This window comes from Chrysemys picta, chromosome 11 (assembly GCF_011386835.1).
Source record: "Chrysemys picta bellii isolate R12L10 chromosome 11, ASM1138683v2, whole genome shotgun sequence".
Taxonomy (NCBI): domain Eukaryota; kingdom Metazoa; phylum Chordata; order Testudines; family Emydidae; genus Chrysemys; species Chrysemys picta.
The window spans coordinates 3,050,250-3,100,849 of NC_088801.1; the positions used below are offsets into that span (position 1 = coordinate 3,050,250).

General features: G+C 57.8%; 2 protein-coding genes across 4 annotated transcripts in view; one reads left to right on the forward strand and one right to left on the reverse strand.

Annotated features, from left to right (window-relative positions):
* LOC101945031 (protein lifeguard 3-like) overlaps positions 1-19,211 on the reverse strand; it is a 19,918-nt gene extending 707 nt beyond the window's left edge. Inside the window, exons 1-12 of one of the 2 annotated variants that reach the window (XM_065561375.1) lie at positions 18,848-19,211; positions 16,700-17,004; positions 14,407-14,519; positions 13,657-13,721; positions 12,988-13,041; positions 11,030-11,080; positions 10,582-10,621; positions 10,155-10,192; positions 5,732-5,819; positions 4,055-4,150; positions 2,922-2,975; positions 1-2,743 (exon numbers count right to left, since the gene is read on the reverse strand). The exon at positions 1-2,743 is cut by the window's left edge and continues 707 nt beyond it. In XM_065561375.1, the coding sequence (XP_065417447.1) occupies positions 2,600-2,743; positions 2,922-2,975; positions 4,055-4,150; positions 5,732-5,819; positions 10,155-10,192; positions 10,582-10,621; positions 11,030-11,080; positions 12,988-13,041; positions 13,657-13,721; positions 14,407-14,519; positions 16,700-16,967 (1,011 nt within the window). In that variant the 5' untranslated portion in view covers positions 16,968-17,004; positions 18,848-19,211 and the 3' untranslated portion in view covers positions 1-2,599. Of the gene's footprint in view, positions 2,744-2,921; positions 2,976-4,054; positions 4,151-5,731; positions 5,820-10,154; positions 10,193-10,581; positions 10,622-11,029; positions 11,081-12,987; positions 13,042-13,656; positions 13,722-14,406; positions 14,520-16,699; positions 17,005-18,002; positions 18,029-18,847 lie in introns of those variants that run through there. The other variant, XM_065561374.1, reaches the window with a different exon arrangement.
* A 3,734-nt stretch (positions 19,212-22,945) lies between these two features.
* Positions 22,946-50,397, forward strand: LOC101945314 (protein lifeguard 3). 2 transcript variants are annotated; one of them, XM_065561376.1, is made up of 12 exons: positions 22,946-23,121; positions 41,213-41,512; positions 42,596-42,690; positions 43,444-43,508; positions 44,103-44,156; positions 44,819-44,869; positions 45,279-45,318; positions 45,889-45,926; positions 46,399-46,486; positions 47,010-47,105; positions 48,015-48,068; positions 48,219-50,397. In XM_065561376.1, exons 2-12 carry the CDS (start codon positions 41,251-41,253, stop codon positions 48,360-48,362), a joined length of 987 nt encoding a protein of 328 aa, XP_065417448.1. In that variant the 5' UTR covers positions 22,946-23,121; positions 41,213-41,250; the 3' UTR covers positions 48,363-50,397. The 2 variants fall into 2 exon arrangements, 1 of the variants encoding a protein (XP_065417448.1); XR_010591499.1 differs by having other exon boundaries at positions 22,982-23,121; positions 47,010-47,400.
* Positions 50,398-50,600: the final 203 nt, after the last annotated feature.

Sequence of the window (50,600 nt, forward strand, 5' to 3'; positions counted from 1 at the left end):
CTCCAACGCAGCGTTTCCGCCCCATCCTGCCCCCACCTGTTCCAGCCTCTAGAATGAGGGGGGGGTGACTTACAATGCTGCCTGCGGCCCCAGTTCTGTTTCCTTCTGCAATAAGTGAATCTCTTACTAGACAGCACGAGCAATATACAGTAACTCCTCACTTAACGCTGTAGTTACGTTCCTGAAAAATGCGACTGTAAGCGAAATGATGTTAAGCGAATCCAATTTCCCCATAAGAATTAATGTAAATGAGGGGGTTAGGTTCCAGGGAAATTTTTTTTCACTAGACAAAAGACATTATCTATCTATACACACACACACACACACACACACACACACACACCATAAGTTTTAAACAAACATGTTAATACTGGTACACAGTGATGATGATTGTGAAGCTTGGTTGACGTGGAGGAGTCAGAGGGTGGGATATTTCTCTTACTGCTAAATGATGAACTAGCAATTGGCTGAGCCCTCAAGGGTTAACTCTCTCACTCTGCAAGGCAGCAGGAATGGGGGGTGGGAAAACTCAGTGGTTTGAGTGTTAGCCTGCTAAACCCCGGGTTGTGAGTTCAATCCTTGAGGGGGCCACTTAGGGATCTGGGCCAAAATCAGTACTTGGTCCTGCTAGTGAAGGCAGGGGGCTGGACTCGATGACCTTTCAGGGTCCCTTCCAGTTCGAGGAGATGGGATATCTCCATTTCATTTTTTTTTTTATTTAAATGGAGGGAGACATGCGCATTTCCCTTAAGTACACTGCCTTGTTAATTAGATCAGCTTGCTGAGACAGCAGCAGCTGCAAGCACCCTCCGTCCTGAGCCCTGCTCTAGGGAAGATGGGGTAAGCGGGGTGCAGGAGCGGGGGGAGGGGGACACCCTGACATTAGCCCCCCTCTTCCTCCCCTCCCCTCCCCGGCACAGCAAGCAGGAGTCTCGGGGGGCAGCTCCAAGGCAGAGGGCAGGAACAGCACATGGCAGTGGGGGGGAGGGACACAGCTGAACTGCTGCACAGGGAACTTAGGGGAGCGGGGAGCTGATGGGGGGCTGCCGGCCCTCCCTGGTTCCAAGCCCCCACCAGCCAGCTCCAATGGGCTGCTCTTCCTGCAAGCACTGGACAAAGCAGGTGTTACACAACTTTAAACGAGCATGTTCCCTAATTGATCGGCAATGTAACAACGAAACGACGTTAACCGGGATGACTTTAAATGAGGAGTTACTGTACACAGCACGTTTCTTTGCAATTCCCCGTGTGCTGTTCGCCTCCCCCCCGTCAATGTTATTTCAAGGCCCTTTGGCTTTCCGGACTGGTCAAATACACAACAAAGCAATGCCGTAAAAAGCCCTTTGCTTAACCAAGGATAAAATACATTGAATTAGAAAGGACAGAAACCTGTCAAGAGCCAGCCTGGGTCTCTCCTGTGTACACGCCACAGGCTGTAGCTAAGAAGATTAAAAAAACATTTAACATAAGCTAGTTTAAGGCACGTAACAAACGAGAGACCGAAGCAGTATTGTTAACCTGGCAGAGTTTTGTTGTACTGTAAAAAACCCACTCTCAGACACAGGGTAAAAACTGTGCTGGGCAAACAGTGATGTCTAAGACACGTATAAAAAATTTCCCCTCCCGCCTTTTAAAAATCAGATCCATGCAATAATCGCAGCCCCCCCTGCTCCTCCCCACTGGAGGACGCTCTGCAGGCCAGAAGGAACTTGCACACTGGGGTCTGGATCAGAGCAAGGCCCGAGCCCGTCTTTCTACTCTCCTTTGAGTGGGTTTGGATTTGATGAAGACGCTGCCCCTCTGCCTACCTTTCCCCTCCCCTGGGGCATCTCACCTGGGTCCGAACAGCAGCTGGGGCTGACAGGTCTCAAGCTTGACCTCAGGCAGCTCCAGGTAACTCAAACCATCCAGCAAGTTATTTCGGAGTAACGCTGCTCGCCAGGCCCGGGGCGGGATAGGTCAGGCTTAGGTTAAGGTGAGAGACAGAAGCCTCCACCTGCCTGCTCTCTACCACAAGAGAAGTGAATTCACTTCTCCTTAGGGTGGAGGATCTGTCTCACGGCTCAACATGTGAAGCGCGATGTCCAGAAATGCCCGCTCTCAGCTATTTCTGGGGAATATGAGGTGCCCCCTGGTCTTAGCAGCTAGCGCTGGCAGAGGGGCCGTGTTTGTGGGTCTGGGGGCAGGTGCCTCGCCCGGCACCGAGTACCGAGGGCTGCTACGGGGATGAACTCGGTGCATTGACACATCCCTGGGGGCCCAGCGGGGAGCGAAGAAAGACGGAGGCCGCGTGCAAGCCCAGAGGGCAGCGGAGCCGTTAACGGGGCAGGCAGAAATCTGCCAGCGCTGGCTTCATCGCTGGGCAAAGCCTCGTTATTGGGCTTCTCCAGGGCACAGTCTCGCCCGCGACCCCTCTAGGTGCAGACTGTGGGAATCCCACGCTGGGCTCTCCGGGGAAGGAGGGAAACCAGAGGTCATCGGCCGGGAGACGCACACCGGGGCAAGGAGGGAGAAAGGAACAGAAGCAGGAAGGAAGCAAGGTGTTCCCAGAGCGCTCCTCGGCCCCGGGCCATGCCAGCCAGGAGCCCGGCTGGAGGCTCTATTTCCAGCCCAGGAACCGCAGCAGGAACAAGAAGATGTAGACGATGTCCACGTAGATCTCCAGGGCGCCGAAGACGTATTCCTCGGGGCTGAGGGCGTACTGCTTGTTCCCTACCAGCAGCTGGGTGTCGTAGGCTAGGAACTGGGGAGACCAGAGACAGGGCGATGGGTCAGCCACGCCGCTAGTGATCCTCAGCCCATGTGCCCGAGCCAGGAGCTGCCTCCCCCCTGCCCCCACCCGCCCCAGGAATGGGTCCGATGCAGCAGCCCACATAGGAGGTTCCCAGCTCAGTCGGGACAGGGCGAGCGACGTTACTCACCAGGGTGAAGGCGATCGCAACCACGGCCGCAAACACCATGTGGACCAACTGAATCTGCAGAAAGAGGGGAGGACTGAATCACGTTGCTCCGAGCAGGTGTTCGGAGCCCAGAGGCGGCTGCAGGGTGCAGACGAGCAAGGCGACCCACCAGTACGGGGCTGGAGAAAAACTATTCAGAACCCAGAGCATATGCCCCAGAGATTCCTTTGCCCGCCCCCAAAATGCAGCCACCTCCGGGGAGGAGCATGACAGCTGTTGGCTAATGTCCTACCTATTGCAAAACATACCAGGGTTTTTTTTTTTTTTTAGAGACTACAGGATGTCAGGACTCTTGGGTTTGCATATCGTCTGAAAGAGCAACTCCAGCCACACAGCGCCCCCTTGCACAACTCGGGGGCTGTAGGGTCAACACCAACGCAGAGGGGAGAGCACCCTCTACTGAGTCACCCACACTTCCATCAGATGCAGCCGGGGGTTTCTGAGAAGTCTCCCATCCAAGCATCAACCAGGCGTAATCCTACTCAGCACATGAAAGATGGCAAGTTGCTAGGCACGTCTCACTTGTTTGAGCTCAAGGAGGTATAGCTGCAGGATCTGATTTTAGCCACCCACCCTTCCCAAATACCATGTCTGCACCACTGCTGCCTTTTAAGGTGGACCGAGTCTCCCAGGCAATACTTCCGCTGTCAACAAAACACCCGCCGAAATCCCTGGCTGAGCACGAGCTGTTGTTGAGTGCAGTTGGCTCAGGGACAGAGATTTGCTTTCCTGTAAGATGCTGAAGTGGGATCCACTTGAGAGACAAAGTTTTGGTAACTTCATTCACCCCCTGCCCAGAACCTGATGTGATCAGGGATGAAATCTCCCTGCTGATGACATTCCGATTTGCCATCATTAGGTTCCAGAATTAACATCTCCCCTGTGTAAATGAGACAGGTCACCCGTCTGTCAGGGCTATTGCTTCAGGCTCTCTGCATACTCAGGCAGGTCACATATGCCATGCTGGAAACATTGTGCTTAAGTTCTGCAGATATGGATGGGGCCTGCAGAAGGCAGCATTGGTATCATGTCCTAGTCTGTCCCTGAATAGGTCTCTCCAGGTCCCCATGTTACAAGGAGCAGCCATTACTCACATATTTGTAGTAGAGGACGATGGCAGTGACTATCGATGTCAGAAGGACAACGATCCCCAGCACACAGAACAGCCCGGTACACGATGTGAAATCCACCTGCCGACGGGAGGGAGATAAGTTACTGTGAGACCCACAGAGAACAGTGGAACACAGCCATCCGACTGCACCAGGATGGACTGACTTAAATCAAAGCCATGTCCATCACCGATTTTAACCATGATTTATATCAGCAAGTGGGAAACCTTGATTTAAATCATCGATTGTAATTGTGATTCGCATTTGTACGTTGTCGTTACTGTCCTAAAGACAATTGCTCATTGGTTGGCAACCATTAAAACAGGTAGACTTGCAACTAAATAGAACCTTTACACTAAATTTGGTGCTTCTCTTTGCTAACCGGAGGAGACACATCTATTTAAGCAGTTAGGTAGCTTAACTTTTATCAGATGATGATTAAATTGTGATTTGCGTCAAGCTCTGTTTGGATGGAAATTCAAACAATACAAATATAGAAAAACAGCGATTTTTTGGTCATTAAATAAAACTACCTTAAAAGTGCTGGATACATAAAAAAAAAGTTGATCAAAACATGTTTTGCATTCAAAACTAACTGATTTATTAAACAAAGGAAGTACGGCCTGTAGTTAGTGAACTGAACTGATTGTTTCTAGTCACGGTGTCCTTCAAGATTTTAGAACTAGTAGATCTCATCCTCTCGTACCTGGTTTTTATTCAGAGATTAGAAGAGGAAAATGAACTTTCCTGCTTTTTCACTGACCCCAATTGGTTTCTTAACTTTGAATGAACCGAACTAGTTGAATAAACTGAAATGGAGAAAATGATCTGTCCACCCCTGCAGAGGAGGCTACTGGTGTCAAAAGCTGGGTTAGCCCTTCAACAAACTCTAGTCCCAGGTGCTTAGCCAGTGACGTCCACCAGCTCAGTGGTGTGACGTTCTTTAAAACTTGGCAGGAAACGGGCTGCTTAATATTACTTTTTTGCATTTAATTTAAATGGTTTTAATAGATTAGAATAAGTTTAGGTCTTAAATTGCCAATTTAAAATTTAATTTTAAATACAGGTTTATATTAAAAAAACCCAAACCTGTATTTAAATTAAATTTTAAAAAATGGTGGGTTTTTTTAATTAAAAAACCGCCCACACCATAGATTTTTTATCTTCCCTGCACTGGGCTTCTCCTGCAGGAGGCGCCATCTGCTCCCCATGTCAGCGCGGATCGGCTGCATCGGCTCCTCTCCGAGGGTGGGTGGCACGGGACGGATGTTGTGCGGCAGCCTGGGTAGCGAGGATCAGCAGCACGCAGGGCAATGCGTTGCCCAGCTGGGATGCAGCCAGTGGGAGCCGCGCTGGGAATGGCCACCCGGCCGGAGGGGACACCCCAAAGCGCTGGGCCCGGAGGGTCACTGACCCAGATCTCTCTGGGCTGCCACACGAGATCCAGGTTCAATTCCTGCTCTGTCAGTCCCAGAGCTGGGCACAGGCAGCGTGGACCCCTGAGGGGAAGGGTCTCTCCGCTCCAGCACCCCACTCTGGATGAGGCAGCATCTGCCTTGTACCCTGTCCCAGCCTATGCCGCGGGGGCTCTCAGGAGGGGAAATCCCCTGACTCCCCCCATCCCTGCTGCCCCGGACGGGCAGGGAGCCCATCGAGCCTTACCTTGGTCTGGAAGCAGAAGATGGTGACAATTATGGCCACTTTGGCAGTGATCACCATGGCGATCAGGACAGCCGTGGTGTCATACATGCTGCACACAAAGGGTTAAAGGGGTGGGGGGTAGGTTTAAAAGCCATTCAATTATTTCCCACTTCACCCTCCACATGCAAATGGGAGCTAAGAACCGGGGCTCGCTCCCCGGCAGTGCGATCCCGTGGGCTCGGGGGCAGCGCTCGGCGGGCGCTCCGACACGGCACCCATGGGCCCTATAGAAAAGCCATCACAGGCAGCCTGCGGTTCTGCGACTCGCCCCCAGGAGGTGCCTGGTTGAGTCCAGGCTCCAGGGCGACTCCGTCAACCTGAGCTAAGCCAGGGGATTCCCTAAATTAGAACCAGGGTGGGGCTGGTTTTCCTCTCTGTCCGAGCCCACCTCCCCCGCAGGGCTAGCGACCCCGACACGGCAGGGCCTGCAACCGACACCGGATGTCTCTATTCTCCCTGTCTACGCTGAAAAAGACATTGTCTCTCTAATTACCAGATAGAGTCAGCAGAAGGGGGAGAGGCCCAGGAGACATGTTCCGTTTGCCCCAGTTTCAGCGGCCCTAGGCGTTGGCAATGACACGGCCAAGCAGATTGGTGGTGATGGCTCAGCCCGGCCATGCCCCGCTACGGGGACAGACCCTCCCGCTATTCTAGGGACCCAAGATCTGAAATGACCAGAGCGAGTTGCTGATTGTCAAAGGGGAATTAAAAAGCTTTCCCCTGCCCCTCCTTTAAAACGATTCCAAATCCAAACGTGGCTCTATGTGCAAAGACATGATAGATCGCTTCACACCAAATCTTTCCCCGTGATCTGCCAAGCCCTGTGCGAGAGGATCTGCTGCCGAGAGTCAGCGATGGAGCTACTACAGGACGGGACATTTAGTGGTGGGGAAGACAGGAAGCACAGCTGCTTCCATTAGTCTGAGACACATCAGCCTGGAAGGGACCTTGAGAGGTCATCTAGTCCATCCCTGGGCTGAGACAGGACCAAGTAAACCCAGACCATCCCTGACAGGTGTTTGTCTTGACCTGTTCCGAAAACCTCCAATGACAGGGATCTCACCCCTCCTTAGGCCACCTCTCCCAGGGCTTAACTAGCCTTCCTTAGAGGTGTTTAAGGTCAGGCTTGACAAAGCCCTGGCTGGGATGATTAAATTGGGGATTGGTCCTGCTTTGAGCAGGGGGTTGGACTAGATACCTCCTGAGGTCCCTTCCAACCCTGATAGTCTATGAATCTATGATTCAAGTTGGAAAGCTTTTCCTAATATCTCATCTAAATCTCCCTTGCTGCAGATTAAGTAGATTCCTTCTTGTCCTACTCTCAGTGGAGGTGAAGAATTGATCACTGTTCTCTTTAGAACAGCCCTTAACATAGGTGCAGACTTATTATGCCCTGCCGCAGCCTTCTCTTCTCCAGACTGAACGTGCCCAATTCCTTCAACTTCTCCTCAGAGGTCAGGCTTTCTAAACCTCTTATTTCTGTTGCTCTCCTCTGGACTGTCTCCTGTTTGTTCACACCTTTCTTAAAGTGTGGTGCCCAGAACTGGAGGCAGTACTCCAGCTGAGGCCTACCAAGTGCCGAGCAGAGTGGTCCACTGACCTCCCATGTCTTACATACGACACTCCCGTTAATACACCCAGAACGAGTTTTGCCTTTTCCACGTCATAATGACTCTTTGAATTTATGGTCCACCAGAACCCCCAGATCCTTTTCAGCTGCACGACCGTCTAGCCCGTTATACCCGTTTGTATTTGCACATTTGATTATCCCACACAATATGTCCTCCGAGTTTGACAGCAAACCCTTGATTATAGAATCATAATGTTAGAAGAGAAGCAAGGGTCATGTTCTAGTCTAACCCCCTGCGAAAATGCAGGATTTGTTGTTTCTAACTCATCCCAAGACAGATGACTCCACCCTCCTTTTGAAAACCTCCAGTGAAAACCCTCCCTCGGCGTCTGTTCCTTGTCCGACTGTTCTTACACTGCTCTTTGAGGACAGTCTTTCAATCAATTGTGAACCCACCTTATAGTAATTTCACCTAGACCAGATTTCCCTTGTCTGCTTATGAGACTGTACCTGGGACAGCATCAACAGTTTTACTAGAGTCCAGACATATCGCACGTCTGCTGCTTCCCCCATCCACTAACCTAGTTACCCTATCAAAGAACGAAATTAGGTTTGTTCTGTAATGATTTGTTCTTGACTAATCCATGCTCCTTATTACCCTATTAACCTCTAGGTGCTCACAGACAGATTATTCAATACCTCAAAGAAACTGAAACAAATTATTAGTCTGACTAGTTGATAACTCCCTGGGTCCTTCCCCTTTGTGAAGATGGGCACAATGTTTGCCTTCCTCCGGTCCTCTGGGACCTCACCCATCTTCCTGGAGTTCTCGAATATAGTCATTAACAATGGTTCAGAGACTGCTTCAGCTCGCTCCTTCGGTACTCTAGGGCGAAAGCCATCAGGCCCTGCCAACTGAGCACACCAAGTATTGTTTTGACCGTTCCTTCTCTATCCTGCCGCCGTGTTAATATTAATTGTACTAAGCATCTGTTCACAGTTAATTGTTTTAGTGAAGACTGAAGCAAAAAGACATTAAACCCCTCAGCCTTCTCTGGGTCATCTGTTCAGAGCTCTCCTTCCCCGCTAAGTAATGGACCTACACGTTCCTTCGTTTTCCTCTTCCTAGGTGTAACTCATTTTGTGCCGCAGCCTTTCTGATTTTTGTCCCTACCTCCCTGTGCTGTTTTTTTGTACGTCTCCTTGGCAATTTGGCTTTGTTTCTACTTCTGGTGTGATTCCTTTTTGATTTTCAGGTCACTAAAGGGCTCCTGATGGAGCCAGACTGGTCTTTTACACATCTTCCTACCTTTCCTTCGCAGTGGGAGAGTTTGCTGTTTTAGAAACTGCCCCTCCCCCCCCCAATTCCCTTTTCCCTGAAATTTCCTTCCCATGGGACGCCACCTACCAGTTCTCCGAGTCTGCTGACGGCTGCTTTTTTGAAGTCCATTGTCCTTATTCTGCTTCTCTGGCTCCTCCCTTCCCTTAGGCTATGTCCACACTACCCGCCGGATCGGCGGGTAGCGATCTATCTATCGGGGATTGATTTATCGCGTGTAGTGTAGATGTGATAAATCAATTCCTGATCGCTCTCCCGTCGACTCCTGTACTCCAGTTCGGCGAGAGGCGGAAGCGAAGTCGACGGGGGAGCAGCGGCCGTTGATCCCACGCCGTGAGGACGCGAGGTGAGTCGAACTAAGATACGTCGACTTCAGCTACGCTATTCTCGTAGCTGAAGTTGCGTATCTTAGGTTGACCCCCCACCTCCCCCAGTGTAGACCAGGCCTCAGTTTGCCTCCCGCCTTCCGATTCTCAATCTATTCCTCCCTGTTAGGGAGGCCCACATCAAAAATAAATAGCCGCCCCCAGCGATCTCCTCCGCCATCTGCAAGAAAAAGTTGCTCCCAGCCTATTCTAAGAACCGGCTGGACAGTCAAGGTCCTGCCGTATTGTTGTTCCAACAGATGTCTGGATAGGTAAAGTCCCCTCTTATCACCACGGCCTGGGCTTGGGATATGTCTGTTGTGAAAACGTATCATCCACCTCCTACTTCTGATTTGGGGGCCTGCAGTAGACCCCTCCTCTGACGTCACCCTTGTTTTTTCCCCTGGCATCTTCCCCCAGAGACTTTCAAGGGGAATGCCTCTCACCTCCTCTTTCTGGCCCTCAGAACTACTGTATACATTCTTAATATACAACGCAGCACCTCCTCCCTTTTTTCCCTGCTGGCCTTCCTGAACAAGAGACCCCCTCTGCCAATATTCCCACCGTTGGATTTATCCCACCAAGACTCTGGGATGCCAATTCAGTCATGATTCTGTTTGTGTGCCCGGACTTTCAGGTCTGCCTCTTGATTTGCCATCCCCTTTGCATTAGTGTACAGACAGCTGAGATGTGGGGCAGATTATCCCACTGTTTTCCCTCTTGCTCCTCCAATGGCCTCTTGCAACTTCCAATAGCCACCTCCCAGCTTCCAGCCTTTTATCCAGGTCACCCGGTAGTGAGGCAAGTCAGGGGTTTGTGAGGGGAGACACTGAGCTGGGGTCTTGGCAGGTAACAGAGGAAAAACCTGATTTGATCTAGATCTTTGTGATCAATTTCAAGTCTGCAGATGGGGCCGTTCTGGGATTGGAATCCAAGGGCCTTTCTGAGACTGATTTACTACCAAAAACTTCTCTGTTCATTTTTAAGCGGGGGGTTGTCGCTATTCACAGTGATGTTAGGAGCCTGCTGGGCGTGTGCTTCACACCTCCCCCCCCGCGGGCGACAGGCGAAGGAGGGGAGGGGCTCAGAGGGGGTTTCCCCAGCCAGTACCTGGCGATGGTTCCCGTCATGAAGGCCATGGCCAGCGTCTGCCGCAAACGAAAGGAAAGGGGGCGATTAGCTGTGGGGCCAGCCCCAGCGAGGGATCAAAGCTTTGTGTCGGCTTCGCGGGTCCTGAGATGTGGGGATTCACATAGCCTGAGGGGTGTGTTTTAGGCACAGGTGTGACCCTGAGGTAGGGGGCGGGCCATGAAACACACATACCCCTCCCCCATTTCTACCCCCCTCCCATGTGACCCCCAGCCCCAATCCTAACCAGTGTTCAGCCATCAAAGCCGTCCCTCAGTTCCATCCCACTCCTCCCCACAGGCCCCACTCCCACCTTTGGGGCGCCCCCCGGTACAACCCGGCCCCACAGGCCCCACTCCCACCTTTGGGGCGCCCCCCCGGTACAACCCGGCCCTACAGCCCCACTTACAAAGATACTCAGCAGGATGACGTTACACGGGAAGTGTCTCCTGGGGGAAGTCAGGGAACACACAGGTCAGGGGGCAGGTAGTCAGAGCCCGGGGCGCTGCGCCGCAGGCTGGGGGGGAACCGGGGGGGTCGGGGGTGAGCTCAGCGTGATGTCGCCTGGGGCGAGGGCACCACTTTGGCCCGATGAGACTGCAGGGCACAGGGGGGTCCCCGTAAAAACCAACCCCCGGTCAGGGTAGGCCATGGCCCCAGATGGACAGGAATCGACCCTGGGGGCAGCCTTGTCTCATCGCCCCTTGGGGATGGAGCCAGAGCCCATTCTGGCCACGGCCCCCGGCCTCAGTCACTCCCCCGCAACCCGCTTCCCAGTGCCCGGGGGACTCTGAGCCGGGGCGGGGTGCGGGAGGGAGGGGCCGCCCTCTCTGATCCCCAGTGAAGGAGACACTCACCTGGGGCCCTGGCAGCACGCCAGCAACAGGTAGGTGACCAGAAACACACCACTGGGGAGAGAGAGAGAGAGAGAGGTTGGGACCCCTCCCAGCCCTGCTGCCCACCCAGAGCCGGGGCCGGTCGGAGCCTTGTGCCGGCAGCAGAAGGGCCGAGGTTTCACACCCACAGAGCCAGAGTCCAATGCCCGGTGTCTCCAGCCACTAGCTCTGCCCTGCTGGCCTTTGCCTCCACCTGGGGATCTCAAAGCACCCAAACAACATTCCTCACGTTTCCCATCGTGCCTCAGGAGTAGGGACGCGTTATCCCCCTGGCACAGAGGGGAAACTGAGGCACAGAGCAGCAGCTGAGCTCACACGGTGCGTCAGTGGCAGAACTGGTATTAGCAGACAACTCCTCACCCGCAGCCTCATGCTTCAGCCACTAGATCTCGCTCCCTCTGCATGTCTTAACCCAAGATCAGACGCCTAGAAGGGACCTCCGGGGCCATTCAGTCCCGTGTCTGCTCTCGCAGGCAGCCCTGTCAAATCTTCCCCGCCCTGATGCCTTCCCCCCCCACAATGAATTTATAGACAGCAATCAGCTCCCCTCTCCGCCCTCGTTTGCTGGGCTAAACGAGCCAAGCTCTTTAACGCTCATCCCCGACCCTCCATTCCCCTGATCATCCTAGCAGCTCTTCTCTGCACCTGCTCCAGTTTGAATTCATCTTCCTGAACATGGGCGTCCACAGCAGTACGCAGTACCCAGATGAGGCCTTAACAGTGCCTTCCATCAGAACGTTAATACTTCTCTCTCCCCTGGGAACGCCTCGCCTGATACATCCTGGGAATCACACTTGCTTGTTGTCATGGCTGTGTCCCATCGGTAGCCCACAGTCATTCCACAGTCAATGAATACCCCAGGTCTTCCTCCTCCTCCGCCATTCCCAACTGATGAGCCCCCAGTTTATAGCAGAAATTCTTATTATTCTCTAAACGCCTGACCCATTTCTAGGTCTCCAATCTGATGGCCAGCCAATTCTTCCTGGATGATATTCCGATCCTCCTCTGCACTGACGATGCCTCCCAACATATATCACCAGCAAATTTCATTAGCACGCTCCTACTTTTTCTGCCAAAGCCGCCAATGGAAATATTAAGTTAGACTGATTCCGAGACCGATCACTGAGGAATACCACTAGTCACCTCCCTCCAGCCTTTCAGCATAACCCAGTATCAGCTGCTCTGTAGCCAGTTCCTTAGCTGCCTTCCAATTCCTGTACGAGTCCTCAGAGTGTCATCTTCACAGATGATTTCCCACATGGTCCTATATCGAATGCTTCACTGAAATCCAGATAGACAGATCTGCCACATTTCCCTGTCTAGAGAATCAGTTAAGAAAGAGGCCAGGTTTGCCTGGCACGATCTACCTGTGGTGAGCCCACTGCACTTTATCCCATTTACCTCTGATAAGTCTTTCCTTCAAAATTTGTTCTCAAGCCTTGTCCACAATTGGGCTCAGACTCATGGGTCCATGGTTGTCTGAATCACTTTTTCCCTCTCTTATTCTCCAGTCATATGGGACACCCCCAATTTGACATATTAATTAAAACTCCTTGCAAGTGGACCTGCAATTGCATAACCTTCCTTGATACAGTGACATTCTCAGCAGTAACACTGCATTAGCAGAGTTTTTTGCATTTGATTTCCTGTTTTTTTTCTGTAGAGAAAGTGATTAACTACCCTTCTCCCTCCCCATGCCACCAGGGGCTGAAGGGAGCACCAACACAGTACCCTCTGTCTCTGGCATGGGGCACCAGTGCCTTGTGGCACTCAGCAGGGAGCCCACTGACCGAGCGGCGGTGACTCTGCCAGGTCTCACACAGCAGCACAGGGGCCGAGCCAAAGGGTAGGTGGGCCCGGGATGAGCAAGGTGGGGAGCTGGCACTGGCAGCTCTGCCCACGGGCAGAGTGATACTTACTAAGAGGAGTAGTACACAGCAACGTTCCCCTGCACAAAGATGCGGACGGGGGAGCTGCGAAGAGGGAGAAGAGCGTGAGATTGGTTCCTGGCTACACCCGTCACCACGTGGCCCCTTCTCTGCTCCCTGCAATCTCCACCCCCGATGTTCACAGCGTGGGCCCTAGCGAGCAGCAGACTGACCTAAGGGAAGGCTGGGAAGTGAGACGCTCCCTGCTCGTCATCACCCCCAAGCCGCTGCCTGCCCCCCACACAGCGCAGACCAGCTGTGAGGGCCCCAGCCCGGGAGCAAGGACCCTGCCCCACTCTGTGCCCGGCTCCCCAGACAGACCCACCAGGATCCATCCCAAATCCTGCCAGGGCAGGGCAGGGCAGGGTCACCCCCCACAGCCCGTCCCACAGGGCTTCCCCCAGTCCAGCTTTAAACAGCCCCGGGGTGGGGGTCCCCGTCCCTTGTGAGATGGTGCCCGTCTCCTCCATCCCCTGGCGAGGCTCTGGCCCCTCCCCTCAGTGGGGGGGATGTGGCATTGGGAGCAGACGGCTTCGTTCCTCCGGAGAGTCCCTGGGACGTCCCAGCTCCTGGGGCCCCGTGGAGCAGGGACCAGCCCCTGGGACAGCAGCTGCTGGGGGCTGGCGGTGAGGGCAGGGCTCAGGACAAGGTGAGACTCACACGAAGGTGAACACGGCGATGATGCCCACGGTCACCAGCAGCTGGACTGAGATGATGGTGTAGACCTGAAGGAGACAAGCACAGAGGGGTCACCTGTGGGCACTGGCTCTGCTCCCTGCGGGGCACAGACGGGCACAGAGGGGTCACCCGGGGGCACCAGCCCAGCTCCCTGCACAGTCACACCAAGGCGGCCCCGAGGCGTCGCTGTCCCCAGCTGCCCAGCACCCCAGGTGGATGGAGCCGCTGGCTCTCACTCTCGCTCCTGATGGAGTCAGCGCCAGCCCCTGCCATGCCCCCAATGGCAGCTGGTCGGGGGGCCAGGGACTGGGTGGGCCGTGGAGATCGAGCCCCTCGTAGTCCCCAGGATGGGCAGCTCCTACCAAGGCTCCCATCCAAGGGCTCCGGGTGTCCTGTTAGCCCGGCCAGCGTGGTGAGGGGCTCTGTAGCCCAGGCCACTCCAGTCCCAGCCCCCTCCCCAGGTCAGGGCCGTGCCCCCAGCCCCCGCCAGCACTGGGGGCCCTGCAGCCACGGGAGCCTGACACTGCCCCTAGCCGCTGGCCTCGCCACTCAGACACGCCAGCCACAGGCCCTCGGCCCCGCACTGGTACCCAGGCGCCAGGCTCGCCCCACCAGCCGCAGCCTGTTCCTGGGGGCCAGAGTCTGGAGGGGGACACCCCCTCCCCACCCATCCCCCCGGCTCCCCCACCCTGCACCCCTGGGGCAGGGCAGCCCGGCTCCCTCCAGAGTTACCTTGCGGATGAAGGCGTGTCGCACTCGCTTGTCGTCCCAGTCAATAGTCCTGACGACGTCGTCCCCGAAGCTGGTGACGATGTAGCTGTTCCCGGTGGGGAGAGCGGTGTCCCCTGGAAGAACGGAAGGGGAGCCCTGAACACTGGCACAGCTGGGGGGCATCGGCTCTTCTGGGTCCCTGCTGCCTTGGCACATGTCCGGGGGCTGCCCCGCCCGAGCGTCAGGTCCCTCCCTGACCACCTCTCCCCACAAGCGGGCTGCCCCATGGGACGTCCCAGCCCAACAGCCCTTCGGCACCAGCTGGGTCTCACTGACAGCATGGCCGAGAGGGCCGGGACCAGACAGGAGACACCAGCCTGGTACCCATCAGGGTGAGGCCAGGGGTGCATCTGGCACAAGGCGCAGGGAAGTAACCGTCCCCCCTGTCTAGCGACACCGTCTCCTTTCCCCGTCCCCTCTGGGCTTGGCCTGTCAGTCGAGTGTTTCAGGGTGTCCTCCCCTGCCCCATCAGACCCCAACGCCGTCTGGGTGGGACCATTTCTGTGCTGCCAAGGAAGGGGTCAGGCTGTGGCTGCCCCATCACAACAGGGCACAGCGGGGACCCTTGGGTGGGGAAGGGGAACGGAACAGATTGTTCTCTGCACAATGGCCATTGTCCCCTGGATTATCCCCCAGCAGCTTGGGGGTGTTTCCCCAATTCCCTCTCCCAAACCCTGCAGTTTCAGAGGCTGACCCACAGTCTTGCCAGCTCCCAAATCCACGGGTCGAGGTGATCTGATCCCACTGCAGCTGGCTGTCGGGCCTGGCTTGTGCCAAGCTCAGCCCAGCTTTTACTCCTGGAGGAATTCTGCGCCACTGCTCACGCGCAGCATTCATGTCCCCGACAGATTTTTTTTTCCTCCCCAGAAAATACATTCTGCCAGAGAGGCGCTGCAGTTATGCCTTTTGCCCACTAGGGGCTGCTGTGGCAGCAGAACAGAGGGCAGCCGGCTCACCGGCTGTAGCGGTCAACAGCCGATAGGGAGGCGAGGCTGCGTTCCTTACAGCGCCCTGCCCGTAGGGCCAAGTGAATAGGCACAGGAAGTGGGTGGGACACAGACAGAGCAGGGCACACAGGGCCGCTGGGGATCACACAGACTGGGGTTCAGAAGGGCTAGTCGAGGGGGACAGACTCAGGCAGGGGCTGAATGGAAGCGGGGGAGCAGGAACACATGGGGACGGAGGTGGGGGGTGCAGGGACACATGGGGACAGGGTAGATGCACCTGACTGAATGGGAGAGGTTAGGGGTCAGGCAGAGTCTGCACGGGGGAGGTTCCCCAACTCCCTAACAATCCCCCTGCCCCACAAAAAAACCCTGCCTATATTTCTTCCCCCCACACCCAACAACTCTCCAAGTTCACTCCCAGGCTCCTTCCCTCTCCCTCAGCCCCTCCATTACCCCTGACTCCCCCAAGCCTTTGCACTGCTTCTGAGGGGGGCAGGAAATATGGTTCCATATTATAGTTTAAATGAATTATTACTCAGAATTCTGTATTAATAAGCCTAGGAAGGAATTTATTTGTCAAAAAACATTTCTTGAATCTTTTTTGTCGTCTGTATTGTTACACTTACTTCTTGACAGGTATTTTGAAATAAATTACCAAAATAATTGAAATTGGCATGATTGTACTGTGTTATTTTGACAAATAAAATATACAGAATTTTAAAATACTGTGCACAGAATTTTTAATTTCTTGGCTCAGAATTCCCCCAGGAGTAAGCTTTGACGCGACGGGACTGGAGACTGGAATATTTTGCCTTTTACCGGGACGTCTCCTCTCTATCAGATCTGAGGGGAGTGACACGTTGGAGCCCATCCGTCCCAGGGGGTCAAGGAAATCTCTTCCCACTCATGCCAGGTCCTGCAGAGCCCGAGTCACCGTATCCATTGCCCTGCCCTTCCAGAGACCCCTTCCCCTCACCCCACCGTCTCCTCTGCCCTGCACTCCTCACTCCTCTGGTCCCACATGGGCACTGCCACCCTGACGGCCCGTCTGGCCCCGTCCCCTGAGAGCAGAATCCAGCCCATCATTACTCTCTTTGATCTGGTCCCTGGGGTGACCTGCCTCTGCGCAGAACGGGACTAAGAACGACTGGAACCAGGGTGGACCCATGTCTCTTTCAGCACGTTGACGGCCCAGTGGGTTTGCTCTGATCTCAGAAGCTGTAAGAGGGTCTCTGTGGCCCTCTAAGCTTTGTGGTTTCTGTGCAGCGTCCCAGTAAGATGCATCCTATTGTGAATGTTCAACTTACCTGAGCGCATGGGAAGCCCTGGCCTGGGGCGCTCTGAGCCCATCGGCTGGGGATAGCCCACTGAGGGTGCATATCCTCCGGGCACCAGGTAGCCCCCAGCGCAGGCTGCAGGCTGCACAGAGGCCCCAGGATCACCCCCCGGCTGTGGGTACCCCCGAGGCTGCAGGTACCCCACAGCGGAGGGTCCCAGCTGCGAGTAGTCCTCAGGCTGCACCGGGATGAGGTGGTTCTTGTCACTGTAGGGAGGGGGATCGCACGGGTATGACATGGTGCTGCCGTAAGGTTCAGGCGGTCTTTCTCTGCACCTGGAGGCGGGAGAGAAAAAACCCCAGTTACGGTCTCCGTTCACTGCCTGGATCCGACACCTGGAGTCCAGCTCAGAGCAGATCCCCCCAATGGGAACCCTCCTTCCAAGATGCCCAGGGCAATATTTCTGCCTGGTCAATAAGAGAGACCCACCACAAGGCAGATCCTGGTAACCAAAGAGTCAATTCAATGCGTGCATCTTAAATGCCAACGATCAGCTAATTCATCTTTGCCCCGGGGCCCCAGATAGCGAATCGCTCTCCCCAAGTCCTTCCGGGGTTCAGATCAAGTGATCTCTGCATGCAGCGGTGGGGCAACAATTCTGTAACGTCACAGCCAGCGAGCACAGGTTGGGAGAGACAGGGCCATGGAGCCAGCTAACAGGAACCCTGGTACGAATGGCCCCGAATCCCTAACAGTGGCTTCATGTCACGAGAGGCCAGGAGCCCTTTAAACCCTCCTCACTGCAGCTGGACACAGACAGGAGACTGACAACAGAGGCAGCATTTTCGACAGGGGCCCCAATCCCGCTGCCATTAAATCCAGGGGAGTCGGGCCAGAGATCAAACAGGAGCCGGACCGGCTATGCCCTTAGCTGGAATCCCAGCTGGTACATTTCAGGGTGGGACAATGGGGGTGTCACTCTACTGCATTAAAGGGGAGTTTCACCCGCCCAGAGATCACGCCACGGTTCTTCGTATATTTCATCACACTTTGCTCCAAAGGGGATCACACCATGACAAGAGTCAGGTCAGGCCAGAAAGAGGCGACAGCCCCTGATCAGTCACCGCGTAGCCAGACGGTTGGCCAGTGACAGAGGCCACAGCCTTTCGGGGAACAGATTCTGGTCACGTTTGATAGGAAGGTTCTACGTCTACAGGGCTGATCAATGACCAGTCACTTGTTGGAGACTCCAGCGGGTCCATAGGTCGCTTATCCCCCAGCTGCAGCACCTTCTATTGCAGTGCTTTGAGCATCTGCAGCCGCTGCCACTCACCACGGTAGCATCTGTTCAGTATTCACGAACCCCGTCTAAGTGGGACTGAATGGAAACCAGGACCCAGATTCCAGCCGTGACAGCCCAGGCTTCAGACACCCCCAATCACCCCGTGCACGGACGCTCCAAGGACTGTCGGACAAGCCGGTGTTGGATCGTCCAGGGAGTTTGCAGCGTGATGCCTGGACGCTGGCAGACACGGCCCCGTGTGCGATGCGTGTCGGGGGGTTGGGATAATCCAGCCGGGGCTCTGCAGGTGTGAAATGCCGAGCGGGGATCTCGGATCTGTTTCCCCAAAGACACAAGCGCACTGATCCTGCAGCCGTTACTGGGGCGGCCCAAGGGCAGGATGTGGCACAGGACAGGGCCTGTGGTGAGAACTTGAGGGCAAAGCCTGGCATGACTCGCGGGGGCAGCTAGTGCAGCCCGGCTCTCCCCTGCGGGCAGCAGGATCCCCAAGACAGGGTGAAACCTCTACCTGGGCTTGCCTCATCGCTACCGGAAGTGGCCTCCATCCTTGCCTAGGAGGTGCCCTGGGCTATTTATTTATTTTTTGGTGCCCATCTGCCTTTCCTGACGAGGGCTCGCTGGGTCAGTGCACCGGGGGGGCGCCAGGGGGCAGTCCCTAGAGAAATCCATCATACTCCGCCAGGCCATATAGCAGCGCACGGCCCAGCACAGAGGGGACAATCAGAGACATCAAAGCAAAAGGGACGGGACACTAGTAGAGAAAGAAGGGGGAGGGGCGGGGAGGGGGGACTTGATTGGGAGCAGCATGCGGGGACCTGGGAAGGAAAGGAAAGGGTTAATCATTCCCCCCACACACCCTGTGTAAAGTCTCTTACTTGTTCTCCCCCGGGCGCGGCAGGGGCCTGACTCCAAGGGGGCGGGCGGACTCCCCGGTGTGGAACGCGCCGGGACTCCCGGCGGGCTCGGAGTCGAGGCTGCTCCGGTCTCACTCCGGATTCTGCTCGCTGCCTGACCCGCGCAGCACTTGGCAATCTCCCTTCCCGCAGCAGGGAGCCCCGGGCGCTGCGCACGCTCCCTCGCTCCCCGGACTCCTAAACCGAATCACTTTCGTTTTCAGGTGGTCCCCGCCCCCTGGCCGTGGATTTGCTGCTCCGGTTTGTCATTGGCCCGGGGCGCTGCTCGTCCGGATCAAACCGCGCCGCAGCGGCCCTGTTAGCCCCCAGCGGCGGTTGCGAGTTTGTGCCCCTTCAGCCCTGACCTGGCGAGCACGGTGGGATGGGGGCAGGGCACAGAGCCTGTGGCCACCACCGCTGCGGTTGGGTTGCCACAGCTAGTGTGACCAGGCTCATATAAAAAAAAGCCCCAAATATCGGGACTGTCCCTATAAAATCGGGACATCTGGTCACCCTAGCGGGGGGTTGCACCCTGCTCCTGGCTAGGAAACGCGGTATCCCCATCACGCACTTCAGGGTGAACACACCGTGCTACAGAATACAACCAAGCTACGCCTCGGAGCCCATTAAGGTGACCAGACAGCAAATGTGAAAAATCAGGACAGGGGGTGGGGGGTAATAGGAGCCCATATAAGAAAAAGACCCACAAATTGGGACTGTCCCTATAAAATCGGGACATCTGGTCACCCTAGAGCCCATGCTTCTGCTAACTGATTACAAACACCGTTGCTGTAAGACAGGCAATCTAACAAGAAACGGAATGAACACACACACGTACAGCGCCCTGCTCAAACCGGAGGACATGAGGCTAACCGGTACCGGGCAGCCTGCTCCGGGCACCCATCTATGGATCACACAAAGAGGCACGTCAGAGAAGACACCAGCAGGGTCGAGGGTTACACGGAGGATGGGCTTCATCTCCGGACCAGAGCGCCCGGGTGCTGATGGCTCTTCTGTAGCAGAAGGGCATGTGCTCCCCACCCCTGGCTCCAGGCCTTGGTCCACAACTCCCTTCTCCTCTCTATCCATTGCTGTTGCCTCTGGATTCCTTGGCCAAGTGATGTCATCTCTGTTCCAAAAGGTTCCCCATCTGTACAAGGGGGATAATCACGTTTCCTTCCTTGAGCTCTGCAGAGCTCGGTATTATCACCACCTGCCCATCGGGGCACCTGAACTGCACTCCCACGTGATAAGTCATCTTCGGTTCCCAGCAGCTACGATGGGGCGGACTGAGGTCTTTTCATCGCTTCCTGTCTTGTACCAGCTTCATGGCCTCATTCAGCTTTAAACCTTTTTGTTCTGTGTCATTCTCCACCCTGTCTATCCAACGCATCCTTGGCCTTCCTCCAGTTCCTTGCACTCTGGTATGGATCGCCAGGTAAGGTGTCCTTTCTGGGTCTATCCTGAGCACATGTCCAAACCACCGCAGGTGTTTTTCTTGAATCTTCTGCAACAGGGTCATTTCTCGCCCCAGCTGCTACGCCAACACTCCAACCCATACAGCAGTAGCGGCCTGACTGTTGTCTCATGGAGGCTGATTTCCACTGTTATCTACCTATCTTTAGCCTTCCAGATCTTGCAGTTTTCCAAATACAGTAGCGGCTACGCCGATTCTTTTTGTCACGACATGATATGTCAAGACACATGATCATTGTAACTGCCTAAATGACCACTAATTCCTACCGCAACGTTTCTCTTTCTGTCAAAAGGGTAGGAAATTCACTCACAAAAAACTTTGTTAGCACAGACGTCAGGTTGCCCAGTGGTAAGTCCTGCCTTTCCAGGACACCAAGTTCAATAAAACAAACTTCTGAAACTGGGAAATGCACAGTTAAGGTATTCCAAAACAGCAACTTCAAGATGTAATTCCCCAGGGCAAAGTAAATTTCCATTTTAACTCTACCTGGGTTTAATACTGGTTTGAAAAACCCTGTCTTTAAACAGTCCGTATTTGTATCTGTGTAAACGTAGTCAAGGAAGCAGTTAAGGAATTGCTCACTAAAATGTGGCTTACTCATTTAGCCCAAGACTGCAATAATAGCGGCAGGAAAAGAGAAGAAACAGGTACCAGCATGTCTTTATCACGTGGTGGAAGGTAAGTTTGTGAAATCTTGCTTTTAAACGTTGCATCTGTGTGTCTAAACTAGTTTAAGAAACAGGTTGATTGCCTCGCTTGTACGTTGTATTTTAGGGGTAGGCGTTGTGTCCTTTTTCTCGCAGGGAGACATCCCAGGTACTAACGCGCTCTTTAACCTAGCAGAGAAAGGCAGGACAAGAACCAACGGGTGGAAGCTGAAACCAGACAAACAAATTCCCATGAAAAACATGGCACAAATTGTTACAATGGGGTTGGTTAACCCCTGGAACAAACTTCCCAGGGGAGTGGTGGATTCTCTCGATGTCTCGAAAGCCAGCCGGGCTGCCTTTCTGGAAGATGGTTTAGCCAAACATGAGTTACTGGGCTCTGCACAGGGGTAACGGGGTGAAATGTAACAGCCTGTGATAAACAGGAGTCAGACCAGATGATCTGATGGTCCCTTCTGACCTTGGAATCTATGGAAACCACTGGCATCTGACACTTGATTGGAAGAGAATCTCCTACCCGATAGCAGTAGTAGGTCTTTTATCCTATGAGCCGAACCACTAGAGGGCGAACTTTTCTCTTTTCTTTCTTTCTTTCTTTCTTTCTTTCTTTCTTTCTTTCTCTCTCTCACACACACACACACACACACACACCCGGCGTAACTTTGCTGGCACTCTTCAGCCAACCCTGCCTAAAAGAGGGGCAAGGCATCTCCAGTCAGATCGGGCTGTAAATCTGTCCCTGCAGTAAGTGCTGCCGCACAACCCCCAGAGAAATTGCCTCCTCTAAAGCTTCAGCGCAGCGGGTCCCCTGAGTCCCACCTTGTTTCTAGGCCAGCCTGGGCCCCTAGAGGAAGGGAGCCCAAAGTGATTCTTTGCCTTCTTATGCCCCGTGCTCCAGACACCTGAGCAACATCAATAGATCCATCCTCTGCCCCTGCACACGCTGCCCTGAGCTGGGGGGCACAGCAGGAGGAAAAAACAATCGCCACCACCCTCAGTGTTAGAGCAGGCCTCTGTCTGGGCAGCAAGGAAGGGCCAGATCCTGTGGGTGGAGAAACCCACATAGGGTTTCAAATCCCCATCAGGGTCCCCTGGCAGAGTGTCACTGATTGTTCCCGAGGAACAAGGGGGAGGAAGTAGGGTTTCCCCTGTCATGGAGGAACCCCCCAAACACACTGATCTTGAGGGCCACTGGCCTCCCTGTCACCATGGGGCACAGGTGGGGCCCTACCATGAAGTGGGAACGAGCCCTGCTAACCCAATGCCGTGCCCCCTGGGGAGTTCTCAGCAGCAGGGATCGAACCTGCCACCCCTGGATGGCATGGCATGAGCCCAGCTGCTGGAGCGCAGCGACCCACCTCCACTGGCTCATCAGCTGCTGCATGTGGGCCAGTCCTGGGGGCAAAGTGCAGGTGGGTTACGGTAACAGAGGCTGCAGGAGCTAAGGCCAGGAATCCTCATGAGGGTGCAGGTGGGGGTGGGGAACGGCATCGTGAAGAGCATCTTCCCCCTGCCCCAGCCGGCCCCCTCTCGAGCTGCAGACCCGGACTGCGTTGGAGCCCCCCCACGCCCGGCTCTGCCCGTCACCCCCTGGAGGGGCCTGTTATACCACAGGGACCCCAACCCCATCCTGGTGTGTGACCGGCCCAGGGCGATCCAGGGCACTACCCTCTCCAGGGGCAACAGGCGGGTTGGATTGCGGGGGGCTGGGGAAGTGTGGGGCTCATGCAGCCAGAGCTCAGTCCGCTATTCACTAAACAGCGCCACCTCCCAAGGAAACCTTCTGCGAGGTTCTTCTCCGGAGCCCTGCTCGGTCCCTGACCCAGCCTCGGGGCCCCCCAGCTGCGCTGTTTTGCCGCCGGGGCCCTGGGGCGAAGGACGCAGGTGCAGTATCAGCTTGGCCGCCTCCTGGCTGTGCTGCGCCCGCCCTTCGCCCCCTCCGGCGAGCAGCGGGTTCCCCGGCCAGCTGGGGGAGGAGCTGCCCGCCGGGACCCTCCCTTTTCGGGTTGCACCCGGAGCGGCTGAGCGCCCAGGGAGGAACCCAACCGACAACCGCACTCGCTGCTGGGAGGCCGGAGGAGCGAGACCAGCCGGGGAGGCCCAGAGCCCAGGTAAGGAGCTGGCGCGTCCCCCCCTGTGCCCCAAGGGCTGGAAACTTCCCCGGCCCCTGGCGAGGAGCCGGGGGCTGATCCCGAGGCAGGAGCCCGGCCGAGGCAAGGCGCAGCGGGGAGCTCAGAGCCCGGATCCTCCTGGCGCCGCGTCGTGCGCTCGGCTCCCCGGGCCCGGCTCGCCAAGCGCGGGGCGGGATCCCTGGCGCACGGGCCTCGGGATCGGCTCCCTGGCGCGGGGGACCGGGGAGTCCGGGGGCCCCTTGCCCGGAACCCGGCGCGGGGGACCGGGGAGTCCGGGGGCCCCTTGCCCGGAACCCGGCGCGGGGGACCGGGGAGTCCGGGGCCGCGGCTGGGTGTGGATGGCTCGGGCGGGGGAAGGGCCCCGCAGGGGAGGCGCTCGGCAGCGGTTCCCAGGGCCTGGGTCAGACCCTGCCTAGCCCGGGGGTGGGACGCAGGGGCCGGGTGCGTTCGGGTCGGGCTCAGGCGGCCGGGGGCACCGGGGACTGGGGTCGGTTTGTGCTGCGGGGAGGACGGAGGGCTCGTGAGATGTAACAGCCTGGCAGAGAGCAGGGAAGGGCTGGGCAAGCTCCCCACATACAGCCCTGCTGGTGCCCCTCACTCCCGACCTGCAGCCCCCTGCTAGCCCAGCCCTGCCCCCCACAGCTCTGCTGGTGCCCCTCACTCCCGACCCGCAGCCCCCTGGCAGCCGATGCCGGGCTCTCCTGCCCCCCCCCAGCTGTATGAGAATTACTTAGCCTACACCCCTGAGGGGCGCTTATCACAGCGGGTGTGGAGGAATAAGAGGCCTGGGAGAAGGGTGGGGCACATCTGGTCTGGAGGAAGCTGCTGCTCCTTTCCCCATGACCGAGGTTTCCCTGCTCGCAGGTGCCGAGTCCATATCAGCTGCATGGGGAAGGGGTCAGGCCAACCCCCCCATGTCATGCTCCCTTCCCAGTCTCTCACCTCCTGCCTGTTTCACATGCCCCTGGTGAACTCTCCTCTCATCCAAGGCATTCCCAGGGCACCTCTTGTCCCTAGAGCCAGACCCAGGCATTAGGAGTGGCACTCGGTTGACCATAGGCTACTAGCTTCAGCTGCTCCTACTTCGTGGGTCTGTTTCTCCTGTCCCTCACGCCAGTGTAAACACACTGAGTGCAATGGAGTCACTCTGGAGTCACTCCACTGTGAGTGAGAGGGGGGTCAGCTCATGTGGAGGTTAGCTGGGTTGCGCCTTGATCACACGCTGCTGGTTGCAGTATTAGGCACTCCAGCAGGCCCCCGGCGTGGCTGGAACAGACCCACCTAAGACATGACTCACTCCTTCCCTGTTTTTATTTTTCTAGCCTGGGTGTGTAGCCGCCCTGGGGTGAGTGGATCCAGGGGCTCAGCGATGGGATTTCTGTAAACTTCCAACTCACCCCTCAATCCAGGGAGGCTTCTGCTCTGTAAAACCTGAGAGTCAATAATAATCGGCAGTAATTAACACTGCTACTAATGGGGGTTAATTTTCAACATCAGCAAGAAAGCGCTGTGTAACTGACGTGACATTTGCCGCACACGCTTCATACGGCTTTTGTATCCCCTCCCCCAGCCAGCCTTGTCTGTTATAAGGGAAGGGTAATTACCAGCTCCAGGAGACATGCCCACGCTAGCTCCGATGGAGCTCGTCCGCTAGAGATAGACGTGTCACTGTGGCTAGCAGGACACGCTAGCTGTGCGGAGTAGGATCCAATCTGAAACCCTCGGCGTGTATTAGGGCAGGCAGCCTAGGGTGACCAGATGTCCCGATTTTATAGGGACTGTCCCGATTTTTGGGTCTTTTTCTTATATAGGCTCCTATTACCCCCACCCCCATCCCGATTTTTCACACTTGCTGTCTGGTCATCCGAAGACAGCCCGTCCTGCCATGGCTACACAGTTGTTTAGAGTGCACTAGCTCCATCAGATCTAGCCCGGGTACGTCTGTCTGAGCTGGAAATCACACCCCCAGCTCCAGTGTAGACATACGCATTGGGTGTGCACAGCTCCTAGGGGGTCCTGATCTCAGCTGGGGCTGTCTTTCCAGCACAGGCAAGAGCCGGTGTCTGTTTCAGGCCCTTTTTCTCAGGGCTTCAGCTTTATTTCTTCCAACTTATAACCAGTTCAGCATAATCATCCCTTCTCCGGCTGAGCCAGGGTGCTGGCCGGGGCCCATCCGTTCCCCACAGATTCCCACTCGACCAGCCACTTGCCTGAGACTGTCCGTCTGTTCTGACCTGCTTCCCATCCTCCTCCTCCTCCTCCTCACAACCCCACCCTGCTCCTGGCAACTCCCCCCACACCTGGCCCCCTGGCTGGCTTTTATGCTCACCTGATCCCCAGCTGATCAGTCTCAGCTGGGAGGTTAGGAGGGGGCTTCTCCACTTAAAGGGCCAGTACCCGTGACAGCTTCTTTAGGAGGAGAGATTAAAAGGATTGGGACTGTTCAGCTTGGAAAAGAGGTGACTAAGGGGGGCGGGGTATGACAGAGGTCTATCAAATCGTGACTGGTGTGGTGAAAGTGAATGGGGAAGAGTTCTTCACCTCTTCATGTAACACAAGAACCAGGAGTCACCCGATGAAATTAATGGGCAGCAGTTTTAAAACAAACATAAGGAAGTATTTTACACACTCACTGTCAACCTGTGGAACTCCTTGCCCAGGGATGTTGTGAAGGCCAGAACTATAACTGGGTTCGAAAAAGAATGAGCTAAGTTCCTGGAGGACAGGTCCATCAATGGCTATGAGGAAAGATGATCAGAGATGCAACCCCCTGCTCTGGGTGTCCCTAAACCTCTGACTGCCAGACACTGAGACTGGACGACAGGGGATGGGTCACTCGCTAATTGCCCTGTTCTGTTCACTCCCTCTGAAGCATCTGGCGCCAGCTGCAGTTAGAGACAGGACACTGGACTAGATGGACCATTGCTCTGTCCCAGTCTGGCCTTTGTATGTTCTTAAATTAATAATAATAATAACAACAACAATATGAACTCACTTCTCTATAGTGTCATGGCAGGATTTAAAAGCACTGCCCAGCTGTTAAACGGATGCTGTCAGAGAGTTTATTAGAGAGACGAGGTGGGTGGGGCAATATTTATTGTCTTCTCTCTAAGGTCCTGGGACCGACATGGCTCCAGCCCCGCTGCAGACAACAATGGAGAGCGTAGCTTATTAATAGTTATTGTTATTCATTTGAACTCCATGGGAGGGCTCGTTGAGTGATGTTGCTGGGCTGCACAGGGGCTGGCCTGGTGACTCGTATGGAGAATATTCTAATGCCAAATAAATGGAGGGTGTGGTCTCGCCTGGGTCGTGTGTGCTGCCCTGGCTGTTGCAGAATGAGAGGGGCTCACGGGAGGGCCAGGCGGATGAGCCAGGCCTGGAAAAACGTGGGGGTGAAGAGCGATTGAAGAGCCTGGGACTGTTGCCTTAGAAAGGAGAACCCCCCATCCGATAGTGACCGAGAAAGAAGCTCCCCCAGCTGCCTGTTCTCCCTGTCTCCTAACACAAGAACCAGGGACAGGCGATGGAATTGAAAACCGATAAAAGGCAACTGTTTTAACGCGGCGTGGAATTCACCGGTGGAACTCTCCGCCGCAGGAAGCTGTTGAGGCCAAATGCTTCGCAAGCTTTAAAAAGGGATTGGCCCTTGATGTGGACACTTCTAATAACTAATGCCAACGTAGATTGTGGCAGGATCTTAAACCTCCTGCTTCAGGGCTTGAGCCGACCGCCAACCGTTAGTGATCAGGATGGGGCTAAGGTGAGGGGATCTGCTGCTGCAGGGTTCTTGCACCTTTCTGTGCCGCATCTGGGACCCGTCCCTGAGCCAGGCGAGAGGGACCTCAGCTCTGAGCCAGTCTGGCTCTTCCTAAGTTACTCCCAAGCACAAGTATTTTCAGGATCGGGCGCTAACTTTAGGCCATAGCCCAGCTGATCTCGTCCCAGTGTTAACAGGCACGTTTCCCCCGTTGAACCAGTGAAGCGCTTGGATTGACGCATACCCCAGCGACAATCTCCTGCTGCTGCCTGGCAACTCGGGTGGCTGTTGACCCCAGTGCAAAGTCCAGAGGGGCAGGGCGCTGCTTGACACGGCTTTGCACAGGGGGTGAATAATGGGGCAGAGCCGGATCGGGCCCCGTACTGCCGGGCGCCAGGAGCGGGCTGGCGCACTCAAGCGGTGGGAGATGCGGGGAGTGAGCCGCGCAGCCGCCCTGGAGAAGAGGCAGGCGGATGAGAGGGGAGCAGATGCCCAGCTGGGGGGAATCGGCATCGCTCTGTGGCGGACGTCCCGGTGGGATGGTGCCCGTGTGGCACTGCGCTCGTTGATGCCGGCTGAGGAGCGGGCCCATTCGTCGCGTGTCGCTGGCGGCATTCTCGGGGACAGAGGTTGGGACCTTCGCGTGTTTCTACTCTGATCTCTTGACTCTGGTTTGAATCCGCTGCTGCCAGAGTCAAGCCCCTCCGTAGTTAACCTGACGAGGCCCCTCTAATTAATTAAACGTCCTTCAAGTGGGAGCAGGATCATTGTCCCCCTGCTGTGACAGGGAAACCGAGGCACAGAGGGGGCTCGTCGAAGGGGATCTTGTGTTGGAAGCATGGGGGAGGGTTAATGTGCAGAGAGAAGGCGGGCAGGGGGCAGGGAAGGCCTGGCACAGGGGGTGTGAATGTGCCGGTGACTCTCGGAGATGGAGGTTGTAGCAGGGGTTGGTTGGCTTTGTGCTTGGGAGCTGCCGCTCCCCTTTCCGGAGGTCCGGGGGGGCTGTTGTGGTTGACTTTAGTTCCCCATCCGCCCAGGCAGGAGGATCCCCAGGCTGTCGCATGTGCTGGCTGCCCGCCCACACAGCGAATTAACGTACAGCAGGGAGCGCGGCCCGTGGCACGGCTGCAGCAGCGCTGTGTGTGCTGCCCCCAGCCTTTTGTGGCTTCTCCTGCCACCTGTGCCCTCCTGCTCCTCCTGGCTGGCGGGCTGCCCTCCCAGGGGGAATGCGGGGGTTCTTCCTCCCTGGGGCCTGCAGTTGTCCACCCCCCCCCCCCCCCCCCAGTTTTTGATCTCTGCCCTCCCCTCCCTGCCTGCCCCCAGAGAGGAAGAGCAGCGAGTGGAAGTGGGCCCGTTACCTCCTCATGGCTCTTTGGATGTCCAGCGGAGTGGGGGAGGCCCAAGGTGCCCCGAGGTTACGGACCCCTTTGCCGTCAGCCGCCAGGCCCCCTCCGCCGCAGGGCGCGTCGCTGGTCCATTGACCCGCTCCCCGTTTCCTTCCGGGCCCTGGAGCCCTGCTCTCGTCCCGCGCGCTGGTCAGTGGCTGGGCCGAATGCCCGTTGCGGGCAGACTCTGGGCTGCAGCGGGGTTTGGATCAGAGCCCGGGAGAGCCGCTAGCCGGCAGCTACATCCCTCGTGTGAGCCCCGGGGTGGGACGCTGGGGTAACCTCACACACAGACTCCTCCTTTCCCCTAAACTAGCCCTGTCTCTGAGACCCTCCCCCACAGCTCCTGAACACCGGGGTCCCTCCTGCCCCTGCCCCCCGCTGAGTCTCTCCAGGCCACAAGGATACTACAGGGTGATCAAAGCCAGGGCGTCTACACTGGAGACCTGGCCAAGCTGCCCCACACATCACAGCCCCTGTCAATAGCCAAACCGGACAGGCCGGACAGGAGTCACCCTCTGTGACTGCAGTGTGGGCCATCCTGGGCAGCAAAGGGCAGAGGCGTGGGGGGCCGCCCAAGGCAGGGCTGGGGTCTGGGGACTGCCCTGAGTTCTCTCGGGATCCCTGTACTGGCTGCGTGTGGCCGAGCGGGGCCGTGACCCGTCCCCGGGCCTGTTCTGCTGGAATGGCAGGCTGTTGCTTCACGCGCGTGACAGAGCGGTGATGGGGCTGGTTCCCTGGGGGGCGAGGGGGAGGGGTTCTGCTTTCTGGGACCGTCGGCATCTGGGCAGCAATCGGAGCCAGCCAGGTGGTGGGGGAATCCGTGCACTCCAGTGGGAGTGGGGGGCCCTGGATCGGGCTCGGGGGGGGACCCCAACACCTAGCGGAGATGGACACTGCAGCCCTGGGTCGCCCTGCCAGCTGTTCAGAAGGGCCCTTCCCCCTGTTCTCTGCAGCTTTCCTCGCTGCCAGGCCTTTGCTCTCCTGGCAAGTGCTTTGAGGCTACGGGGATGGGCACGATGGGAGGAAGAGGGTTACTCTGTGTCACCCACACACACCCCCAGGTGGGACGAAGGGGAGGCTCACAGGGGTGCTTGGGTCGTGCCAGGGTTGGATGTTGGGGTACTCGTGGCAATCCAGGAGGCAACCAGCAGCATCGTATCCCTGCAGTCCCCCAGGAGGAGATGGTGGCTGGTTAGACGGAGGCCCAGGGCATTTTGGCAATTCATTGATCTTTGACTATTAATGGTAAACATGCCCAATGGCTGTGATGGGATGTTAGATGGGGTGGGATCTGAGTTACTACAGAGAATTCTTTCCTGGGTGCTGACTGGTGAGTCTTGCCCACACGCTCAGGGTTTAGCTGATCGCCATATTTGGGGTCGGGAAGGAATTTTCCTCCAGGGCAGATTGGCAGAGGCCCTGGAGGTTTTCGCCTTCCTCTGCAGCGTGGGGCACAGGTCACTTGCTGGAGGATTCTCTGCACCTCGAAGTCTTTAAACCACGATTTGCGGACTTCAGTGGCTCAGACATAGGTCAGGGGGTTGATACAGGAGTGGGTGGGTGAGATTCTGTGGCCTGCGTTGTGCAGGAGGTCAGACTAGAGGATCATAATGGTCCCTTCTGACATTAAAGTCCATGAGTCTATTTGAATGGATCTGTTCTTCCAGGCGGGTGTCACTGACAGATTGTGCAGGGGGGCGTTGGGGAGGCCGGGTGCTGGGCCTGGAGCACCCAGCCTGCAGCCTGATCTACGGGGCAGCTGGCCGGAGGGGATGTGAAATGGAATCCGAGGGGACATCCCAGGGTGCGCCTTTGTGTTCACAACCAAGGGAAAATGTCCAGGCTATGACCCGCCCCCGCATTCCCGCCCACCAGCCACCTCTTCCCAGAGCTGGCCAGGCAGCAGGGGTGAATTTAGCCTCTGTCTGTCTCAGCAGCAGTTGGGATAAATGGAATGACCCTCTCCTTCCCCCGCCCCCTTTTGGACACTAGCTCTGTCTCCGTGACCCATTCACCCCTTGGCCTGCGGCAGCAGGCAGGGGCCGATTGGGCCAGGGGGCTTTGTGGTGGGGACACCCATCTGCTGAGAACTTGCCTGAGACCCACCAAACCCCTGTCCTGCAGGGGCACCCAGCTCTGCCCGAGCTCACCTGCAAAACCAGAGCCTGGAAGGCATCTTGGTACCTGATGCCCCCTGCTCTCAGCGGACTGGGTGCCCAGGACCCACGGGGGCGAAGGTGGGGCTGAGGTGGGGAAGCAGTAGGGTGGCTTGTCCGGGGATCGGCCCTTCACCGGACGGATCAGACCCAGCAAGTGGGGGATCAGCGTAGAGGCCAAGTGCAGCCGGGGGCAGGAGCTGCCGGCTAAGAGGCAGCGTGAAGACGAAGCCTAGAGCTGTGACCCAAGCACTGTCCCTCCGTAGGCAGAACTGATCCTGCCCAGCGGCTCCCAGGCCTGGCACCGTCCCAGCTGCTGAGTGCAGGGGCATTTCCCAGCAGGCTGACGGCCTCAGTGTGAGATGGGCGCCCTGGGGAGCCCCCTGGATTCGTTACTCCAGGTTGCCATGGGGTGGGATGTAACTATTAACCCAGAGGGTGCTGGCATCTTCCCGATGGCCCACTGCATGACAGTGTGTGGAAATCAGCTACCAAGAAACCCAGCAACATGGCCAGGGAAATTAACCAGGGCGGGCACCCGGGCTGGCGCTCACAGACCCAGCTAGGACAGGGAGTGGAGATCTGCCTGCGCCTTGGTGGGCCGGGGGTTAACTTCAGCTCCCCACACTCAGCCGCTGCTTGGGGGAAGGTGGCCCCGAGGTTCGGTCTCAGGCTGGGGGCTCTCCGGTTCCTTGTCTCCTGCCTTGTGCTATCAGCGCTGCCCAGTGGTGGTGGCACCATGCGGCTCCTTGCTGCTGAGTCACCCCGCTTGCGTCAGAGCTAGAGGGCGAACCGAGGAGGGAAATCTCATGTGTGGAACAGGAGCAGCGGGCGGGACAAGCTGGGCGGCACAGAGGGCTGTGACAGGGTTGCGTGGCGCGGAGGGCAGCGCCCCTTTCAATGGCTGATGAGCCCGCTAGCGGCGCTCGTCGTGCTCTGGGGCACGGAAGCTGCAGCTGGCTCCGGTGGGTTTGTGCAGAGGTGCTTGTCGGGTGCAGCCGTGCCTGGGTGGCTCCCGGGGTTTGGGGCTGTGTAAACAGCAGAAGAGGCTGGTTGTGATCGGTGCCTGGCAGCGCGGTGAGGAAAGCCCAGTGGGAGGAGGGCAGGAGGGGAAGGCATCCTGGTGGCGGAGGCTGGCGGGGAGGGCTAGTGTGCTGGGGAACGGTACCCGATCGCCTGGGGACCGCCAGGGAGGGGGATGGGACGGGGCAGGAGCGAGCTGGGTTCTAGTGGGATGCAGCCGGAACGCCCCTGCTGTATTGCTGGACTCGACTCGGGGATACCGGTGGAGGCCCGACAGCAGATGACCCCTTCGCCTGCTGCATTGGGCAGAGCTGGTTGCCCCAGGCTGGGTTGCAGGATACGCGGCAGACCCAGCAGAGAAGCCGGAGCACGGGGCTGCGGATCAGCCCTCACGCAGCCCCCACTGCCCTACCCAGCCTGGAGGGCTTCATCCCGGCTCCTGTCCCCACCACGCCCAGAGACCGAGAGCTCGGGTACTGAATCCACGTCCTCCCCCGACGAGCCAGCGGGCTGGTGTCGTCTGAGCGCTCAGGGCCTGTCTCGCTGGCTGTCGCTGCCCCGGTACAGCCGCCTCCGGGCCAGCAGGTTGTGAGATCAAATCCCCCAGCTCCTGTCCCAGGCGGGCGAGCTATGCCACCAGGCGTAGGAGGTTCCTAGACAGGATTAGAGGGAGGCCCCAGCTGGAGGGTAGGCACGGGGCTGGGCTAGTTACTCTGGGCGCTCATGGAGCTGGCGTAGGAGAAAACACGTTCCACTAGACTGGCATGATGGGGGGCTGGGGGAACAATCTCTTCCACGCGCTGCCCCGGTATTGGTCAGAGGGTGATGGAGGAGGTCCCAAGCAGCTGGTGGGGATGGGGCCCTCCCTTGTCAGGAAGGAACAGGGCAGCTTGAAGGTGTCTGGGGAGCAGAGGAGGGAGAAAGGCAGGAGCAGGCTGGGGAAACCAGAGCCCCCGGGGAGAAGAGCGAAGTCTGCCAGGCCATGTGGAGACGGAGGTGGCAGAGGTGCCCGGAGGATGAGAAGGGGCAGAGAGAGAGCTGGGGACCAGAGGAAGTCTGGGGGGCTCAGGGGGCAGGCAGGGGAGTGTGCGGGTAGCCTGAGGGGGTAAGGAGCACACCGATAAAGGCCAGGCGGCCGTGGTGGCTAAGACGGTCCACAGGAGGGGGATGAGCTGCTGGGCAGGGGCCCAGGTGGAGGGAACCTGCACTGAGGCTCGGCCGGGGACGGCCAGACATGGGGGAAAGCCTGGGGAGACAATCAAAGACTGAGCTGGAAGAGGGGGCAGGGGGAATCGGTCTCTGCCAGCCGCCCCACTGAATGCCGACCCCTTTACCCTGCAGCCCTCTCCTCTCTATCGGCGGCTGCTCACGCACCAGGGGCTCGTGGGCTGGGCTGCCCCCTGGGAACGGCACTGGCCGGGCGTGATGGGCGGGGAGCAGCTGCACAGGGCATCTGGCCATGCTGTGAGTGCGTGTTGTGGAGCATGAGCTGGGAGAGGGGGCGGGGAGCGACCAGGAGGCCCATGGGGAGCTACATTCCTGGAAGCCTCCGCCAGCGCCAGCGAAGAGGAGCCAGGAATAGAACTGGCCGGGCTAGAGAGGGGACCACACCTGCGCCTGGGCCGGCCAGTTGCCGGGAAGCCGGGAGGGAGGCGTGGCGGGAGTTGTCCAACCGTGGAGCCCAGAGAGCGGGGACGGGGCCTGGGTTTCCCCGGGAGTGCCAGGCCATTGCGCCACAGACACGAGACGTGGTGGGGAGAGGGCATCCCTGAGACCAGTCAGGCTGGTTTCGTTACGCACCAGCTTGGTAACAAGGGACGCGGCTCCTCCCAGCCACAGCGTCGGGCCCTGCCTAGGTTATTCTCCGGCTCCCAGCCCCAGAGCAGGGAGCGTCATCGGGAACACATGGGGCCAAGCACCCCCTTGGGCCAGCATGCAGGAGAGGAGGGCAAACACCTCTTCCTCCGGCCTGTGGCTTGCTCCGGGGCGTAGGCCGGACGCCTAGAGGGAGGCAGCAGGGCACATGCCTGGAGGCAGAAACTCAAGTGCCTGGGGAACTTTTACCTAAAACCTTAGGCACCATGTGACTTTCGACGGGAGTTTTGTGGATGGCAGCGGAGCCTAAACCTGGGACGTAAACTCAGACTTAGACACCTCCGTCCCTGTGCGATCCCAGCCCAGAGAGCCCCCGGTTCATGACGCGGTTTCTGAGGTTGGGAAGACGGAGGGTTGCGTTTGCGGGGGACAGAGGCAAACCCAGGTCACCAGCCTGTGGGGCCAGCAGCTCTGTTATTTTCACTCCCCACTGCCAGGTCGCCCAGGCCACAGCATGGTGTGTGAACCCAGCCCTCCCGTCCCCCAGGGAACTGGGGATGTTTCTCACTATCTGATCAACAGCCCCCCATGCAGTGGGGCCCAGCAAAGCCTGTGCATCTTCTGCTTTCCCTTTCAGCTCTCGAGTTGTTCCCCAGCTGGGTTTCTTGCCCTTTTCACCTGGGTCTCGCCTGGTATCAAAGAAGATAAAGAACAAAACAGGCCTGTTATGTCATTAGGGAGGAAGCAGCCCCGCTTAGTGGCTAAACCCCAGATCTGGGGTCTGTTCCTGCCTCTGCTACGGGGTCTCTCGTGCAGACTGGTCCCACCCAGCACAGGATTGTGCCTGATTGTACATTTCCTAGGGTTTTGTTTACACTCGTTGTAAAAGTCCCAGGCCGCGGGGCTCCCAGCCCTTTCCGTGGGATCTGGCTCTTCCCAAGCCTGATTTTCCATCCGGATTTCCTTCGGCTCGCCCTAGTCCCTTTGTCCCTCAGCCCCTGACACACTGCGATCACATCTGCCCTCTGTCGCAGCTCAGCCAAGCCACACCTCCTGGCTCTGGCTTCATGGTGCGAGGCCTCTGGTGACAGAGTGAAATTCCCCTTTTGCCCAACCGAACAGAGGGGAGACAAAAGGCAAGCGGTGGGGACTGTCGCAAGGAACTTGCCGGCCATCTGGCCAGGCGCAGGGGGAAGTTGAGACGTACGCAACAAAGCCATGAGATGATCTGGGCCGTGGCAGTTCCTGTTGTGTTTTAATTCCTGACGGATTGGCCCGAGCTGCCCATGCTGGGTTGTCACCCGACCCCCTCACCTGTGCTCAGGCTCCGTCACGCTCCCCGGTGACCTGGGACAAAGAGCAGTTCCAGATCCTGCCCTGTGACCGATGCTCCTTCCTTCTGTCCTGCAGAGCAAAGCCAGGAAGGGGTCAGGCCCTGAGCTGCCCACAGACCCACCTGTCCTCTCCTTTGTCTGCTGGGATGCTGTTCGTTTCCTTTCCCCCGCGACTCACCTGAGCCGGCTCCACGTTCCTGGGTCTGTCCTGCATCCTGGGTGCAGAGCCCCCCCTGGTTATCCCAACGCCGTGCTGTAGAGACATGGCACCACGTGCTGACGGCACCATCCGTGCAAATATTTTGTCCTAGGCATGAGGGTGGCAACCGGTGGTAGGTCATCCCTGACCGCCGGGGACTCGAGACTCCAGGCTTTCTAGGTCACCAGCTGGGCAGTTTATTTTTGGCTGCAGTCATAAAATTAACAAAACAATACAGAGGAGGGGCGTACATAGCCCCCCCCCCCCACACACACACACACATACACCCTCTCCTAGAGGGCAGGCCTGATTCCACCTGAAAGAGACAGGCTTTACCTCTGGGCCCTCCATTCAGGTTTCTAAAAGCCCAGACCCGCTGCTGCCTTTCCAGAGTGTTTTTCAATTCCCACCCAGCTCATCTGAGGAAAGAGCTCTGCTCTGCCCTGCCCAGTTTGCCGCCCGACCCCCACAGGGTTTGGCTGGGGACCCGGCTGGCCCAGTGAAATTGACTGGAAAGAAAAGTGAAACTGACTAGACCATTTTCACTGTCCAAACCCTGCACACTCTCCTGTCTCTGCTGATCTGCTGTGCCATTGACTCCAGCAGCATGAAATAAGTGCCCATGTCAGTGTTTGCAGGACCAGCACCTGAGCAAAAGCTCAAACAAGCAACGCGAGTGCCTAGAATAGGTCCGAAGAGCTTCCCGCCTAGGATCTAGCTACGTACTTGTATGGCCCAATCGCTGCGATATCTGGGCACCTATTGAATCCCCAGGGGCTTTCTCTCTAGGTTGTGGGTACTTCTCTATATGACGAAATCATGGGCTGGCTAATGAGAGACCCACAGGCTGAACCTCGTGTTCTCAGGGAGTGGCGCGGCAGCCGCTGGGTGGGGCCTGCCCTGTTATAACTGGGACGCTTGCAGCTCCCCAGAAGGGGATATCCTGCGTTTGCTTCTACTAGATCCAGGAGGGTGAGTTTGCTTGGGGCAAGTCAGATGAGGTGAGCTGGGGCTCCGCAGGGAATTCAACCCTATGGAGCCTCTTTGCTCCCTAGGCACAGGGTGGGGTTAGTGACTAATGGGGCTTGGTCCCCAGTGGGGCGCCTCAGCTGATACATAGAATATTGGAGTTGGACGGGACCTCAGGAGGTATCTAGTCCAGCCCCCTGCTCAAAGCAGGACCAACCTCAACTAAATAATCCCAGCCAGGGCTTTGTCAAGCCGGCTAAGGAAGGTGCTTGTGCCCCTTGGAATGAGCTTCTGATCCCTTCATCATCACCCCAGCAGCTTTCAAGCAGTCCTACAGCCCACCAGCCCTAGTGCTGGAAAGCTTGGCCTAGCGGTTTGTGGGTTTCTCTAGCTGCTGCGTGTGCCCCTTTCAGGGACCCCAAAATCAGCCCCTGCAAAGCCAAGACATCTGGCAGGATCTCCCTGAGAAGGATTGTTGCCTTCCTGTCCTGTAGGATCAGCCTCCCGCCCCACTTTGTTCTAACCTGCAGCTTCACCCCAGCCTCTGCCTTCGGAGTGGAAGGCTTTGGCTCTGACCGGTGGTGATTTGATGTGGTCGTTTGCTCACACCCTGCTGGGGCAGCCGACTTCCCCTTACCTCTGTGTCAAAGGCAGCTAATCCGAGCAGCCCTTTCCTCCCGGAAGTATGTGGGTAGAACCAACTTACTGTGATAATTCACATGGGCTTAACGACGCCCCCGCGGTGGGTATCAGTCAGCATATCCCTCTGCTGGCTGGAATCAGAACTGCCAGATGGTGTCATAGACCCTATACTGATCGTGGAAAGGGGGATTCTCCTGTGCTCCTGTTGGAGGGACTTCTGCTTCTCTACCTGGAAGGGCCTAGTGCTGGCCACACAGCTGCTGCTGGGAATTTCAGAGTGGACGTTCTTAGATGGGCCAGAATTGTCTATAGTATTTTCCTCGCCTCATGTGCCACACAGCTGAGGGTCGGGAGAGGGTCTCAAACGTTACTTAACCCCACCCACATGGCAGGGAGATATTTATTATCCCCGCACTCTAGATGGCGAAACTGAGGCACGGCGAGCGGCAGTGACTTGCGCAAGATCAGGCAGCGAGTCTGTCGCTGAGCTGTGAATTGAATCCGGGGGTGTTCACTCCCGGTCTCCTGCACTAACCACTAGACTGACCTCCCTCCAGGAGCCGCACAGAAAACCCCCGGCCCAGGCTGGAGTCCTAGTCCTTCAACCACTAAATCGTCACCCCATTTCCTACCAGCTTTCTAATTTTTAGCTCATCAGATAGGAACATTTGAGACATGGGATGGGGGTGAGGGATGGGAGAGGCCTTCAGCCCTTCAGGAGGGATGTCGTTAACCTCTTTAAAACTAAAAAGGTGAGACTTATGTGGAACGTGTTACAGGGAAACCGTCCCCCAAAAGAACCTTCCCCCTTGTGCCAAGGACCCTCTGGCGAGGGTGACGATGATCTCTAGCTGTGGTACAGTGCTTTTCCTCGGTCTGCCTCAGAGCGCTTTACAAAGGATGATCCTCCCCACTGCACAGGTGGGGAAACTGAGGCACGGAGAGGGGACTTGACTGGCCCAAGGTCCCCCAGCCGGCCAGTGAGGGAGCTGAGACTAGAACCCAAGTGTCCTAGGCTCTATGCACATGGGATTAGGTGAAGGAAAGGAGGATTTGTAAGACATAGGAAAAGGCAAGCCATCCCGGTGCCGCTCTGGGACTTCAAGGGGACCCCTGGAGGCCTAAGATGTTTGCAGATGTTAAATACTCTGGGTGCCCCTCCCCCCCCACCCCCCCCCCCCGCCCTACTATCTGCTGTGACAGGCCTGAAAATTAAACTGCAGGTTGGCTCAGGTTCATGCGTGACCTGGGGCCTGTGTCTCCTCTCACACCAGCTGAGTCAGGAGTGAGGGCAGTGAAGGTGGTGGGGTTGTGCCGGTGTAAAAGGGGTATAAGGACGCTCCGGATCCGGCCCTTGGCTTCCGACTCCTCGGGGACACTAGGCAACCTGCTCTCAGTGCTGAGGCACGGGTCTGTCTTTAGGTGCCCAGAGAGTAGTTATCAGTGGTTCACAGTCATGCTGGAAGGGCATAACGAGTGGGTTCTGTTCAATATCTTCATCAATGATTTAGATAATGGCACAGAGAATTCACTTATAAAGTTTGCGAACGATACTAAGCTGGGAGGGGTTGCAAGTGCTTTGGAGGATAGGATTAAAATTCAAAATGATCTGGACAAACTAGAGAAATGGTCTGAAGTCAATAGGATGAAATTCAATACGGACAAATGCAAAGTACTCCACTCAGGAAGGAACAATCAGTTGCACACATAGAAAATGGGCAGTGACGGCCTAGGAAGGAGTACTGCGGAAAGGGATCTGGGGGTTATAGTGGATCACAAGCTAAATATGAGTCAACAGTGTAACACTTGCAAATAAAGCGAACATCATTCTGGGCTGTATTAGCAGGTGTGTTGTAAGCAAGACACAAGTAGTAATTCTTCCGCTCTGCTCTGCGCTGATTAGGCCTCAACTGGAGTGTCGTGTCCGGTTCTGGGCGCCACATTTCAGGAAAGATGTTGACAAATTAGAGAAAGTCCAGAGAAGAGCAACAAAAATGATGAAAGTTCTAGATGACCTATGAGGGAAGATTGAAAAAACTGGGTTGGTTTAGTCTGGAGAAGAGAAGACTGAGCGGGGACATGATAACAGTTTTCAAGTACATAAAAGGTTGTTACAAGGAGGAGGGAGATAAATTGTTCTTCTTAACCTCTGAGGATAGGACAAGAAGCAATGGGCTTAAATTGCAGCAAGGGAGGTCTAGGTTGGACATTAGGAAAAACTTCCTCACTGTCAGGGGGGTTAAGCACGGGAATAAATTGCCGAGGGAGGTTGTGGAATCTCCATCATAGGGGATTTTTAAGAGCAGGTTGGACAAACACCTGTCAGGAATGGTCTAGATAATATTTAGTCCTGCCATGAGTGCAGGGGACTGGACTAGATGACCTCTCGGGGTCCCTTCCAGTTCTATGATTTTCATGTGTGACAACTGCTGGGAGAGGGCTCTGGCTGTATTGCATGGCCCCAAATGCAAAGGAAGGAGCCGTCTCTAATGACAAGCTGCCCATGAAGCATAGTGCAGCCCTGACGCCCTGTCCCTTCCCCTTAGTGTAACGGAACATACATTACTAGGGGGATAATTAACCAGTTACGGGTGTGAGAGGGAGACTGGGACATGCGTCGCAAGCCTCTTACTGCATCAGATTCCTGCTCCCGCTCATCCCCTTGTGCCCTCCTTCCCACCAGTCTGGGCCCAGCGACTGGATAAGTCTCACGCACCCAGAGCTGGGACTAGAACCCGGCTCCTTGGCTTGGAAAGCTGTCTCTCTGCCACTTGAGCTAACGGAGAGCTCCCGTAGTGGGCATAAGGAGTAGATCCATTGTCCTCTCTGCAGGCCCTGCCACGATTGCACCACATGATCACTCACGACACAGCTCGTGCATGACACACACAGGCCTGGCTCCCTTTCTGCTTCCTTGCGTCTTTCTCCTGCTCTGTGCCTTCACTCAGGCTGTGCCCTTGGGACGGCCGGTTCCTGCCTATTCACTATGCGCCTCTTTCCCTTTAAACACTTGGTCTCCTGTCCTGGACTCTGAGCTCTCCAGGACAGGGACCGTGCCACATACTTCTATAGTGCTACGTACGCAGGGGGCCATCCTGGCTCCATTGAAGTCAGGGGGAGTTTTGCAATTGACGTGGAGGCTAGCCTTTCACTCATGGCCTCGAATGCGTCTCGGATCCCTGCACTGCATTGCTCCACTCGGTGAACTCCCAGCTTCCGGAGAGAGGCTAGCTCATTGTGGGCACCATGACTCATCCCTCTCACCTCCCACTAGCTGGTGCTGCTTGGCTGCAGGGCACGGTGGAGAAGTAACATCCCCCCAGATCGCTAGTGGCTGGATCAGTAGTAATGAGGAGAGCGACTGTCCCCATCCTGTGGATACGCCCTGCACTTGGGAGGTCAGCGGGGGCGCTGCCCACAGATCGGTGCCCTTGTGTGAGATCAAGGATCCCTGTCGGGCAATTAATGATTGTAGAGCCGCTGGCTGGATTATCCCAAACCCCCGACACGCATCGCACACGGGGCCGTGTCTGCCAGCGTCCAGGCATCACGCTGCAAACTCCCTGGACGATCCAACACCGGCTTGTCCGACAGTCCTTGGAGCGTCCGTGCACGGGGTGATTGGGGGTGTCTGAAGCCTGGACTGTCACGGCTGGAATCTGGGTCCTGGTTTCCATTCAGTTCCCCTTAGACGGGGTTCGTGAATACTGAACAGATGCTACCGTGGTGAGTGGCAGCGGCTGCAGACGCTCAAAGCACTGGAATAGAAGGTGCTGCAGCTGGGGGATAAGCGACCTATGGACCCGCTGGAGTCTCTAACAAGTGACTGGTCATTGATCAGCCCTGTAGACGTAGAACCTTCCTATCAAACGTGACCAGAATCTGTTCCCCGAAAGCCTGTGGCCTCTGTCACTGGCCAACCGTTTGGCTACGCGGTGACTGATCAGGGGCTGTCGCCTCTTTCTGGCCTGACCTGACTCTTGTCGTGGTGCGACCCCCTTTGGAGCAAAGTGCGATGAAATATACGAAGAACCGTAGCGTGATCTCTGGGCGGGTGAAACTCCCCTTTAAAGCAGTAGAGTGACACCCCCATTGTCCCACGGTGCTGAAATGTACCAGCTGGGATTCCAGCTAAGGGCATAGCCGGTCCGGCTCCTGTTTGATCTCTGGCCCGACTCCCCTGGATTTAATGGCAGCGGGATTGGGGTCCCCGTCGAAAATGCCGCCTCTGTCGTCAGTCTCCTGTCTGTGTCCGGCTGCAGTGAGGAGGGTTTAAAGGGCTCCTGGCCTCTCGTGACACGAAGCCACTGTTAGGGATTCGGGGCCATTCGTACCAGGGTTCCTGTTAGCTGGCTCCATGGCCCTGTCTCTCCCAACCTGTGCTCGCTGGCTGTGATGTTACAGAATTGTTGCCCCGGCGCTGCATGCAGAGATCACTTGATCTGAACCCCGGAAGGACTTGGGGAGAGCAATTCGCTATCTGGGGCCCGGGGCAAAAATTACTTAGATGATCGTTGACATTTAAGACCCACCCCCTGAATTGACTCTTTGGTTACCAGGATCTGCCTTGCGCTGGGTCTCTTTTGAGGGTCAATAATAGTCTTTATTGCCCAGGCAGAAATATCACCCTGGACATCTTGGGAGGAGGGCTGTGGCCGGTGGGTCTGCACTGAGCCAGACTCCGGTGCACAGAACCGCCGTGGCCCAAGTGTCGTGGCCTTTGGCTAAGGATCCATGAATTGTGCAGACAACAATGGCAGATTTTTCTCTCCCTTTGTCTCCAGGTGCTTGAGAGAGTCAGTCGGAGCCTTTGGGAGTCACCATGTCGTACCCCAATGCTCCCCCACCCTACGAGGACAAGAATCCCCTCTACCCCCCGCAGCCTGGGGGCCACCCGCAGCCCGGATCCTATCCCGGGGGCTACCCACAGCCTGCTCCGTATCCCGGGGGCTACCCACAGCCTGCACCCTATCCTGGGGGCTACCCACAGCCCGGAGGGTATCCTGGGGGCTACCCCCAGCCAGGAGGATATCCCCACCCAGGTGTCCCGGTACCCCCCATGTCAACACTCCCGGTGAACCTAGGTAAGCTGAGCATTCACAACAGGGGGTGCGGTGCAGAAACCCACTGATGGCCCATCTGGCCCCGTCCCCAGAGACCAGCTTACAGCTTCTGAGATCAGAGCAAACCCACTGGGCCGTCAACGTGCTGAAAGAGACAAGGGTCCACCCTGGTTCCAGTCATTCTTGGTCCCGTTCTGCACAGAGGCAGGTCGCCCCAGGGACCGGATCAAAGAGAGTAACGACGGGCTGGATTCTGCTCTCAGGGGACGGGGTCAGACGGGCCGTTGGGGTGGCAGTGCCCATGTGGGACCAGAGGAGTGAGGAGTGCAGGGCAGAGGAGACGGTGGGGTGAGGGGAAGGGGTCTCTGGAAGGGTAGGGCAACGGATACGGTGACTCGGGCTCTGCAGGACCTGGCATGAGTGGGGAGATGGGGGGATTTCCTTGACCCCCCTGGGACGGATTGGCTCCGATCCGTCACTCACCCAGATCTGATAGAGAGGAGATGTCCCAGTAAGAGGCAAAATATTCCAGTCTCCAGTCCCATCGTGTCAAAGCTGGGCTGAGCGTGGCTGGTCTGTTCCATCCTCCCCACCCGAGGGTCGGTCCCGTCGGGCAGTGCCCCGTTGTGATGGGGCACCCATGGCCTGGTGGTCCCACCCAGAGGAGGTGGAGTCTGATGGGGGAGGAGAGGACACCCTGAAATACACGACTGACGGGCCAAGCCCCGGGGCGGGGGGGGTGGAGAAAGGAGACGGCGCTGCTAGAGAGGGGACGGTTAGTTCCCTGTGTCTCGTGCCAGATGCACCCCCGGCATCACCCTACTGGGTACTGGGCCAGCGTCTCCTGTCTGGGCTCAGCCCTCTCGGCCATGCTGTCAGTGAGACCCACCTGGGGCCGAGCAGCTGTTGGGCTGGGACGTCCCATGGGGCGGCCCCCTTCTAGCTCGTAGGGAGAGGCGGCCAGGAAGGGATCTGACACTTGGGCGGGGCAGACCCCGGACACGTGCCAGGTCAGCAGGGGCACGTGGAGAGCTGATGCCCCCCAGCCGTGCCAGCGTTCAGGCGCTGACTCTCCCCCTTTTCTGCCCCCCCCACCCCTCCCAGGGGACAGCTACGGCAGTGGTGGCTCGGGGGAGGAGGACGGGCTGAGAACAAGCACCATGGACGACAGGAAAGTGCGACACACCTTCATCCGCAAGGTAACTCTGGAGGGAGCCGGGCTGCCCTGCCCCAGGGGTGCAGGGTGGGAGAGCCGGGGGGATGGGTGGGGAGGGGGGTGTCTAAACTCTGGCGCCTGGGTACCAGTGCAGGGCCGAGGGCCTGTGGCTGGCGTGTCTGAGTGGCGAGGCCAGCGGCTAGGGGCAGTGTCAGGCTCCCGTGGCTGCAGGGCCCCCAGTGCTGGCGGGGGCTGGGGGCACGGCCCTGGCCTGGGGAGGGGGCTGGGACTGGAGTGGTCTGGGCTACAGAGCCCCTCACCACGCTGGCCGGGCTAACAGGACACCCGGAGCCCTTGGATGGGAGCCTTGGTAGGAGCTGCCCACCCTGGGGACTACGAGGGGCTCGATCTCCACGGCCCACCCAGTCCCTGGCCCCCCGACCAGCTGCCATTGGGGGCATGGCAGGGGCTGGCGCTGACTCCATCAGGAGCGGGAGTGAGAGCCAGCGGCTCCATCCACCTGGGGTGCTGGGCAGCTGGGGACAGCGACGCCTCGGGGCCGCCTTGGTGTGACTGTGCAGGGAGCCGGGCTGGTGCCCCAGGGTGACCCCTCTGTGCCTGTCTGTGCCCTGTGGGTGGGCCGGGCTGGTGCCCACGGGTGACCCCTCTGTGCCGGTTTGTGCCCCACGGGGGAGCAGGGCCGGTGCCCACGGGTGACCCCTCTGTGCCGGTTTGTGCCCCACGGGGGAGCAGGGCCGGTGCCCACGGGTGACCCCTCTGCGCTTGTCTCCTTCAGGTCTACACCATCATCTCAGTCCAGCTGCTGGTGACCGTGGGCATCATCGCCGTGTTCACCTTCGTGTGAGTCTCACCTTGTCCTGAGCCCTGCCCTCACCGCCAGCCCCCAGCAGCTGCTGTCCCAGGGGCTGGTCCCTGCTCCACGGGGCCCCAGGAGCTGGGACGTCCCAGGGACTCTCGGGAGGAACGAAGCCGTCTGCCCCCAATGCCCCATCCCCCCCACTGAGGGGAGGGGCCAGAGCCTCGCCAGGGGGATGGAGGAGACGGGCACCGTCTCACAAGGGATGGGGAGCCCCACCCCAGGGCTGTTTAAAGCTGGGCTGGGTGCAGCCCTGTGGGACGGGCTGTGGGGGAGTGACCCTGCCCTGGCAGGAGTCGGGATGGATCCTGGCGGGTTTGTCTGGGGAGCTGGGCACAGAGCAGGGCAGGGTCCTTGCTCCCAGGCTGGGCCCCCATAGCTGGTCTGCGCTGTGTGGGGGGCAGGCAATGGCTTGGGGGTGATGACGAGCAGGGAGCGTCTCACTTCCCAGCCTTCCCTGCTTGCTAGGGCCCGTGGTGTGAGCACCAGGGGGTGGAGACCGCGGGGGAGCAGAGAAGGGGCCATGTGGTGACGGGTGTAGCCAGGAACCGATCTCACGCTCTTCTCCCTCTTCGCAGCTCCCCCGTTCGCAACTTTGTGCGGCGGAACGTTGCTGTGTACTACTGCTCTTAGTAAGTATCACTCGGCCCTGGCCAGCTCCCCTCCCTGCTCATCCCAGGCTCACCTGCCCTGTGGCTGGGCCCCTGTGCGAGACCTGACAGAGTCACCACCGCTCTGTCAATGGCCTCCCTGCTGAGTGCCACGAGGCTTCTGGTGCCCTGTGCCAGAGGCAGGGGGTGCTGTGTGGGGTGGCATGGGGAGGGAGAGGGGCAGTTAATCACAGCTCGCTTTCTCTAAGGCAAAAAACAAGGAAACTACGTGCATAAAACTCTGTGACAGCCACGTTCCAGCTGAGATCTGGTCTCGGGTGGGAACTCTGGCTCTTCGTGCAATGATGACTGGTCATGCCACTGTATCAGTTAACGCACGGAGGTTTGGATTTACAGAGGGAGCATTGTCTAATGGTTGGAGCATTAGCCTGTTGGAGCTGTCTGCTCAGACTGGCTCTACCACATCATCTGACCTCAGGGAAGCTGTTTCCTGGCTCGGTGCCTCAGTTTCCCCTCTGTGCAATGGGAGTAATGCTTCCCTACTGCCGAGGCGCGATGTGAAATGTAACGAATGAACCTCGGCCCTTCTGCTGCCGGCACGAGGCTCCGACTGGCCCAGGGCCGGGTGGGCAGCAGAGCTGGGAAGGGTCCCAACCTCTGTCTCTCTCTCTCTCTCTCCCCAGCGCTGTGTTTCTGGTCACCTACCTGGTGCTGGCATGCTGCCAGGGCCCCAGGTGAGTGTCTCCTTCACTGGGGATCAGAGAGGGCGGCCCCTCCCTCCCGCGCCCCGCCCCGGCTCAGAGTCCCCCGGGCACTGGGAAGCGGGTTGGGGGGGAGTGACTGAGGCGGGGGGCCGTGGCCAGAACGGGCTCTGGCTCCATCCCCAAGGGGTGATGAGACAAGGCTGCCCCCAGGGTCGATTCCTGTCCATCTGGGGCCATGGCCTACCCTGACCGGGGGTTGGTTTTTACGGGGACCCCCCTGTGCCCTGCAGTCTCATCGGGCCAAAGTGGTGCCCTCGCCCCAGGCGACATCACGCTGAGCTCACCCCCGACCCCCCCGGTTCCCCCCCCAGCCTGCGGCGCAGCGCCCCGGGCTCTGACTACCCGTCCCCTGACCTGTGTGTTCCCCGACTTCCCCCAGGAGACGCTTCCCCTGGAACTTCATCCTGCTCAGTATCTTTGTAAGTGGGGCTGTGGGGCCGGGTTGTACCGGGGGGGCCCCAAAGGTGGGAGTGGGGCCTGTGGGGCTGGGTTGTACCGGGGGGGGGGGGGGCCAAAGGTGGGAGTGGGGCTGTGGGGCCGGGTTGTACCGCGGGGGCCCCAAAGGTGGGAGTGGGGCTGTGGGGCCGGGTTGTACCGGGGGGGGGGCCCAAAGGTGGGAGTGGGGCTGTGGGGCCGGGTTGTACCGGGGGGAGGGGGGGCCAAAGGTGGGAGTGGGGCTGTGGGGCCGGGTTGTACCGGGGGGAGGGGGCGTGATCCGGGGAGTGGGGCCTGTGGGGCCGGGTTGTACCGGGGGGGAGGGGGCGTGATCCAGGGAGTGGGGCCTGTGGGGAGGAGTGGGATGGAACGAAGGGACGGCTCTGATGGCTGAACACTGGTTAGGATTGGGCCTGGGGTCACGTGCATGGGGGTAGAAATAGGATGTGTGCACACGTGCGTACGTACGTACCCGGGAAGCCGACACGATGCCTTGATCCCTCGCTGGGGCTGGCCCCACAGCTAATCGCCCCCTTTCCTTTCGTTTGCGGCAGACGCTGGCCATGGCCTTCATGACGGGAACCATCGCCAGGTACTGGCTGGGGAAACCCCCTCTGAGCCCCTTCCCTCCTTCGCCTGTCGCCCGCGGGGGGGAGGTGTGAAGAACGTGTCCACCGGGCCACGTGCCCCCGTGTCAGGGTCGCTAGCCCTGCGGGGGAGGTGGGCTCGGACGGAGAGGAAAACCAGCCCCACCCTGGTTCTAACTTAGGGGATCCCCTGGCTTAGCTCAGGTTGACGGAGTCGCCCTGGGGCCTGGACTCAACCAGGCGCCTCCTGGGGGCGAGTCGCAGAACCGCAGGCTGCCTGTGATGGCTTTTCTATAGGGCCCATGGGTGCCGTGTCGGAACGCCCGCCGAGCGCTGCCCCCGAGCCCACGGGATCGCACTGCCGGGGAGCGAGCCCCGGTTCTTAGCTCCCCTTTGCACGCAGAGGGGGAAGTGGGAAATCATTGAATGGCTTTTAAACTAACCTCCCCCCTCCCCCTCTTAACCCTTTGTGTGCAGCATGTATAGCACCCGGGCTGTCCTGATCACCATGGTGATCACTGCTATAGTGGCCATAATTGTCACCGTCTTCTGCTTCCAGACCAAGGTAAGGCTCGATGGGCTCCCTGCCCGTCCGGGGCAACAGGGACAGGGGGAGTCAGGGGATTTCCCCTCCTGAGAGTCCCCGCGGCATAGGCTGGGACAGGGTACGAGGCAGATGCTGACTCATCCAGAGTGGGGTGCTGGTCACAGAGCCCCTTCCCCTCAGGGGTCCACGCTGCCTGTGCCCAGCTCTGGGACTGACAGAGCAGGAATCGAACCTGGATCTCGTGTGGCAGCCCAGAGAGAGCTGGGTCAGCGCTTTGGGGTGTCCATTTCCCAGCGCGGCTCCCACTGGCTGCATCCCAGCTGGGCAGCACGTTGCCCTGCGTGCTGCTGACCCTCGCTACCCAGGCTGCCGCGCAACATCCGTCCCGTGCCACCTGACGCAGCCGAGTCGTGCTGACGTGGGGAGCAGACGGGCCCCGGGCTCTGGCGCCTCCTGTGGGGGAAGCCCGGTGCTGCGGGGTGGCTGCGTTCCCGCCATGCTCCGTGAGTCCTTTTCTAACTTGTCGCCGTCCTGCTGGCAGGTGGATTTCACGTCGTGTACCGGGCTGTTCTGTGTGCTGGGGATTGTCGTCATGGTGACGGGAATAATCACCGCCATCGTCCTCTCCTTCAAATATGTGAGTAGTGACTGGGGGAGGCCCGTTCGAGGACAGGCGGGGACGTGACACCAGCGCTGCCCTCTGCTGGCCCCATCCGTATCTGCAGTTGCCAGCACGGCAAGCGTGACCTACCGGAGTCTGCTCAGAGCCTGAAGCAATAGCCCCCATGGGTGGGTGAACTGCCCCATTTACACAGCAGAGATGTTGACTCTGAAACCTAATGATGGCAAATCGGAATGTCAGCAGCAGGGTGATTTCATTCCCTGATCCCTTCAGCTGATGCATGCAGCTGCCCTGGGACGGTGGGCAGGAGGTGAATGGAGTTACCATAACTTCATCTCCCAAACTGACCCCACTTCAGTATCTTGCACGAAAGCAAACCTCTGTTCCTGAGCCAGCTGCTCACGCTTGGCCAGGGATGTCAGGGCATGTTTTGTTGACAGAGGGAAAGTTGCCTGGGAGATTTGGTCCCCTGGGTTCACTTTAAAAGGCAGCTATGGTATTTGGGGGGTGGGTAAAACCAGACCATCTCCCTTCACTCCATCCTGCAGCCATACCGCCTTGGTGTGAATATCTCTAGCAACGTGCCAGACTGCATTGACTGAGCAGGGTCAGGCCTGGTTGCGTGGATGGGAGACCTCTAAGGGAAGTTACAGCTGGGTGAGGTGGGGTGACGCAGTTGGGGGCGCTCTCCCCTGTGAGTTGGAGGTGAGCTGTGCTACGTGGAGCTGTGCTGTTAGCCAACAGCTGTCGTGCTCCTCCCCAGAGGTGGCTGCATCTCAGAGTCGGGTAAAGCAATCCCTGACACCGACGCTGCGGGATCCAAATAATTTTTCTCCAGCCCTGGGCTGGCGGGTGGCATTACTGGTCTGTGCCCTGGGGCAGCCGCTGCAGCCCTCTGTCCTCTGACCGCCCCTGTCTTTGCAGATTGCGTGGCTCCACATGCTGTACGCGGCCATTGGCGCCATCGTCTTTACCCTGGTGAGTAACGTGGCTCGCGCTCTGTCCCTGCTGGGCTGGGAGCCTCCCATGTTCCTGGGGGAGGATGGAGGCAGCTCCTGGCTCCAGCACATGGGGCTGACGATCTCGAGCAGCGTGGCTGACCCATCGCCCTGTCTCTCGTCTCCCCAGTTCCTCGCTTACAACACCCAGCTGGTGCTAGGGAACAGGAAGAACGCGATCAGCCCTGAGGAGTACGTCTACGGAGCCCTGGAGATCTACATGAACATCGTCCAGATCTTCATCTTCCTACTGCAGATCGTGGGCCGCAGCTAGAGTCTCCCCGGAGCTCCCGGCTGGAATTGCCCCGGGCCCAGGAGTGCTCCGGGAACACCTTGCCGCCTTCCTTTCCCTCATCCTTTCCCGCTCCCTGCCCCGGCGTCTCTCTCCCCGGCCAACCGTCTCTGGTTTCCCTTCTCACCTGGGGAGCCCAGCATGGCTGCTCAGAGGGGTAGCAGGCGAGACTGGCCCGTCTGCCCTGCAGAATAACAAGGCTTTGCCCAGAAATGAAGCCAGTGTCAGTTGATTTCTGCCTGCCCTGTTAATTGCTCGGCTGCCCTCTGTGCTCCCATGTGGCCTCCTGTCTTTCTTCTCTCCGCACGCTGCCCCCGGGGGATGGGTCTATGCACCGAGTACATCCCTGTAGCATCCTCTCTTGTAGAGGTGTGTTCATGGTGCTGCTTCCGATCCCAGATCCTCTAGGCATAGCTCCCTGGGAAGTGAGGAATCCAGGGGCAGCCCCTGCCTGGCTGCGCGTTTCCCTGGGCCCATGACTCCGTTCTTTGCCAATGGGCTCCCTCCATTTCGGCTGCCTGGCGACAGGCTCCCTCCCCTTCTCTTGCCGGGTGCCTACGGGGAGGAACGTTCCTTCACAGCATCACATTCGAATCCACTCCAAGGAGAGCAGAAAGACGGGGGCTTAGTCCTGGCTCCGCTCTGAACCAAGGTGTGCAGGTTCCCTCCGCCCTGCAGAGCGCCCTCCGGTGGGGAGGAGCAGCGGGGGCTGCAGTCAACGCACTGAGATGATTTTAGAGTGGAGGGGGGATTTGTCGTCTATCAGTGCTTTCCAATTCCAGCCGGGTTTTCACCCTCCCCGTGAATACAGATCAGCCGAGGCTCCAGGGCGAACACCAATGCTTTGGGCAGTTACCTGTCTTAAGCTAGCCTTATGTTAGGTTAAAAAAACCAAAAAGATCTACTTAGCCACAGGCTGGGGAGGAGAAATGGTCCACGCTAGTGCTCAGATTTTTGTTGTTTCTAATTCAATGTCTTTTATCCTTGGTAAGCAAAGGGGTTTGTAGCGAACTGCCAGACTGTATATTTGACTAGTCCGGAAAGCCAAACGACCTTGAAATAACACTGACGGGGGGCAGGCGAACGGCACAAGGGGAATTTGCAAAGAAACGTGCTGTGTATATTGCTCATGCTGTCTAGTAAGAGATTCGCTTATTGCAGAAGGAAACAGAACTGGGGCCGCAGGCAGCATTGTAAGTCACCCCCCCCCTCATTCTAGAGGCTGGAACAGGTGCTTTAAGTGGGGGCAGGATGGGGCGGAAACGCTGCGTTGGAGCACTCTGGCTCCCCCGGGGCAGTGCTGGTGAGGGGGGCGGGGGGGGCCAGCAGCTGAACCCAGAGCCAGTTCCCAGCTCCTCATGGGAAGAGCAGGCTCAGAGCTGGGCGGCTGGATCAGAATCCCCAGGTGAACGGCCTAAAGGGCAGGGTGTAGGGAGGGTAACTGGGGGTGCAGCCAGCGTTAACCCTTTGTGCTCCTTCCACGACGCTAGCTGCTTGGGCCAGCCTTGTTCACTCAGTGCCTTAAATCCCGATGTTCCCGGCGGATGATTTGAGGTCAGCACAGCACATGGGAGGGAGTCGCCCCTTTCACAGGCAGCCCTCGTCACATCCAGGAAGGGAGAACAGCCTGTTCTGGAAGCCGGCCTCGGAGGCAGAGCTGCTGGTGAGCAGAGCCCAGCTCTGGCCTGGCTGAGGGCGGGGGCGTAGGCCAGCCGGGGTTAGCTTTGCTATGCAAAGGGCTTTTCGGGTGCGCTGCAGAGGTTAGTGGATTGGCTCAATGGCCCCCCTTGAAGACAGACCTAGAGACCCCCTTCCTTGGGAGCGCTCCGCAAACCACCAGCCGGGTTCGGAGAGGTCCCCAGCCATGCAGCAGGGGCGTGAGGGGATGGCTGTATAGCGTACGCTGTATTATAGTCTAATGCTGCAGCCAGTGGGAGCAGCGCGGTCGGCTCCCGGCACCAAAGAACACAGACAAGTTGCACTCAATAAAGCGAAACACTGTGTACTGTTTCAAGCAGCTTTTGATTTTTATTCACGCTTGTGAAAGTGACAGTGGTGGAGGGGAAAGAGGTGGGTGTGATTCCCGGGACCTGAATCTATCCCATGCTGGAGGTAGACTAAGCATTCCCCACCCCCACCCTGCAGAGACCATCTCTGGAAATGAGATGGGAGCTGAGTCCCTGTGGCACATGCAGTCCCCAGCCTCTCAGCTGAGGCTGT

What these genes read in the sequence shown, in the direction of transcription:
- LOC101945314 (XM_065561376.1), top strand. Translation starts at nt 41,251, where the DNA reads ATGTCGTACCCCAATGCTCCCCCACCCTACGAGGACAAGAATCCCCTC. An exon ending in GACACACCTTCATCCGCAAG is followed by an intron (nt 42,691 to 43,443) that starts GTAACTCTGGAG and finishes TGTCTCCTTCAG; the next exon opens with GTCTACACCATCATCTCAGT. An exon ending in TCATCCTGCTCAGTATCTTT is followed by an intron (nt 45,319 to 45,888) that starts GTAAGTGGGGCT and finishes CGTTTGCGGCAG; the next exon opens with ACGCTGGCCATGGCCTTCAT.